At 33.4% G+C, this 72,089-nt stretch overlaps 3 protein-coding genes and 1 pseudogene across 5 annotated transcripts; 1 reads left to right on the top strand and 3 right to left on the bottom strand.

Annotated features, from left to right (window-relative positions):
* Window positions 1-7,881: 7,881 nt before the first annotated feature.
* On the bottom strand, window positions 7,882-13,004 carry LOC132048913 (sugar transporter ERD6-like 7). The gene is made up of 18 exons (XM_059439597.1): window positions 12,641-13,004; window positions 12,305-12,367; window positions 11,498-11,587; window positions 11,347-11,406; window positions 11,190-11,255; window positions 11,017-11,082; window positions 10,447-10,522; window positions 10,220-10,284; window positions 10,044-10,136; window positions 9,855-9,935; window positions 9,684-9,768; window positions 9,427-9,470; window positions 9,265-9,327; window positions 9,122-9,181; window positions 8,988-9,041; window positions 8,818-8,877; window positions 8,632-8,746; window positions 7,882-8,349 (listed from the first exon to the last, which is right to left on the bottom strand). The coding sequence occupies exons 1-18, from the start codon at window positions 12,812-12,814 to the stop codon at window positions 8,231-8,233; spliced, it is 1,434 nt and encodes a 477-aa protein (XP_059295580.1). The 5' UTR covers window positions 12,815-13,004; the 3' UTR covers window positions 7,882-8,230.
* Window positions 13,005-36,076: 23,072 nt separating this feature from the next.
* Window positions 36,077-40,006, bottom strand: LOC132048906 (probable LRR receptor-like serine/threonine-protein kinase RKF3; annotated as a pseudogene).
* A 168-nt stretch (window positions 40,007-40,174) lies between these two features.
* On the bottom strand, window positions 40,175-42,663 carry LOC132048901 (probable LRR receptor-like serine/threonine-protein kinase RKF3). The gene has a single exon (XM_059439585.1). The coding sequence runs from the start codon at window positions 42,324-42,326 to the stop codon at window positions 40,392-40,394; it is 1,935 nt and encodes a 644-aa protein (XP_059295568.1). The 5' UTR covers window positions 42,327-42,663; the 3' UTR covers window positions 40,175-40,391.
* A 23,528-nt stretch (window positions 42,664-66,191) lies between these two features.
* Window positions 66,192-70,482, top strand: LOC132048891 (receptor-like cytosolic serine/threonine-protein kinase RBK2). Of its 3 annotated transcripts, XM_059439575.1 has the most exons (9): window positions 66,192-66,417; window positions 67,129-67,518; window positions 68,124-68,375; window positions 68,458-68,612; window positions 68,732-68,811; window positions 68,896-69,031; window positions 69,324-69,473; window positions 69,657-69,733; window positions 69,804-70,482. In XM_059439575.1, the coding sequence occupies exons 2-9, from the start codon at window positions 67,146-67,148 to the stop codon at window positions 69,811-69,813; spliced, it is 1,233 nt and encodes a 410-aa protein (XP_059295558.1). In that variant the 5' UTR covers window positions 66,192-66,417; window positions 67,129-67,145; the 3' UTR covers window positions 69,814-70,482. The 3 variants fall into 3 exon arrangements, with proteins under 3 accessions (XP_059295558.1, XP_059295556.1, XP_059295564.1); XM_059439573.1 differs by having other exon boundaries at window positions 66,193-66,417; window positions 69,657-70,482; XM_059439581.1 differs by lacking the exons at window positions 66,192-66,417; window positions 67,129-67,518 and adding an exon at window positions 67,851-68,035 and having other exon boundaries at window positions 69,657-70,482.
* The last annotated feature ends 1,607 nt before the right edge of the window (window positions 70,483-72,089 follow it).

The following is a 72,089-nucleotide window of genomic DNA, read 5'->3' as shown; positions in this document are numbered from 1 at the left end:
AAGTTTTCTTTCTTTGTGTCGCGTAGTTGAAATGAATTGTGATGGCTGATTTCTTGGTCATTATTTGGTTCAACTTTGATGCCTACAAGTTGGTCACATGCTCCACTTATGGCATGATTCATTCCATTAACTTTACACTTTTAAATTTCCTAATTGTTTTTCACAACTTTCCAACTCACCTTTTCCTTTTTCTCCTTTCTTCTTTCTTTTCAATTGTTTACAAGACAATCTTATGTGTGTTGAATGATTCATGCACCACCCTTGTCTATTGTAATCATGCCAAGATGGATGAGCAATATTTAATGTGAAATGATCCCTCCACCATGTTTGGGTCTTCCTAAAATAATGTATACTTCTCATAAAGTAGTAGATGCTTAAATATTCAAATGCATGCTTCACATGGATGCCTATTTTCAGTCACTTGGCTGAATTCACACTCCTTTCTTTTTTCAATTTGGTTGTCCACAATATAATGTAAGTGTAGTGGATGAATCACATTTAAATGTATATTTGTATGTCTCCCTATAGTAGTCTTATTTAAGATGACTTTGAGTCATCTTTTGACACATGGCATGTTAACGTTCATATTGGCTCATTGTTGCCACTAATTTTAACTTAACACCACGATTAAGTAGTTCCTAATTTCCATTAATGCTTCTATACCAAACAAAATTTGTAGATAAATTGTGACTTCAAACGAAATCGGAAGTTAAAGTCTCTACTTTTGTATCTTGAGATAGTCTTAATACTCACTGTTCCGACTTGAATCATCCATATCTCCTTACCCCGATATCATTTTGACGAGCTGTTTGTTGCGTAAACTAGACTCGATGAACTTAATGTTAGGCTTTTTGAAACACCTTAAAACTCCTCACATACTAGGAGATATGCTCCTACAATATAGGCTAAAATCGGTCCGAGATTTTACCGAAATTGCTTCCGATTCATTTCGTTTAACTTCTAATCCTCTTCCAACCTCATGTAACCTCTTATACATACATATACACAGTCATTTACATCCATAACAATTCATATACATGTCTCGAAGGGTCCGTAGAATCACAATAACCATAAGTAGTAACTCACAAAGCTTCTTCCGACGAAACTCCAATCGAAAAAGTATATTCCTATCTTTCGTTCCATCTTCTATATCATTACTAATAATCTCAAATACTTTAAAAGGTCACTCACATTACCTCATATACATACTCATAACGCGATTTCAAATCCTTTAGGTTACTGTGTCACTCGAGATACTTAAGACAACCATATTTATAACATATTCTCTACTAACTCGATTAACTTTCCTGAACCTTCTTAACTCATTCTTTCTTGTTTTAATACAAGTAGTAAGGATTATTATGGAGTGTGACATTCTCCCTCCCAGAACATTGTCCTCGCATGTCAAATGAGGACTAAAACTCGTCAATTAAATAACCGAATCACCCGTTATCGCGTACTATAGACAGCAAGATTTGACCACGAAAAGGGTGTTTTAGGAATATTATGCCTAAAAGTGCTAAACGACCAAATGGGTCGTTACACCTTATTGTCCTATATGAAATAAAAATGATTTTTATAAGAAATTTTCTAAATTTGATTTAATTATCCAGAATTTTAACTCAACGTTTGTTTCGTACTTGCTCATTTGTCTTTTAATGCTATGTAAATACATCAACAAAAGCAGCGGTCCTTGTCTTAATGGCTCGGCTTTCTCCTGTTATTCTTTTGGTTACACACACTGACACACACAAAAGAACAAAGATTCATTCTAGTCATGCTTTTTTGGCAGTTCTACATATGACAATTTAATATGGTAATTTCCAATTCAAGTTACTTCAGCTGTTCAGCATCTGGCTTGGGATCTTTTTGCTTTTTTATGCATGGTAAAATAACAACAGATTGTTATTTCTTTATCTCAAGCTAGTTATAATTTTCCAAATAAATTAAACGTAGTATTTTCCTTTTTGTTCTTTTTATTTGTTCAAATTTTGTTCCTCTGATAAATTCATAAAATAAGTAGGAGTAGGAGTATGTCATGTTAGGAAGTCTGATATTGGAGTTAATTCCCTGAAAGGCCATCCATGTTTAGATAATTGCCTCACAATATCACTTTTGTTTCTTTTAGAACTAGAATATCATCAAACCATTTACTATTTTCCTCAAAAAATACTAACACCAGAAAACCTTCCTTCTATCCTAATTGGCATGTGATGTCATATTAAAATTCTATTTTTTAAATAAAAAAATTTATTAACTCATCAAACTCATTTGACCCACCCCAACCCACATCCCACAGCTTGATTACTCTCGCCAGCAGAAGCAAACCTTGAAATGTTGCTTACCATATTGGACATTATTATTTTTCTTAACCAGAGTAACAAAAATTAAAATTATTACTGTCACAGATTATTATCCAACTTTGTTTAACGTTCAATTTATATGAAGGAAAATTAATATCTTTGTCCGTGATAAGCATGGTGGAATATTAGAAAAAATTTGGTTTCCATATTCTGGGAATTGCTTAGGAATATATATATTGTCCCTACACTTCCCGGCCCGAAAGAATATATTATGCCTACACGAAAAGTGATGCTTTTAACTGTCAGAAACTTTAGTAAATTGACGAGGGAGAACAAGTTATATTTCTCGATTGGAATCAGTAACGAAAATTTGATTCGCATAGTATAAGTTAACTATTACAGCCTGCTGCCCATACTCTTCGATTTGTGCAGGTAGTATTTGAGGTTGAATAGCTTTTGCGTGTCTAATTAAGCCAAAAGTAATGGTTGTTTAGTTTTTTAATTGACATATAAATGCTTGCTATGTATATATTGCTTGGAAAACTTCATTCCGCGGGACATGGGTTGGGTTGAGTGAAATGAGTTTTATGAATTAACTAAATTTATAATTAAAAAATTAGAATATTTATGTGACATGACATGACAATTAGGAGAGAAGACGGGTTTTGCGGTGTTAGTATTTTTTGAGGAAAATAGGGATAGTTGGGAATATTTCTAAATCTGTAATAAACAAAAAAATAATATTGTGAGGCAATTGTCAAAACATGGGTGACCTTCATGGGATTAACTCCTAACTAGTTAACTTGACTGCGCTTCGCGTTGTAATAAAACATGTCATTAAAATTTAAAATAGCTAAATATCAAAATATTTTAAAATTAAAAAAGATCCTAAAACATGTCATTGAATTTTAAAATAGTAGATATCAAAATATTTTAAAATTAGAAGTCCAAAATATTAGTCTCGATCTTCAAATTCTAACGGAATAATATCGATGACACTATCTTATTTTCTCCTTTAATAAACATGTAAAGAAAGAAAAGAATCAAGAAATTTTGATCCCATATGCATAGGTGTATATATTTAAAGACATGGGTTTCTCACTTTGTGAATTTGATGTGTATGACTGTATATAAGTATAAAAGTTTTCCTTCATTATAGAATTAATTAATTTTTAGAGCTTTCATAATTTTTTTGTTAACTTAAAATCTAATGAAAAATTAAAAAATAAAGAATAATTAAATTGAAAATGCGAAAAAGTTGAATCCATCTGCTGGAAATCCACAATCAACTAGAATGTATATTTCTTCTGTAAGTTTTTCATTCTTTTTCCTTTTCCGGTTCATGCTTTTGTTTGTTTTTAATTCCCCTAACCGGTTTTTTTAAATTAAAAAAAAAGGTCTATTTTCCTTTCATTTCTTCTTGCTCCGTCTTATTGTCACCTTCCATACCTTGCACTCTAGAATAATTTAGTTTCCCCTCAATATAGTTAAAGTTATACTAAAATTGTGCAAATCCATAAAAGAAAAAGATATACTCATTTATTTTGAATGTTTCTCCAATAAGTTCAACGCGCACATTGAAAATTAAATAAAGGAAGAGAACCAATTAGAGTTTGGAGAAGTTTTAGGATCAATCTCGTTAACAAATATCTTTCTATCCACTTACCTGAATGAATTTTTACATTATAATCATTGAAAAGAAATACAAATAACATATCCAAGAAAAGAGACAATAATAAAATAAGAGTAAGAAAAAAATAGCTAGGGAAGTAACTAAATAAAAGGAGCAACACCAAAAGGACTACAAATGTATAATAAACAATGTAGTATAAATTTCTGTCTAACTTATATAAGCCATGATTAAAGAATTACATTAAAAAAATTATACTATTGATTATTATACACTCAATAAAATAAATTAAGGGAGAGAGATCTCGAGAGAGAATAAATGAAATGTACAATTAACACTTCAGTTGAATAATTGTAATACACTTACTTTTAACATTGAGCCTGCGTGTATAATTACTTTTAACATTGAGCCTGACAGATATAATTTTTGCACTAATTAATTTATCTTATGCTATTTTTTCAAAGTATAAAATTACTATTTTTTAGAACTTATTTTTTGGAGTTCATGTTATAATTATGAATATTATTATAATGTTGATGTAATATAAATAGAATTAGTAATGTGAAAGCTTGGTGATAGTTATGTTTGTCAATCATAGTTTTAAGATTTTGAAAACCATATCCTTTTAATAAATTGCTTTATATGAATGGTAATTCTACCAAAAAATTATTTTTCATTAAAAAGTTACTTCTTTTTTTATTTTCAGATAATTATTTCTAGAAAACAATAACCTACTAAACTAAGAATACGTCTCCTCTTTTCACTTATCTTTTAAAATAGGAGCCACACATTGTTTTAGAACAACTAATTTCAATTAAATTGGCACTAAATTTATTTAAGAAAGGACTGAAGAGAGAGAGTAGACTGATAAATAAAATTAAAAGTAGTAGTTCATACCTTGCTTCTTGTGGAGATAATCTTCTATTCCTATTTAGATGGAATCACAAAAGACCAAAAAATAAAATAAATATGAATAATATCTTCAAGGACCTCCCTCATGTCCAACAATTTAAAAATAATTAGCAAATTAACAAAAGATAAATAGTAAAATGACATATAGCTTTAGAGAGTGAAGAAATTTTTCAAACACAACAAACATTATATACCATAAATAGTGTAACACATTTTTTTTTTTTTTAAAGAGTTGAAAGTCAAATAGGATAACGCTGTGAATTAAGAGGATAGTTCGCACTTTTATTCTTGTTAGGATAGTAAAGATGTAAGAATGATGCTTATCAATCTGTCGGTTTCTGTTCCCGATGCCGTATCTATAAAAACAAACAAACAAACATATCTCATCAGTGACAAATCCCAAAAGTGAAAGAGGAATCAAATATAAGTAGAAAAGAAGAATACTAAACCTAAGATAAAACATGAACCAAACATGACAGAGAAATAAACAGGAAGGAAACATATGCTTGAAAGTAGAACCAATAAATCTGAAACCAAGAAATTGAAAACGGATGTACTTGGGCAATTGGGGGAAAGAAAAGGAAGAAATAACAATTTACATGTGCAGCAATGAAGAGGCCTAAACGCTACCATTAAGATGGGTAGTTAAGATGGCTTTAAAAGTGATATTTAAGTTAAAATGACCTTAAACATGACTTTTCAGTTTTTAATTTTTTGGGCTTTTTAAATAGCACATAGATTTTACAAAATAGGGAAAATGTCAAAAATTTGAGAAAAAAGATAAATACTAATGAAGGCTACAGAGAGGTGCCACATCACCTTGTCTACGCCTAGCTTTATATTATATATAGATATAGATTTGTTTCAACTGCCCATTATTTTCAACATATTAAAGAATTCCTTTGCCTCCATGGCTTTACGCTTCCTTTTTCTTTTGCATTACTGAGATAGCAATATAGTCATATATAGACTTTCTTCCTCTTTATTTATTCTAAGTATCATTGATTTATGTTTTGATTTTTAACCGTAGTCTGTCTTCTGCTTATGGATATAATTCTGCATCTTTTTAAATTTTCTCTGGTGTGCATTTATGATATCAGTTAATTATTTACTTTTTCTCTTCAATTTTTTTTTTAATTATTATTATTATTATTTATAATAGGAATGATAAGAGAGCAACTAACCAACAAAAAGAAAGCGTTTTATGTTTCGTGATTTTGCAGGAGAATGACAAGTTTGTAAAAGAGATTCAAGGAGAAAACTGATAATTTGACTGGAGAGAGGAAAGTAAGGTGGTAAAGCTTTTACTTTTTTTTTTATCTGAAATTTTGCTATAGAGAAAAGACATATTGAATTAAGAAAAAGCATAATTGACCGCTTCATTTGCCGAAAATACGATTTAAACCATAAATCCTCAATCACTCTTTGGTTTCTGTTCATTAATACTCCCTTCTTCCCAATTTATGTCACACCTTTCACGTTAATTTGATCAAACTTTGAAGCTAAATTGAATTACATCAACTTAACATTTTTAAATTAAAATTTACACATTAAAACACTATACGAAAAGTACTATAAGTTGCAACTTTTCTCATGTCAATGTGATGAAAATATATATTATAAAATATCGATCAAAATTTACATACTTTGAATCTTGAGAAACGAGAAGTCCCACATAAATTGAGAAGCAGGGAGTATGTTTTTTCTTATTTTCGATGTATTTTTTAATCTAATATTTGTTCGTTAATTCTGTGTTGGTGAAATTTTTTATAGATAATAAAAAAGAGAAATAATGATGGTTTATGTACGGAACAAGGCGATACTAAAAAAATGATGATGAAGTTGATTCACGGTATTATTCTGTCTCTTTTTAGTAACTCTTTTATGGTTTAAGGTCCATTTGAATCTTTTTGTTCATTGATCTTAAAATCTCATGAAACAATTGCTTTTTAAGACGTAATAAATAATCCGTCTTCTTTATCTTAAGCTTGATCTGAATCTCATTATTAAGTGATAATACAAGATTAAAATTTTGTATGTGTAGGATTGGGATAAAATTCATTTAACTTCTTCGTTATTTTATTATTTGCTAGACTTTTCTGTGTATAAAAATTGACAAGGTAAATTGACGATAGTTATTGTTGCCTCAGTCTCAAGTTGCATCCTCACAAAAATCAAATTTGCAAGGTATTGATTTTCACATTATTTAATTGATTTTAGTTTTTTTTTCTTGCATATTAGTCGTTGAAAAATAGATGAATAAGTTGTGATGATGCTTATCCGTGTAGTCTATTTAGTTCAATTAAAAAAAAAAAAAAATGCGCGATCATCTAATCATATAGCATATCTATTTTTTTTCTTTTGTAGTTTTGATGTTTTTCTTTTCATCTCTTGGTGGTACTTTTTGACTTGGTTTAAGACTACAAGGTGATCTTCAATTTGGTGCTAATGCGTTCAATAATGAAACTATTCCAAATTTGTTAATTCGATCCGTGATTCGAATCAATAAATTCAACTACACGTTTTTTTGCAGTATTATTTCTCTTACTTTTACATTTTCCTACAAATTTGTATTAATAATTCGTCGCATGTGGTACCTGATGTCTAAACTGATAATTGTTGCTGCGCATTTCATTTTAAGGCATGTAAGAACACTAAATAATACTCTATTGGCTTCTCCGACAATAAGTTTTATGTACTATTTACATTTTCTTTTATCTTAGAAAACACGCATGCCGTGTAGTTGAAATTATATTCCCAAAAATATATCAAGTAAAAATATTATATAACACATTAAAAAAATTGATGAATGAATAATACTTCTAAATCATTCATTAGAGGTACTTTATGAAATATTATCAACATTTTTTTTTACAAGAATTTGCTTTTTGTTATTTTTAATTCTTAATATTAGAAAAAAGAAAGTCGCAAAATTCAATGAGGTCATCTATGTCCGCGCAGATTTCCTAATTGCTAGATAAAATAAGGCATTAAGTTTGTGAAGAGTGAGCTGAATTTCTCAAAGATTGCCACTAATTAAGAATGAAGCAAGCAGAAAGCTAGGGTTCTGCATATAAATCAATGAGTACAGTTAAAAAATGTGATCCCACAACTTGGAAAGATATTCTTTTGCAGTTACAAAGAGGGAGGAAAAAAAAAAAAAAACTACTGGAACAACTCATGCTAATCATTTTTTTCGATTACAGTGTTCAATACCTTAAGTAAATGGCGAATGTGGTCCATGGTGTAATGAGCACTTGAATGTTTTAAATCTTTGGAAAATCACAGGATGAATATGAGAATGTAATTTCAACTGGTAGCACGCATCCTGTGATCATCTCTTTGGCTATTTGATAAATTTCAGATGAGCAAAGGTGCTTAGGTATTATGATGCATTGATATCAGCCTGGATTTGTTCCAAAGTTCTTCCTTTGGTTTCAGGTACTATCTTGATCACAAACAAAATGGAGAGTGCATTGACTGCAGCATAAAGCATGAAAGTACCTGCAAACAGTGAAACCAATATGAGTAGAAATATCTTGTATTTGATATAATCTTAAGTTATCTTGATATGCAGCAAAATGTTCATTCCCTTTCCCTCTTATTAGTCTCTCTTTTATTCTGCCAATTATTCTTTTACCATGAAGAGCCCTATCCTTCATTCGAGTATGCTTGCAAGTTGCAAGAATACCTTCCAATATAGGTTCAAGGTACTTCTATAAATTTTTGTTCCGCAATTCTCATTTTTGCATTACTTTAGAAATGATATCTGCCACAACAGCTTACCGAAAGAGTTCCAGGTTATTAGGAAGTTGAAAGTGTAGGAGCACGCCCATGCCCCGAACCAATTCACCAGTGTTGCAAGGCTACCAGCAGCCCCTTTAATATTTATAGGATATATCTGCATGAAAGGCAATTCTTAGCTCAAAATGTCTCAGAATGTTAATGGAGGTCAGTATGGATTTTACAAACCTCCGACATCACAACCCAGGGAACTGCTCCCATTCCGACTGAAAAGGACGAGATATAGACCTGCATTTGAGAATCATTATTATATAAACTGGATGGAAAACCTCCACGTTTAAGTGGGGATCGGAGTTAGCTATAATGCAGAGGACAATCAGAAAGGATAGTGATGGTACCAGTAAGCCTGTTACAACAAGTATTGGTGCTGCCTTTGTTGCAAGTTCATGTCCCTGGTCCAATAATAATATTTTTTGTCAAATGTTCAAGAGATACGCTAAGAATTTTAAGCAATTTTGGTTTTAATGTTGACCTTCAGATAGTATGAGATTGCTGTTAGTATACAGCCTATGACAAGTCCTGTTCCAGAAACCTGCAAAGATATCGCTATCATTATATTTGGTGAATGCAACATATAACATCCTCAAGAAAATGGCTTTCTTTTTCGAGATATACCAATAAAAGAGGTTTTCTTCCAGCTCTGTCAATTAAGGCAGCACCCAAAGCGGTGATGGGAACCTGATTAAGGAAATAAGTAAGGAACTATTCATTATAACACCAAACCTTAGGAGGGGTTATATTTAACATCCATAGAACTGAGAGAGTAAGAGTTGAAACCTGTATAATTGCATAGATTATAGTTCCGATGTCCGAAGGGAACCCTGGAAAAGAAATACAGTTAAAGAACAAATAACTTTATGGTTTAAATTCTTGAGCTGAAGGGAAATGAAATGAAATCTTATATTTTACAGGCCTTCAAACCTAAATGGGGAATATCTTTCCTCATCTACTTATCACATTAGGTGATTATACAACGTTGAACGCTGTACATTTCTTGTCGTGTAAAATGATATTTGACAATGAGGCATTGCTACCTGAGGACTCAAATATGCTACCGGTGTAGAAACAGATTCCATTGATTCCACCGAACTGTTGAAACACCATAAGTCCAACTCCCACCTGGTCATAGATTTATCACAAATATATAAACTTACAGTTTCAGCTACCAAAATGTCGAAAAACTATGTATGGAAAAGGAATTTTACTATGAGTGAGCTCGAGTATCTTCTTTGAAACAAATCAAACAAGTTGACTTTGGGAAGCTTTTCAAGGGTTTCAATATAATCCTGCCAGGCAGATCAAATACGTAATATTAGGAGAGTGTTTTAAGGAAGTCTTGCATTACCTCCAAAGAATGAAAGAAACTGAAATTTGAGTTTTCCATAATAGTAAACCTGGATTTCAGCTGCCTCCTCAGATATGTCAGCATCTTTGCCTCGAAGTCTGCGGAGTGCAAGTTCAAACTCCTTTTGATGTCCTATTTTTGCCTATAGATATGGTGGAAATGTTATGTCATTTTCTTGATTTTATTAATAGGATGAACTCTTAACCATTTGATTTTGTAACTCACCAACCACCGAGGAGACTCTGGAATGATAAAGAGACCGAAAAGGAGAATAGCACATGGAATTAATCCTGGAAAAATAAAAACAAACTCTTATCAATTGAATACATTGTTCATAGTGGTTATTTCTCTGTTTTGCCCTTTCTTTTCTTTTCTTTTTAGCTTGTCTTTTCCCTTGCAGTTGCAAATAGCTATTCTTAGAGCTCACAATACAACTTGATGCTAAAACAAACCTGTTAATGCCAAAGTCCTCCAGGTCAGCATGGTTCCTATAATGAAGGCCACTGAGGCTCCACAACATATCATCAGCTGGACGTTCAACATAACAAACAGTCAGGGGATGATAATCAAGAGCCAACAAATACAATATCTACTCCATACCCAATAAAAGTATAGTATGTTTCTTCCTATTTAGCTTTTGTTTATTTTAGTGAAGACTGATAACCACATTATTTTCAAGTTCTCAGCTAAGGAAATGGAGATATAGACTACTTGATAAATGAGAGAAAAAGTTAGAGTTATAGTCCTAGTAATACTATATTAAAATAGTGTCTCCTACCATTCAATTACCTAGATTTAATTTAGTATAGCTTTTGCATGTAACTAATTTCTAATATTATTTGAGTTACGACAAAGGATGTGAAATATTAGTTTGTCTTACACTATCTTTTCTTTTTAATGTATCAAAAGATCCTAATTTAATATGATCAAATCATATTAATTTAGTTGGTAATCACATAATCAAACTTCAACTGTAAATACCGGTAGTATATGGAGCACAAATAGCAAGTGTAGTTCTTTACCTGGTTTATGGTTGTCAAAGCTCCTCGTAGATCTCTAGGTGCAATTTCAGCTATAAATACAGGCACCTGATTTGTTGTTGTCAACGGAAATGTTGGAATCAAGAAGTTTGAAAGCATACTATAGTTGGATATTATGATAAAACTACAAAATCTCTAGGAAACATAGTATGTACCACATAAGAAAAAACTCCCATTCCATATCCTGTTGCCAATCTTCCAATGTCCAGAGAAAGAGCTCCCTGGAAGAGGTAAAAATAATTATCAGTTTGTAAGACCTACGAAAGCAATTCCTTTGTCATGATGAATAGAAGAAGGGAAGTTGTAATAAACCTGAGCAAAGTATATGGCTAACCATCCAGCAACACAAAAAGCACTTGACATTTTCATCGCCTGTTTGTGTGTTACATACATAATTATCAGGCTGTATAAAGAAGATATGTGAATGTAGATACTGGTGCACTTAGAATCTATTCCAGCTTACCCCTTTACGGCCAATATAATCAGCAATTGGGCCGCTTGTAATTGCTCCAATCATCGCACCAAATGTCAATATTGAACCAAAGAGCGAGAACTGTATAGGAAAAATATTAGGCACATCCGAGGTAATGTCTACAAAAAATACAGGTTAAGAATATCAAAAATTGCTAAGACTAGTATTCCATTAAGGACGGGAGTATTCTAATCAATGTAGATTCTTGACATCATGTTAGTATTCTTTCCAAAAAAAATGATGTTAGTATTCTTTCCACTAGTACAACCACCCTTTCCAGAAAATTAACCAACTCCATGCAAACACTTCATCCTAAAACTAGTTCATTTATCGTTTGATCTGCAGAAGGACTTCAGGCTGATTCCTGGTGGATTCCACATTTCTTGATTAGATTAAAACGCTCACCTAACCAAGTGAATAGTGAAGGATTTAACTTATATACAGTGACAGTGTCAGAATTTTTACCCCATATGAGTAGCTTTCGTATACAGCATGTTACTGCCTTATTTTCCTGGTTACTAATCTCACTTATTATTGATTGTTACATGTAGTTATCTTCAAGTAACCTGATAGTATAGAACTTCTTTTACACTGCCAGCATATAGAAGTTATACTCGTAAGTGAAAGCGTATTGCAGAATTGTAGGAATGTAATTATCTGTATAGAAATTTATAAGCCAGCCAAAGTAGCTATCCACGAGCGTTCTTTCCTTGAATTTGGATAGTATTTACTGTATCATGTAGCAATAGGTTTACTCCTTAAGAAAAAGTATATATGTACATCTTTTCTCTAACTAACCTCTGCTATAGATAAATTAAGATCCTCCCTGATGGCGGATTGTGTTGGTGATGAATAGCCAACCTGAAAAGTTGAAAAAAAAATCACATATAAGAAGGGAAAAAAGAAGAAGAAGAATTAGAGTTATCTACACTGACAGTACAATGATTTTTACACCATCAATGCAGTCTAAGATATTATAATTAGTGGCCATTTTTCTCAGTTACGAATTAATGTTTATCCTAAAAATTTACATGTAATTATAGGTAATCTGATTATGCAAAATACTTACATTGTCAAGTGCACAGAACTTAAACTAAGAAAACAAGAACGGAGTAGTGAGAAAGGTAAACTTACACAAGATCCAAATGCAAAGGAACCACAGACAGCAACAAATGTGCTGAGGTAAACCATGCACCTGTTTTGTTTCTTCTCATAGCATCCATTTTCAGCCTTCTCTTCAGTTACTCTTTTATTTGTTTGGATGATAAGAGGAGTTCTGTTCTCACTTTGCTCTATATCTTCCTTCATATTTGTGATTTTTTTGGGGTGTTTGGTTAGACTAGACAAGTAAGAAGATATTTAGAGGTAAGCAAGAAAAGAAGGGAGTTTATGGATGAGCGCCATATGCGTATTTTATATGCTATGGAATTTTTACAAATGGTTCCTTTCTAGTATTTAATAATTTTCTAAGTGTAATTAGATCTACATCCCAAATATTTTGGCAATAGTGACTTGGCAGAGCTAGAACAGACGTGTGAAACTGATTAAAGGTATAACAAAAGTAATTACTTACTAGTGCTTACCTTAAGGAGCTAATTTCTATCCACTCCTTACTAATTTATGTGACACCGTCTGACTTGACACAAAATTTTAGAAAAAATAAATTTATGGTCTAAAACAAACCTTAAGAATTTGTATGCGACTATAAATCATTTCATCAAAGGTAAAAAAGGAATTTTAAAGTTAAGGATGATATTCTTTTTGAGACAAACTAAAAAGAACGCATACATGTGCCACATAAGTTGAAGCAGAGAGAGTAATTTAAATAGTAGCGGATTCAAATGCGGATTTGCGTGTTAGGCAGAATCCCGAGTCTTGAGATCGAATTTTATATGTGTAAATAACAAGTATGACTTGAATTAAATATACATTTGTAAATTCACTCTTTAATTCAGACCTCATGATGTCTAAATTTTAGATTCAAATTTATCAATAAAAAGAAACTTTTTTCTATGTATTTGGTCCATAGTTGGCTCTTCTCTGGCATTGACCAATTAATTTCTAGAGCAGACATACCGTTTAATCCCCTTCCTTACGTTTTTTTTTTTTTTCCCCTTCTTTTAACCTCTTCTGATTTGGGTCGTTTAAGATCCATTAAAAATCAATGTGTCGTCAAATCTGATGTCTACTGGTCCTTATATTCCATGTCCTATACATATAAATTTGTCCTAGAGTTTAATATTATTCCCTTATAACCAATGTACTATTTCTTTGTTCGTACAGCTCATTTGTGTTTTCATCATTTAAAATGTTGCGTTAAATATGTTAACAAAAACGGTGGTCCTTATCCTAAGCTGCTAGGCTTTCTTTAATTTTTTTTTAATGTATATACACAGACACACTTAGATAGGCAGAGAAAAGGACAAAGATTACCCAATTATTATGTTTTTTCGGTAATTCTGCATATGACAATTTAAGCATCTTATTGTCAAAGTAGTTCCAATCCAGAAAGGTCATATATTGGTTGGCTTGATCCAATCTATATTTGGCGTTTTAAGCCATGATCTGTGTTAAAAATGCTGAAGTTTATGATTATAGAAAGGCAACTTGCACCATGATATTGACAGAGATCAAGATCATTTTTTATTAGCCAACTACGTCCTTTCCTTTTGGAAATTTTGTTTGATTAGGACAGTAAGGTTTCCGATGCATGATAGAGAAAAGAGATTAAAATGTGGCAGCCATTTGACAATATTTCAATAATACAGTATGACTTTTCATGTGTCATGTTGACGAATCGCAAAAATATATTTGCTTTTTTAAAACAAAAAATGTCATAGAACTAAAATAACATTTATGATGATCACTTGGAATTTGAATTGCATGAAATGATATCCTATAAATATCTTGAATTTTTTCAAATGTTTATGTCAATATTGCCTTATTTTCATTGAGTTTCTATGAAAAATGTCATAGTATATATTATATAAATTGGGATGGGAGGAAATAAGTTATAAGTATTGGAATGACCTGAAACCACATAGAGCATGGATATTGAGGGTTCATGTTGTAGTACCAATTAATTTGGAATTGAGGTGTACTAGTTATTACTACTATTATTAAAAGGATTATTTTATAGAAATCTCTTGTTATTAAAAGCTTATAAGCACGAGCAACTATAAAGGTTGGCTGCCAAAATACAGCTTATAAAACACCAATTAGATGAACATATGATCAGTGTCAGATCCGATCGGTCTTCTTATAATAACAAGAAGGCATGTCGTTTTTTATCACATGGGATTGAACTTTGAACCCCATTTGCCTTTGTTAATTCTCCATTCAAGATTTACATAATGTGCTAAAACTAACGTCAATATTCTGATGCATCCCACGTCTGGATGTCAAAGAAATGGTAACGAAATGGATCTTGAGCCTAACTCAACTTCAAAAGTTAACTCATGAGGGGAGGATTGTCCAAGTCTATGTATATATTTATATATAAAAAAAAAAAAATAGATCTTGGGCCTAATTCAACCCCAAAAGCTAGCTAATGAGGGCAGAAATACCCAAGTTCATAACCCATATAAGGAGACCACCCATCCCTTTTTCATCCAATGTGAGACTCTTCAACAAAAATCAATAACATAATGCAGCTTTTTCAATCTGAATGGGCGGATCTAAAGTGCCGTCTATTGGTTCACATGAACCAATAGCCCAGATTATGTATATGTATTAACTTAAGCTCGTTGTAGGAACTCATAAACTTTAAATCCCAAATTCCCCTTCACTATTTTCGTTTTTCACCTTAAATATGAACTTCATATGTATTACCATGAGTTAGAAGCTTATATGACCACTCAACTTTGGGTAATTGACCACCATAGTCACTCAACTTTGTTTTGTCTTCCAAAAGTCACTCAACTTTGGGTTAGTGGCAATTCTCCAGTAGCCATTTTGCTCAAAAAATTCTCAACTTGTAACACACTAGTATATGTATCCGCGCTTCGCGTGGTCAAGAACAAAAGTTGCGTATTAAAGTCATAAATTTTTAAAACTCAATCTTTACCAATCAAATATCATTTTAGAATTCTATGATTTTTTCATGATTCTTTAATTGCCCATACATAATTTTTTTTTGATAGAAATTACATGTTAAATTTGAAAACACATTTAAATTAGTATAGATGCCCGGATAAGGAAAAAAGGAAACAAAAAAAATTATGAAAAAAAGAGAAAAACTGGCGCTTTCTCCATTTCAATTTCTTTAACTCGGTACGAAGTCTAAGAAAAAATGAAGCCTTTTAAAACTTGTGATCTAAATATGCTTATATATTATATATGTGACTATAAGACTTTTAAAATTTGTGGTCTTAAAACTATAATATTTGTGTGATCATAAAAGTTTTCTCATTAAGAATAGAACGAATTAAAAGGAAAATAGTGCTGAATAAATTGAAACAAAGAGAATAAATAATATCCAGTTCCTAATTCTGGCGGTCCCTGCTTTTTCTTCTTCCTCTAATGCCTTTTTCTAGTGTTATGAATTGAGACACTTGTGCTTTGATAAGGTTAACATTATTTTCATTTTTTTCAAATAAAACTTACAAAAAAAAGTAATACAAAATAAAAGGAAAGGAAAAAAAAAATAGACAGAGAAAATAAATGGAAATAAGAGAGCATGCGACGAAATTGTCTTACAAACTCTCTGGTAATTGATTGTTGAGAAGCTATGTGTATTTGCTTATGAGAACAGGGAACGCAGAAATGTTTGAAACTCATATATATAAGAGAGAACCCATAGGTTTTGTCGTCCTCACAGTTGAGAATTTTGATACTTTGATCAATCAAGCTGCTACACGTGGGCCTCTACCGTTAGCTCCAACTGCCTTTTTCCTTGTCTATTTCATTTTTCACACTCTCTTTTTCTTTAGGGGAAAGGACAATGTGTGTCCACTCAGCCAAACTAATTCCACATTTAACCACTGTTTGGGCTTAATTCCACTAGGTGTCCGTTCGGCCCAAAATAATGCCAAAAAATGGTGGTCGGCTCAACAATAATGCCAAGGTAACCGCCCAACACGTGCGCTTAAAAAAAAAAAAAAGAAGACTTTTGTGGCGACTAAGTCGCCACTAAAGGGCTGCTAGCATATATACATATGTTGGAATTATATATACACTTTATATACAAGAATTATACATTTTATATACATATGCTGGAATTAATCAAACATTTATTATACATAAATTATACGTTAATTATACCTTTATTATACGCATATTATGCAATAATGATATATATATATATATATATTTTTTACATATACAATAGTGATACATATTATATATCACAATGATACGGTTTCTACAATACATTTTTTATACGTATGATACACTTTTTATACAAAACTGATACAGTTTATATACACATGTTGGAATTATATATACACTTTCTATACAAGAATGATACAGTTTATATACGTATGATACATTTTATATACATATACAACAGGGGTACATATTATATACACATATGATACAGTTTCTATACATATGATATATTTTATATACATATACAGCAGGGACACATATTATATACACATATGATACAGTTTCTATACATCAAAGCTTTTCGACCCCGCAATGGCGTCTTCATATGGATCCTCTACCATTTTCGTAACCCGCAACTCACAAATAAAATTGGAGAGAAGGTGGAAGAGGAAAGAGGAGGAGAAGATGGAGAAGAAGGTGAAAAGAGAAGAAGAAAAATGGAGAAGGCAGAAAAAGAAGGGAAAGTGGAATTAATTTAGTGGTTATAATTTGAGTTTAAGAGAATTGTGGCCATCGGGTGGGATAATTTTTGGCCGAGCGGCCATTTATGTCCTTTTCCCTTCATATATTGACACTGTGGTAATCTTTTCGTGTCCTCATTCCCTTCTGTTTACTTATATTCCATGGTATTTTTAGTTTTTATACTTAATTTAAAATAAATATGTTATTTATATAATCAAGAAGATATTAATATTTTTGTCTAAAAAATTATTTTTATTTAGATAAGTGAAATTTTAATATAACCAAGAAATCATATTAAATTTGCACTATTTAATTAAGGATAATGCAGTGAAAACACTTCTTACATATTTAAGGTTAGTAATATTTTAAGGGGCATGTCCGAACTAAAAACACATTTTGATATGTACTTAGGATGGAGTATTAGATTACCCTTTGCATTATTTGTCATTATACATGGTAAAATTTTAGCAACTTTGGAGCCACATTTTCGTTTCCACCTAAAGCTTTTATTAGATCTTACTAATTACTCTTCCTTCATACCCCTTCCGTCCACTTTTACTTGTCACATTGCGCTTCTCGAGAGTCAAACTGAATAAACTTTGACCAATATTTTAAGATTTTTTTCATCATATTAATATGAGAAGAATTGCAACTTATATTATTGTATAGTTTCCGAACGTCTATAAATACTGAATTAATCTTATTTAATTTAGCTCCAAAAATTAGTCAAATTGACTCTCGAGAAGCGAAACTTGACAAGTAAATATGAACGGAGGGAGTATCAATTTATGTGACATTTTTTTCGAGAGTCAATTTGATTAAACTTTGAAGTTAAATTAAATTAGAGAAACTTAAATATTTTAAATTAAAATATAAATATTTAAAAATTATACAAAAGGTACTATAAATTACAATTTTATTTTTAAACATAAACCATATATGAGGAACTAAATAGTTCTTGAGGTTTATTTAATAAATTTAGTTATATTCCTTTTTTTCGTCTAAAACTAAAATCATTCAAGTCACGCATTCATACGTGGGAAAGCAAAGCCTAAACCGGCACATTTAACTAACATAAATTCTTACAGCATAGAATATCATGAGCGAAATTAATTCCTAATATTATATTTAAGAAATCTATCCAGATCTATAAAATAAAGAAGTTACAAATTCATTAAAAAAAACCAATATTTTTATTTTAAGTTTTTTCGGCGAGTTGTAATTATTTAAATCATCTTACTTTGCGTAATGCCGAGTCGCTTATTTTCCTTTGGTATTTAATAATTCTCTTGTCAACCGTCCTTCCTATAAATAATTTAATGTTTAAAAATCATCGAATTAGGTGAATAAACTTTAATAATTATGGAGACTTATTAACAATGCATTTTAAGATGCCTCTGGATTATATTAATTATGTGATAAGAAATTATGAAGCAAATAATATTTCTTTAATTAAAATAATATTGCTTTTATATCTCGAGTTTAAGTCCGGGCCTCATATAACTAGTATGTAAATAACACAAATACATCAGATGAGTACGTTTCAAGCAATCACAAGTAGACTAATATAATCTCTTAAGATGATTTGTTTCAAATTATATCGTTCCAATTATTTAATTAAATTATTGTTCCAATTATTTAATTAAATTGTTGAAGTATATGAATAATTAAATTTTTCCATAACATCAGAATTGTTTAGTTATTTTCAAATATTTGTATCTAAACGGCACGATCCATAACACAAAAAGAGAAAGTATCAAATACAATAACACAAAAACTTACAAAACCTATGCAAACTCAATTGTAATATATGGTGACAAAATAGTTTCCATTGCAGCGTTTAGGAGCAAAGATAGTTGATCATCATTCGGCAACATCAAACGTACATCAAAACCATTTCTTTGAATGAGACAATAGCAATCCAACCATTTCTTGCACCTAAAAAATCAGAAAATTATCAACCAAATGGAGTAAATTAAATTTTAAAAAATCTAAACTTATTAAGAAAGTAGCAAAAAATAAAGGCATTGCATTAGCTTAGAAGTAGAAGCATGTGCTGAATGATAGGCATATCTATATAATACCATATGGTAGCCTTCAAGCTTAATGATAAAAACTCCTTCATAACCTACAAATACGTGATGGACTCCTTTAATTTTCAAGGAAAAAATATAAGAGAAGATTGTATGCTAAAATTTTCTGTGTATATTCCTCTGTATACAGTGCTATACAGTCTTGTATAAATACTAAAAGAAAAGAATCTAATACTAACTAACTTGTACACTTGTAAAACTTATATTGGTTCCCTATGTAACAAACTATCCTATAAAGAAAAAGAAAATACAGAAATGTATATACAAGGAAACTTCTAGAGTATGTACAGGTGTATATTGTGACAACTATACATGTATATGATTTCTCATGGGCTTCAGCTGAAACTTGTATGTATATGGGCTTGGCACTGTATCTCTTGTGTCAACCCAAATAACCTTTTCTGAATGTTGTCCCAATAAACCAATAAACCCATTTCCTCTAAATATCTCCTTCACCGACAACATAACATAGTTGTCATGGAACTTGTCCTTTGTCTGAGAAAGTTTCTAACTTCTCCATTGTTGTTTCATTCTTTTCATCAAAGTTCACCGGAGAAGAGTCTTTTATTACAATACCCCCCCCCCCCCAAGTTGGGAGGGAAGGATCGAACCCTCAACTTGCTCAATAAAAAATGATGAGAAGGTCCGGCACGAGGTTTGGTAAACAGATTTGCCACCTGAGAAGATAAAGGAATAAAGGATAATGAAATTAAACCATCCAAATATTGTTGACGGACAAAGTGACAGTCCAAATCGACGTGCTTTGTCTGTTCGTGAAAAACAAGGTTTTTTAGCGATGTGAATCGCTGCTTGGCTGTCTGAATGGAGTGAAATAGGAAGGGAAGGTGGAAGAGATAGATCGAAAAGTAGTCGAACAAGCCAGGTTAGTTCAAAGAACAACACGCCTCATCGAACGGTATTCTGCTTTAGCAGAAGAAAGGGATAATGAAGGTTGTTTCTTGGATTTCCAAGGAATTGGGCTTCCTCCCATGCTAATAAAGAAACCATTCACAGATCGTCTCGAATCCGTACATGTGGCCCAATCAGAGTCACAAAAGGCAAGTAATTGGAAAGACGAAGAAATATTGAGAAAGATGCCTAAACCAGGGTCAGTGAGCAAATAACGGAGGACGTGTTTGGCAGCTATAAAATGGTCATAGTGAGGAGTCTACATATATTGGCTGAGGTAATGCATAGAGAAACAAAAATCTGGACGAGTATGAGTCAAAAAATTGAGTTGACCAACCAATCGACGATAAATAGATGGATCAGGAAGTGGGTTATCCATGTTAGCACACAATTTTGAGTCTGATCCAAAGGAGAAGAGGCTAGTTTCAACTCAAGGCAATTGTACTCAGAAGAAGCTCCAAAATGAACTTACGCTGACTGAGAATCAAACCTTGTGGTTCACGAATGATCTCAATCCCAAGAAAATAATGTAAGTCTCCAAGATCTTTAATCTTAAGCTCAATATCGAGAAAAACCTTTAAAGCATCCAATTCTTCTTTGTTGTTACCTGTAAGTAAAATGTCATCGACATATACTACGATAATAGAAATAGAAGAACCACTGCACTTGTAAAATAAAGAATAATCATTGAGGGAATGATGGAATCCTTTGTAATTGAGAGCTGATGTTAATCGAGAGTACCACTGTCGAGATGCGTGTTTAAGCCCGTATAGTGATTTCTTTAATCGACAAACTAGTAAAGGATCAGAGACTTATAAACCTGCTGGGAATTTCATATATACTTCTTCATCTAATTCTCCATGAATAAATGCATTATTAACATCCAATTGGTAAAGCCCCCATCCCTTTTTCACAAAGAATTGCAAGAACACATTGAATGGTTGTAATTTTGACCACTGGACTGAATGTCTCAGTGAAGTCAATCCCCTCTGTTTGTACATCACCCCTAACAACCAATCGTGCCTTTAGTCTTTCAACAAATCCATCAGAATTGAGTTTAACCTTATACACCCATTTTGAAGGCAATGCCTTCTTTCCGGTAGGTAATGGAATGACCTCCCAAGTATCATTAGAGATCAATGCCTCCAATTCTTTTGTCATAGCATCTTGCCAACCAGGGGATAATATAGCTTGATAAAAACTGTTAGGCTCTTTGATGTGGGAAAGAGAATTTATATAATGTTGATTAGTAGAAGATAAAGAATTAAAAGAAAATAGAGTAGCCATTCTGTTACGCCCTATTTTGAATGGGTCTAAGATAGTTTGCAACTTCACGATTCTTCTAACTGACTTTAAAACGATTAGAGTCACCACCTTATTTTTTAGGAAAATCAAGAAACCTATATGTATTTGTGTGTCTACTCCATTTTAGTCCACGAAACATATGAGATTCTAGATAAGGGTTTTATTTACCCCAAGGAGAAGGTATTAAGCATCCCTCAGAGCCCGTCCGAAGACAATCCTTAAACTTAGTTTAACTGAACACTAGAGGGGGATTATTTATCTGTTTATCATTATTATTACTTGTTTTCAAAATGTTGTGATTTCATGAAAAGCTACACTAGGTGATAATATGCTAAGTGTATACAAAGGTATAAAAAATGTATGTATATCAAGTATCAAGAATTTATGAAGAATGTATATCGATATGAATGTACAATGGAGTGTAAAGAAAACATACCTTGTTCGTATGGTAGTGTATTTGTTAGTAAAAACAAGTGTATATCTATTGGTACAAAGGTATATCAGTTGGTGTAAAGAATATATACAACAATATAGAAGATGTATAAAAAATATATATAAAGAATGTGTGTCTATGTGTAATGTATGTATATTAAACATATAAAGAACATATTTTAAGTATAAAAGAGTGTATATCAAATATAAAATGTCTAAAGAATTGTATAACTAGGTATATTAGTGCATAAAGAATGTAAAAATAATCTACGAATATTCATTGGTGTAAAGAGTTTATATAACAAAATTATTAGAAAAAGTGAAGTTGATCTGACTTGTTTCTACCATTTAGTTAAAAAGAGTATTCATTTAATGAATATCCTATCAAAAGAATAAGGAACAAAAGGATAGTAAAAAAAAATTTGGTAAAAAATAAGTATAAGGAATAATGTATAAAAAAATGAGTGAAAAAGATATAATGCCTTAAAAAAATGAAAGATTTGTAAATGGACATCCTAGAATTTACCTAGCGTCAAAAATGTGGATTTATTAACTAAAATATATATTTGTGTATACGAAACAATACAAAATGTGTGTTGTATTAAAAGTGTATAAAGAATATAAAATAAAAGATAGACTAGTATTTTTTCCTAAACGCCAAAAGTGTGAATTTAATTAACAAAGTATTTATATCGAGTCAATCTAATCAATTTATGAAAGTGTAGACGGCCTAAGTCTTGCCTAAAGCGAATAACGAACTTTAAATTAAACATATAAGCGACAAGTAGTTAAATATCCCCGCCCAACATTAAAGTGAAGTTTTCACTACTCCAAGTTTATGTTTTGTACAATTTTAAATAACTCACGAAAGTAAATACAAACAAGGATTCGATGAAGTCTTCGGGTTCCTTCCGAGTGTCGTCTTCGGGATGTGTCTCCGGACACCTGTATAAATACTTAGTAAAAGTGTTAGTAAGAGAATAAATAACTATCGAATGAATCAAAGAAATAATGAATAAACTTAAAATAAAAACCCGTCTTTTGTACATGGGAGGCCTTACAAATCGACGAAAATTTCTTCATCGGCCATAAATATAGTATTTGTAATAAATTGCAAGATGAAAGAAAAATGTGTTAGTTAAAATAATTTAAAAAAGTCAAAAAGTAAGTGACATGACATATAGTCTTTAAAAGAGTGATTTGACAAAAAAGAGGATGAAACTTGATTTGACCCTAGGATTAGTGTAGTGTATGTAATGTAAAAGTGTATATGGAAATGATGTATATAAAACAAATAGTATATGAATATAAAAATAAAAATATATGTAAATGTAAATATGATGTAGAGAAAATGTAAAGAGCAAAATGTGTAGAGAAAAAATAAAATAGGCATGTAGTGTGATGCTACAAAAAATGTAAAAGAAAATGCTTGAAAATGTATACATGTAATTGTAGAGACAATATAACAAAAATATAAAGATAATGTAAAAAAAAATATACAGATAATGTAGAGACAATAAAGTGTATTCTCTTTAATGAAAAGTTTCTCCCTTTACTTTTTGGTCAATAAAGTGCACCCTCTTTTTATGAAAATTTTATCCTTCTTCACTTAGTGGTTAAGTAAAATAAGTATGTACATGTATATGTATATAATGTATGGTATAAAAATATATAAAAGAGTATAGAGATGTAAAATGATGTAAAGGAAAAAGTGAGGGTTGAAGTGGAAAAAAGATGTATGAAAAATGTAGAGAAATATATGAAGAAAATGTAGAGACAATGTATGAATAAATATAAACAAAATGCATGAATAAATGTAAAGACAATACATGAATAAGTGTAGAGACAAATGCATGACTAAATATAAAGACCAATGCATGAGTAAATGTAAAGACAATGCAAGAATAGATGTAAAAATAAATGTATGAATAAATGTATAGACAAATGCATGAACAAATATAAACACAAATGCATGAATAGATATAAAGTCAATGTATGTTATGTATATAAAAAATTATAAAGACAATGCATATAATAAATTTGAAGACAATGTATAAAATATAAAGACAATGTATGAAAAAAGAAGAGAGAAAAAAATATAAAGAGAGGAGGAAGATGCTAGCCTTGCTAGTCTTCCTACGAAGAAAATATGAAGAGTGTAGAGAGAGAAAAAAATATATGTGAGGTAGCGTGACGTGGTCTTTGTGAGAGGGAAGAGAGAGATGTTGAGCTTGTTAGAGAAAACTAAACCTAAACAAAAATTTGAAAATATGTACCTAAAAAATAGAAATGCCCCCTCCCTTTTACTTATAGTATAAAATGACCCCATTTATTATCCAAAAAATAAAAGAATGCCACCCCTTGTCCCCTTTACCCATTTTAACTCATGTGTAAAAATGTATTAACCAATGAATCAAGAACCCAACTCATCACCTCAAATGTCAACTTTTTAAAAGGTGACGAGACCTTGACTTGATCGAATTTTTTCTCTGCGTAAAAAAGTTAATTGCTCCAGTTTTCTCTGCACTGACGGACTGTACTAAAATATAGTTAACTAGTACATGTATAAATAATAATATATGTATAAAATATAAATATTAATTTATAAGATACAGGCTATAAAATTAAGAAACGATTATGATCTGCACAAAAAATGGTAGTATTACGCTGTACATGTGCAAAAATAATGTTTCTCAAAAATGACAATAAATTGATAAAATTCCTAAAATAAGGATAATTATCGAAAAATTGTCGAAAAATGCAAAAATGTTGTTCCGTCCTCTTTAACGAATTAAGGCCTCCCAAAACTTAAATTTTAAGCACGGCGAGCCAAAATTAGGTGTCAACAGCAGACACTAAAGAAGTAAAACAAGAAGTAGTAACATCAGAGAGATGGATAGAATTATAGACGTAGTCTTGTAAGTAGGATGGAGTATGAACAACTCTGGTGGATCTTCTTAGAGAAATAGTAGTATTTGGAGATGAATCAGGTGAGTTTGAAGAAACAGCAGTATCAGAAGGTGAGTTAATTGAATTGGAATGTGTAGGTGAGTTTTGTGAAGAATGGTTAGGAGATTTATGTGAATCAGGAGGTGAAACTGGTGGAGTATGAGGAATTTGATTATTAGAAGGAATGGTAGTAGGGGGATCAAAAGAAGAATCCGGTAAACTAGTGTCAACAATATCATGTAATGGAAAAATAGAAACAATAGTTTTAAGAGAACTAAAAGGAAAAATATCTTCATGGAATATCACATCCCTAGAAACAAAAAACTTTTGAGTTTTTAAATTGAAAAGCTTGTATCCTTTCTTCCCAAAAGGATAACCAAGAAAAACACAAGGCTGAGCTCTAGGTTCTAACTTAGCTCTACCATGGGAAAGAGTAGAATCAAAACAAAGACAACCAAAGCATTTAAGATTAGAATAAGTTGGTGGATGACCAAACAATTTATCATAAGGTGTTTTAAAAGATAGAATTCTGGTAGGGCATCTATTAATTAAATAAGTGGCTGTCATAAGACAGTCTCCCTAGAATTTTGAAGGTAAATGAGATTGAAATAATAAAGCCCAACAAACTTCTAAAAGATGTCTATGTTTTCTTTCAACTACACCATTTTGTTGTGGTGTAGTAACACAAGAAGTTTGGTGAATTATTCTTGTAAGGATAGAAAAGAAGAAGTGGTTAAACTAGAACCCAATTCCCAAGCATTATCAGACCTATTATTTTCACCTTTTTAGAAAATTGTCTTTCAACCATTGCAAGAAAAGATTTTAGGATAGGAAAGGCATTGGATTTAGTAGAAAGTAGAAAAGTCCAAGTGCATCTACTAAAATCATCCACTATAGTTAAAAAAAAAAAATTGTATCCATCATAGGTAGGTGTTTTATATAGTCCCCAAGTATTAATGTGTATGAGATCAAAACAGTGTTGAGAAGAAATAGAACTATTAGGAAAGGGTAACTTGCTCTATTTTGCTAATGGACAAATAGTACAAGGAAGAAGGAATTTAGAACAAACATTGAAAGAGATTTCATTAATATTCTTCATATTTGACAAAGGCATGTGACCCAATCAATGATCCCACAATTTACTCTTAGAATCAGCCAAGGAAATACAATTAAAATTGGATGATACATCCTTCTGGGAACTTAAAACAGAACTAGAAGACTTAAAACTAGGCTTGGATGATACATCTTTCTGGGAACTTAAAACAAAACTATAAGACTTAAAACTAGGCTTGGAAGGGAATGAAACTGCTTGATTCCTATTGTTCAGCACATAGAGTCCATTTTTAGCTTCACCAAGTAGCATTGGGCTCTTCATTGAAGGGCCCTACATGAAACAATGAAAAAGAGAAAAAATGATGAAGTTAGCAAGCTGTTGACAGATTTTATGGACATATAAAAGATTGAAGTGAAAACTGGGAATAAACATAACATTATGAATGGTGAGGTTAGTAAACAAATTGACTGAACCAAAATGGGAAACTGAAACTATTTGAGAATTTGGTAGTTTAACAGACACAGTATGAGGAAGAGGCCTAAGATTTATAAAAAAAATCTTTGATATAACTCATGTGCTCTGTTGCACCTGAGTCAATAATCCAAGTTTTGTTAGTGATTTTGGAAATATCAACTTTAGAGTTTAAAGGGAAGGGACTTAAGCTTATACCAGCATAGTTTGCATTAGCTATGACTTCAGAATTGTTGCTTTGATCATTTCCTTTGACTTGTTGGAGCATCTGCATGATCTGGATTAGTTGTACTCAATAACTTACCCTACTCATCAAATTGAGCATCAGAGAGAAACAGATTTGTAGTAACATTATTGTTAGTCACTACATTACTTTGAACAGAATTTTGAAAGTTTCTCTGTTTAGTAAACTTAAAGTTAGGAGGAAACCTATGTAATTTATAGCACTTCTCAATGGTATGACCAGGTTTCTTACAATACTTGCAAACCATACTAGCTTTCTTGTTGTTATAGTACCCCTTTGGTGACTTGAAATCAGTTGTAAAAGACCTCTGTCCTGCATTACTCTGTTGTGCAGCAATGAATGAGGAACTTTCACCAGGGAACTTAGGTGTATTGTGCATTTCTCTCTGTTTTTCCTCTTGCACCAAAAGAGCATAAGCATTAGCAACAGTGAGAAGGGGTGAAATCATAAGTATATTACCCCTAGCACCACAAAAAGAGTCATTGAGTCCCATTAAAAACTTGACCAGCCTTTCATCTTGTTTGAACTTAACATTTTTCTCCTTTGCTCCACAGGAACAAGCACAAGAGCATGGAATAAAAGAATCCAAAGTGTCCAACTCATCCCAGAGTTTCTTTATTTTGGTAAAGTAAGCAGCAACATCAGATGCACCTTGAACAAGGTCACTGGGTTCTTTTTAAAGCTGATATAATCTAGCCCCTGAGCTTTGTCCAAACCTGGCCTCTAACTCAGACTAAATATCTTTAGCAGTAGCATAGTATAAGACACTTTCAGAAATATCCCTAGAAAGAGAATTTAGTAACCAAGAAATTACCATATTGTTGGACCTAGACCAAGCAGCATGAAGTCAAGGCTATCCACATGGCCCTTTTCCAACCACCAAAACTTTTCCCATCAAACACTGAGTTAACTAGAAGTGCACTTGGAGAATCAGATGGTGCAATGAACAAAGGATGAGCTGAGTTAATGACATCAGTAGAAGAAGTATTCCCAGAGGTATTCCCAACGGCTGGAGTTTGAATTTCCCCCATTTTTGTAGAAAAACGGACTGAAGAAGAAGATGATTAAATTAGAAAAGCAAAGAAAAAGTTCACTACTCTGATACCATCAAGGAAAAAATATAAGAGAAGATTGTATGTTGAAATTTTATGTGTATATTCCTCTGTATACAGTGTTGTATAAATACTAAAAGAAAAGAATCTAATACTAACTAACTTGTACACTTGTCTAAATTATATTGGTTCCCTATGTAACAAACTATCCTATAAAGAAAAAGATACAGAAATGTATATACAAGGAAACTTCTAGAGTATGTACAAGTGTATATTGACAACTATATACATATATGATTTCCCGTAGGCCAGGTGAAACTTGTATGTATATGGGCTTGGCACTGTATCTCTTGTGTCAACCCAAATAACCTTTTCTGAATGTTGGCCCAATAAACCAACAAACCCATTTCTTCTAAATATCTCCTTCACCGACAACATAACATAGTTGTCATGGAACTTGTCCTTTGTCTGAGAAAGTTTCTAATTTCTCCATTGTTGTTTCATTCTTTTCATCAAAGTTCGCCGGAGAAGAGTCTTTTATTCCAATAAATTTCTTATTAATTGAAACAAATATGTTTCAACTTCTACATTAAATTCCAACAATGAATAACCAACGGTTGTAGAGGGGAATGTAACATATCATGGGTGAATGATTTGTAGAGTAGAGAAAGAGGTAAACGGTTGGGAATTCATTGATTCAACACAATTAAGAGAATTAATTTGTGACTTTTGAGTTTCTTTTTAATATTAATATAACATATAAATGGTTAAAAAAATAGAAAAAAAAGTCGAAAAAAGATAAATGTGAATGGTGACCTTAGAGAGGTGCCACATCACCTTGTCTATACCTAGCTTTATATTATAGATAGATAGATTAGCCTTGTTACTTTCAAAGAAACGGAAGACCCAAATTAAGATCCTAAAATCTTAATTTGATAGAATTTTATATTTTTATAATAATGTTTATTATTATTTATCCCTTGCAATATTACTTGAGATATATTGTCTAAGTTCATAATTCTATGTATTAATGATGAGTAATATCCTAAATTTTAGTATTATGTGCACTAATTATGATGAATTGAATCCTAAATAAATAAATTTAATTATTGATTTTATTTTTTTTAGATATTTTTTTAAAAATAAATTATAACTGCCACGTCATTAAATATGTACCGAAAATTATATTTTCGGCTAAAATGACTATGGATGCCAATTACCCAAAGTTGAGTGACTATAGAGGCTACTTACCCAAAGTTGAGTGACTATAGAGGCCACTTACCCAAAGTTGAGTGACTTTTGGAAGACAAAATAAAGTTGAGTGACTATAGAGGTCACTCATCCAAAGTTGAGTGACTTTTAGAAGACAAAATAAAATTAAGTGACTATGGTGGCCAATTGAGTGATCAACTCGTATTACCATTAAGCACATCGAAATAGTTCTCCTAACTCAATACAGTTGCATTCTGCGTGCTATTCTGACCTCTTCTCTTGGAACCTTAACAGTTAAAAATATTCCTCTTTCTAAGGTTTTCCTCGAAAATATCTTCATAGTATTAGACAATATATCGATAAATTGAGGATATGTGTACATACGTTTAGTCCAAAAGACTTGCACAGCTAGCGGAATCACTGAACATTTCTACTTTCCTATTTCCTCGTTTGTCATTTTTACTGCATGCAACAGCATGTCAAGTATTCTGCTTATCGAGCATCCAGTGCTTAGATATATTTTGTTTGTCCCGCAACTTGTCTTCCTTTTAAGGTTTAAACCAAAAGAACTTAGCAGCACCCACTATAAATTAGTATTCGTAGTGGGAACTATAATTCTCACTAAGGGGATTCAAAATTGTATAAAGAAATAACCACACCAATAAGCAAAGGGGATTCATATATATATATATATATATATATATATAAAAGCAGGCCAAAGGCCCGCTTACGTGGCATCACAGAATCACAGGGTTTCTATTTATCTATTTTTACAGAATTTAGAGGAGAAAAAACTATTTTGAATGATTAAAAGTGTTCCAATAAAACAGATATTCTAACCGTCACATCTTCTCCTAAACACGGTAACTCTTACTACACCGATTAAAAGAGAAGCGGTTACAAACCCTGCCACTTATTACCATAAACTAAAAACAACGTTCCCCCACTCCTTTCTTGCACACCGATTCTTCAATTGTCTCAACTTTCTTTCATTCCCCTCCTTTTATTCTTCCTTTTCCAACCTTTTTCGATCTGTTGTTCCCTTTCTTCAATTTTGCTCAAATTATATGGTAAATGGCCCTTACAATTTGTGACTTGTCAGAATCAGAATGTGGAATAAATGAATTTGGTTTCTGGATTTAATGGGAGTTTAAAGTCAAATTTCAAATTGACCATTGTTATATTTATAACTTCTGACAAATTCAACCAATTTTAGAAGGTACACGAAGATTTGCTTATAGTACATATTTTCGACGTGTGTGACGCGGTATTGTTGACATCTTTTTCAATTATATATTATACGCACCTATTTTAAGAAAAGCCTTCAACTCATCTACTAATGTCTATATCTTTAATCGTTGTCTTTTTCCTGTTTTGGGTTTCCGTTACGTTCGTTTTGATGTTTTTATTCTAACATGTCTTTGAATTACTCCTTCACTGTTGTTGTACTACCAACTTAATTATTCTGAATTTAAAGTTGTTGTACTAATTATTAGCCAAGAGATGAAAGCAAAAAGAAATCGTGGAGCTTGTTATCCGTCCATCAATATATTTTCAAAACTTGCCGAGGTATAAAAGAACAAGTTGTCTGATCGCTTTCATGTTGCGTGTTTCTATTATTCCCGTTCTGATGTTTTTATTTTAGTTTAGCCAGGAGATGAAAGAAAGAAAAAAAACGAGGAGCTTGCTATCCGTCCATGAATATATTTTCACAACTTTAACGAGGTATAAAAGAACAAGTTGTCTAGTGACTTAATGTCAATTGCAGTTTTATTTGCTCCATTATGATGTGTTTCTGCCTTCTTTGAGTGTTTGACGTTTACATAAAGCATAAACGCAACCTATACGATGATCAGTTCTTATAGAGTTCAACTTAGATTTAAACTGCTCAATATAGTTCTCCGTATATATGTTAAGATCTTCATAATACAGCTTATCTTCCATATGCAATAGAAAAAAAAAGATCATGCACATCAAATACCTTCTTGATTATTAAAAAATTATTTATTTTGGACTAAATATAAAAGCTAAAAATGCCCATATAATATGGTTCGGAGGAAGTATGTACTAATTTAAATTTCTATTCTAAATACTTTAGGGAAGTGGTCGCCTATTTTAAGAGATTGTCTTAACCTCTAGCTTATTGCACGTTTTGGTTATTTAATTTTGTGACACGGCTATGCTATTCCTCCATCACAATCCCATAATGAACTGACTGTGTGCTTGTCATATTTTAAATGTTTGTTAGCTTGAGAATATTCCATGGGAAGTGACTGATGAAGAGGCTAGAAGACAATAATAAGTGCTGATGGAACTTCAAATGCTCACAGGTTTGGTCTTTCCGGTCTTATTACATGTTAGCTTATTCATGCTCAAAATCCTTCAGTACTGTCATTCTTTCATGCCCTTCAATGTAATGCTTGTACTCCTTCCATGTTGAAAAATCATTTATTTTGGATTAAAGGTAAAAGCTAAAAATACAATATAACATGGATCGGAGGTAGTATATACTAAATCACCACTAATGTTGCACCGGTTGAAATTCTGCCAAAAAAAAAAACTTCTTCAAATTAGGTGTTGAGCCTTTAACGTGACCATATTAGAAATCTGTTGGACGGAATGTTGGGTGCAGTGAGACAGTTGCCTTGGTATCGGTTCCATCTTGAAGGACTTGGAGCCTGGTGCTTGACAGAAACATGATTTATGTTAAGAGAGAGATTAATTTTAATAGCCACTGGGGATTAAGGCTGGCATAGGCAAATGAAGCCTTTGTTTTAGTCCTCGAAAAAAAGATTATAATTACTAGAGAAATAGACTTTCAATGAAAATTTATTAACTAAGTCTAGGCCTCATTAGAAGAACATTCTTGGAGTAACAGTAAAGTTGTCTTCGTATGACCTATAGGCCACGAGTTCGAGTCGTGGAAGTAGACACTAATGCTTGCATTAGGGTTGCCTATCTACACCACACCCCTATAGGTGCGACTCTTCCCCGCTAACGCAGAATGTTTTGTGCACCAAGCTGCCCTTTTCCCCCTTTAGTTTAGGCCTTATTATGAGGCTTGGCTTTAGGTCATTAATACTATTGAGCCACCCTGGACAATCGGTCGTCGATCCATTGTAATAGGTCATGGTAGAAAAATAAAGAAATATTTAATTAGTACCTAATATTCATTTATAAAAATTATAAATTATAACCACGCGAAGCGCAGGTATATTTACTAGTATTATATAAACTTAACCGTAGTCATTATAAAACATAAGGGGGCAGTGGCCGCTAGTCATTAACATAGTACTACCTCCATCCCAAAAAGATTGTCTTCCTTTCCTTTTTAGTCTCTCCTAAAAAGATTGACACCTTTCTATATTTAGAAACAATTTAACTTTATGAGATGATTTGTAGCCACAATAATATCTAAGGCTTGTTTTGGACCACATTTCAAAAAAATTCTTTTGTTTCTTAAACTTTGTGTCAAGTCAAACTAAGACAATCCTTTTGGGACGGAGAGAATAGTTGTTACATTGATCATGATAGGATGTACCATGATATTTCTGACAAAAGTAGTTCCTAACATGCCTGACCAGAAAGCTTTGACAGTAAACACAGGAGGAACGTTAACCGCCAGTTGGTGCATATTATCAAAAAGTTACTTCATTATCTCTTACAATTTGAACCTGAACCATGATTAAATTGTATGAAACTTAAAGACCGATTACTGGTTAGTTCTTATTACGCTGGATGATAGGAAAGCTTAAGACGAATACTTATAGAAGAGCTCAGATAAAATGAATAGTCTGAAATAGTTACAACGACTAAATTGAAAACATACTCTTTGTTTTTTTAACTTTTGTTGTTTGTACTTGTCGATGATTTGTTCATGAACATTAGTCAATTTTATTTTATTTTTTTTAGAATCCTTTTAATCATAGATACCTAGAGGAAGAAGTGGATTTCAAAAATTGAAACGGATAATAGTGGCTTTTGAAACGAACTGTTGCACCTCTCACGTAACTCATGTTTAGAGACATAGTTACGGCATACCAGCCAGATAGTCAAACAGTCTGATAGATTGATTAGAGATCTAGAGCATGTTTGGATTGGCTTATTTGGTGCTTTTAAGTCAAAAGGGGGAAAAACATAACTATACAATAAGAGAAAAATATTTACAAAACCTTAACAGAATTATTTAATCAACATTGAATGGCAGTGAGGAGTTACATATTGTAATGATTCCTCTATTAAAGGAATGTAGTTGGGTGAGATTATGGCCACTCATTAACAACCTTGATTCTCTTCCTACATTTTTGGTAAAAAAGTTATCTTCACACCAACAATTGTGTTCCTACTTTCTTTTCATATAAGTAATTTGATTTTGCCATATATTATATTTATTAAATTATACTGTGTACAAAATACATCAGTATACATCTTAAAATGAATTATACCATGTATATTATATTTATATAAGATATATTTAATAGTATACCTTAATATCATAGTATATGTTAAATTATACTATATATAAAATACATCAGTATACTTCTAAAGATGAATTATACCATGTATATTATATTATACCTCAATAAAATTATCTTATAAATGAATCATACCATGTATATAAATACATTAGTATGCATAGAATATATATAAGAGAATTAGGGAGTGTATAAGTTAAATAGAGAGAGAGAGAGAAAAGATGACAAACATGAAGAAAATATAACTGGATCCTGGAATACAATTTTTACATGTTCCAATTATCCGTAAGTTTTTTTTCTAATATTTTTAAAAAGGTAATAAAAACTGCTATTTTTGAGGAACTTTAAAAGTTGTGCTAATTATGTTCAAACTCTTAGAAGGGTGACAAGTCACGTAATTTTCCCTTGTTTTGAAGCCAAAACATGAGTTAACTAACATGAGCTTTTGGCAAAATTAAAGCGTGTTTCATCCAAAGCAGCTCCTACTAGTGAGCCCAACTCCACCTCTTTTTCTTTGTTAAGAGTGATGTCATATTTCTTTTTATGTTATTTATTTCAAAGTATCACGTATCTTAACTTTGAAAAGTCTTTGAACCAAATTTGTTTTGTTCCTATCTCAACGAAAAATTTATGATTTGAGGTTGAAAAGGTCTTGAAAGGAAAATAAAAGACAAGAAGAATGTCCGCTTTAGCAGATATTTATGAGTGTGCCAAGTTACGCAATAAGGCTAAAGTTGTAGCTGCTGAACCCATTTTCTCAAATGGCTCAAATCAAGAACTATTTGGATAACAATTGTACATGATTTTGAAAGAAGTTGGAAATATCTGTCCAACTATTGTTGAATGAACTGTTTCAAAAATAGAAAGGTATGTGACATTAATTCAATCGTTAGCGGATGACAAATTATAGATGCAATAGGAGTATTAACTTGAGCATAAGGAATATAATAAATTTTCGTTTGCTGGAGCTACAGTGCTAGGGCAATAATAGATAAAACTTAGGGTGTGGGGGTTGGCGGGGTGGTGAGTGAAGAGATAAATATATATAATGGAACTTGATGTATAACAAATATTAATGATGCATAAATTATCATTCAAGCATAGAATTTTAAAAAATATCAAACAATTTTTTGCGGAAAATTTTACAACACCATGCTATTCGTCATCGAGGAAAACGAATTTTTTTGGACATCAAACACTACATTGAAGGCTACTTGAACATACCATGTATATATGATGTGAATTTTACTATTTACTCAGTGTATACACATGATAAATTAAAGATACACAAAGTAGAAACTGAGTTTACGCTACTTATATACATTATACATTTAGCCTATAGTGTATAATCTATATCTACATATCTGTTTTCCCTCAAAAGAGAGCAACAATTAAATTTGTACGCGGTTTAAAAGATATGTGACCGAGCTTGTTAACAAGATAAAACGAATAATCGAAAAGTAACGAATAACACAAAATTAAGAGAGGATAGCCTGTGTAACGAGTGCAAATGATGGGTCCGAATGGGAGAAGGATTTATCTCCTTGTTTGGACTAAAAATAAAATAAGAGTGACAAAGCTTTTCTAATATTGGGCCTTTACTGTGAAGGAATCTTTTATATGGTAATTGCTAACTCAGAGATGGAGATGGGATGAGGATACCCTCTAATGGGGTTGTTACACATGCGTTTATAGTGCTAGTGTCCTATTCTAACTAAATGACACGAGCTCCAAAGTGGGTAAATGGTTCAGAAAATATCGGACACGTCTGTTGTGGGCGTGGCTTTCGGAGATAAATCTGTGAAGGATAACCTTCCTCAGATTTGGACTTATCTTCTCGGACTCCCTTTGAGCAGGCTTGGTTTGTTCCCTTCGTCTTCTCGAACTGAATTTCGCTAGTATACAAATAATTTTGACCTTATATATACAATGTAATTTTCCAGCAAAGGGATTAAGATGAACCTCTTGAGCCCCCTAGCTCTGCCCCTGACTATCTGTGCTCTCGAGTTCTCTGTTTTACATTTTGTAGTCCAAAAATAAGCACATAGTGTCTTTTTCTTTTGCAAAATCTTACTGCCCATCAATAACCCCGATAAATAGGCAATTTCTGGATAAATGAAAATATTAGTAAAAGAATTTCTCAGCTTGACAAGAAGAGCGATCGTCATAAAGTAGTGTTTAACAATCAGATATCGAGTTATGTAAAAGAAGGTAAAGCTCCTAATATCCTGTCTTATATTGCAGAACCATGATAAACTTTACAGGTTTTCTTGTTTTTCTTTCATAAATAAGTAATCCTGGAGTGACATGGTGAAAAAACATGTCCGCGAACGCCATACAAACACACACAGAACACTAAGAATATTAAGACCGACTGAGACAAATAGTAAAACTGGAGTTTTGGTTAAATAAGTGGCCTAGATAGAAGGTAAGTATAGTTCTGTTGAAGAATATTCCATATCTATAATATAGGAGTCACCACATTACAAATTTACAACCACCAGAATCACGGTTTATCACTACATGTTTTAACTTTACGCACTAAGATTGTAAAAGTTAGTAACTAGTTACAATCAGTTAAACTGTACACATAATGTAAGAAATATATCCACTATCAATGTATGTAAGTTAAATCCTACCACTAAATATCTTCGCGCCCAAGCACCTTCAATACTGCTAGCTATAGACAAGAAGATTAAAAAAATAACAATACATGCTCATGCCTAATTTGATTGAAATAAGGAACAAAAGAGCGTAACTGCAGAGAGGCAAAACACAAATCCTTACCAAAAGATAACATAACCTGTTCACAAGAAATTGAAACGAATCATGCAATTTAGCATTGGAGTTATGCAATATGCTAGAAACAGGGATGATGCAGTTCTTGCTATGAACTGAGCTCCACCTATCATGATGAAAGGGGTTCAATTGAATCACTTCACCGAAAAATAACACTGTGCAAAAAGGGTAAAATTAAGTCTCTTGTATATCTATAAACTGTAGAACCTCCTTGACAGAGGTTCATATCTTAGGTGTAATATTTTTATACAATTTTTTTCAATCCCCTCACTCAAGCTCTTGGCTCGGCCACTGATTTATGAGGCAGAATCGATCCAAGTCAAACGTTTCTCCTCTTTGATGCCCTTACATGCTCTGCTTCAATATATGGAGATCGCCTCTTTGAAGTTTCACATGTTATACCTAACACGATCTTTCACACTTATTGTCATTCTATTCTTGAGGAACAACAAATGGGACCTATGTAATTACAGGTCAGTTAGATTAAGGTAATTCAAATGCCTTGCAAAATAGGATTTATTAGTATCCTTAGTCTTGGTAAAGCAGCAGACATTAGGAGAGCAGTTGCCTATGAAACATAATGCTTAATTCCTCCTACTTATTACAGAAGAATCAAAGTTGAATATACATATTCCATCCTGCTCTTTAGGTAGTACCTCCTGTTGAAGAATGTTCCATATCCATAATGTAGGAGCCACCACAGTGCAACCACCAGAATAATGGTTTTTTTTAATACAGGTAAGTGTAAAAGTTAGTAACATGTTATACTCAGTTAAAATACACTTACAGTGTTAAAATTCCAAACACAGACGATGTAAGTAAGTAAAACCTTACCACTAAATAACAAACTAGATCGGCCGCCAAGCACTGTCTATACCGCTATAGACAAGCAGATCGAGAACAGAACAGTACCTGGTCATGCAAATTTTGATCCAAATAAGGAACAAGTGAACATTTCTACAGCGAGGCAAACAAAAACGCTTAGCTAAAGATCACTTGTCTACAAGAGTTTGGAATGGATAATGCAATTTACCATTTGATGTATGCTAGCCAACTTAGCTTCACTCATCATGATTGCTGTTGTAGAAGAAACTGAGTCGCAACCTTTCCCGAGCACTTCAATCTAATATGGAGCAGAGTTGATTCTGATCAAACTTCTCCTCTTTGATGGCCTTACAACCTTCAATATCATGGAGATTGCCTCTTTGATATTTCACATGTTATTCCTAAAATGGCCTTTCCCACCTGTCGTCACTCTACTGCAGGAAGCAATAAATGAGAAATACGTAACTGCTGGATCAGTTAGTTGAAGGTAATCAAATGCATTACATGATGGGATTTAGCAGTATCTTTGGTCTTGGGAAAGCAAGGGACGCCCCAAGAGCAAGTTGCATACTAAACATCATGCTGTATTCATCCTAACTGTAGGACATAAGAATCAATAGTTGAGTACACAAGCATAGTCACTGTACATTTTGTGTTAGTGTTCTGGTTCCTATATAAAAAAAATCGAGGCAATTAAACCAATTAATGAGCGATTAATCACAACTCATAGAATGTCTATCATGATCTGTGATCCAAAGTTCTAGCCTTGACAGAATCACTATCTACTAGGGGTGCCTCGCGCTCAAATATGTATGGCTGATAGCCTGTGGCAGTGGACAGATTACCTGAACCACCAGGACTACTGCTAACAGACCTTTCAATGTCATCAAGATCAGCAGTGAGAGAAATTGGTCTCTCCGGTATGGTTGGAACAGGAATTTCAGCATCCAACATGTTCACAACCTGGTCCATTGTTGGCCTCGCATACAATTGCGGATGCAAGCAAAGAACAGCGACCAATCCATGCTTCTCCATAACTTCTGGAGGGCCTAAATGCGGAATATTGTCTTCAAGAACATCCAACACTCTGCCTTCCCTGACCAATGACCAGGCCCTATCAGTCACAAGCATCGGCTGCCCATCATTAAACTCTATTATTCTATCTTTCCACTCAAAAGCTCGAGAAGCACAACTCCAAAGCTATAAATGTCGCTCCTTTCTGTCAATTGACCATACAAAGCATATTCGGGTGCTACATATCCCATCGTCCCTGCTACACGAGTGCTCAAATGTGTCATCCCTTCAGGAGTGTCATCCCTTTAGGAGTGAACTTTGCCAATCCAAAATCCGCTACCTTAGGCTCAAAATCGTATAAAAGTATATTACTAGCCTTAATATCCCTGTGAATAATACCTGGTTGTGCTCCATTATGCAGGTAAGCCAAACCTCTAGCGCCTAGCAGTGCCAATTGCAACTTTCTGCCTAATACCCCAACTCAATTTTTCACGCCCTGAACCAAATAAATGATCATAAAGACTCCCATTCTTCATCACATCACAAACAATGATCCCCTGGTGACCCTCAAAACGATTCTTTGCAGTGCAGTACCCTGTCAAAGCTACCAAATTTACATGCCTAACACTAGCAATAACCTCCACCTCATGTGTGAAATTTGAAACCCCAGAAAACGAAGAATTGTTGAACTTCTTCAACGCTACTTCAACCCCACCAGGCAAAACACCCTTATACACATTCCCATACCCTCCTGTCCCAACTATATTCGCCCTAGCGAAATTCTTCGTGGCAACCTTAATTTCATCAACAGTAAACCTAACCAAAGTAGTACTTCCACTAATTGAATCCAAGCGAGAACTCAAATTACTCTCTAGTCTCCTAGTATTCCACTTGTGAGCCAATCTAATTTTCCTCCTCCTCCACAAAAACCAATAACCACACACAAGTAGTGCAAAAACCAACACACAAACTACCACCATCACATTGATAATAATCACATTCTTCTTACCTTTTCCTGAACTAACAGCAGTAATATCAAGAAGAAAAAACATTTTGCAGTACCATTATCAGTTTGGAGAAATCACTTAGTGTTTTTTCTCTGCTGGGATTTGAACCTGAGGCCTCATGGTGCTCAACTCACTTTATTGACCACTAGGCCACACCCTTGGATGCTCTTTCACACTTATTGTCACTCTATTCTTAAGAAACAACAAATGAGACCTATGTAATTGCAGGTCAGTTAGATCAAGGTAATCATATGTATTAAAAAATAGGATCTATTAGTATCTTTAGTCTTGGTAAGGCAACAGCCATTTGGAGAGCAGTTGCTTATTAAACATAATGCCTAATTCCTCCTACCTACTACAGAAGAATCCAAAGTTGAGTATACATATTCCTCCTGCTCTTTAGATAGTACCTCCTGTTGAAGAATATTCTATATCCATAATGTAGGAGTCACCACAGTACAACCACCAGAATAATGGATTTTTTAATACGGGTAAGTGTAAAAGTTAGTAACATGTATACTCAGTTAAACTAATAGTGTAAAATATGTAAAAACTGTGGTTCCCTTGTTGTCAAAGGAAGGAAAAAAAAAAAAAAAAGAAGACGTAAAAACTGACAATGTAAATAAGTAAAACCTTACCTCTAAATAACAAACTAGATCTGCTGTCAACCACTGTCTATACTGCTATAGACAAGAAGGTAGAAAGCAGAACAATACCTGGTCATGCAAATTTTGATCCAAATAAGGAACAAATGAACATTTCTATAGCGAGGCAAACAAAAACGCTTAGCTAAAGATCATTAGTCCTCAAGTGTGTGGAATGGATAATCCAATTTACATTTGACTTATGCTAGCTCTAGAGGTGATGTAGTTATTCCTAACATGGCCTTTCCCACCTAACGTCACTCTATTGTAGGAAGCAATAAATGAAACATATGTAATTGCAGGATCAGTTAGTTGAAGGTAATCAAATGCATTACATAATAGGATAAACAGTATCTTTAGTCTTGGTAAAGCAAGGGACATTGGGAGAGCAAGTTGCATACAAAATATCAAGCTTTATTCAGCCTAACTGTAGTACATAAGAATCAAAACTGAGTATACATACATAGCCACTATACAATTTGTGTTAGTGTTCTGGTTCCTAAATCAGAAACAAATTCGAGGCAAATAAACCAATGAATGAGCAATTCATCAAAACTCATAGAATGTCTATCGAAGCAGGCAGTAAAAATGATACTGTGCAGCTCTATCACTATCTGTGATCCAATGTTCTGGCTTTGATGGAATCACTATCTGCTAAGGGTGCCTCACGCTCAAATATGTATGGCTGATAGCCTGTAGCAGTGGACAGATTACCTGAACCACCAGTACTACTGCTAACAGACTTTTCAATGTCATCAAGATCAGCAATGAGAGAAATTGGTCTCTCCGGTATGGTTGGAACAGGTATCTCGGCGTCCAACATGTTCACAACTTGGTCCATTGTTGGCCTCGCGTACAATTGTGGATGGGAACAAAGAACAGCTACCAATACGTACTTCTCCACAACTTCTGGAGGGCCTAAATGCGGAATGTTGTCTTCAAGAACATCTAACGGTCTGCCTTCCCTGACCAATGACCAGGCCCAATCAGTCACAAGCGTCGGCTGCCCATCATTAAACTCTATTATTGCTTTCTTTCCACTCAAAAGCTCCAGAAGCACAACTCCAAAGCTATAAACGTCGCTTCTTTCTGTCAACTGGCCATATAAAGCATACTCGGGGGCTACATATCCGATCGTCCCTGCCACACGAGTGCTCAAATGTGACATCCCTTCAGGATTGAACTTTGCCAATCCAAAATCCGCCACCTTAGGCTCAAAACTCTCATCTAGAAGTATATTACTAGCCTTAATATCCCTGTGAATGATACCAGGTTGTGCTCCGTAATGCAGGTAAGCCAAACCCCTAGCAGTGCCAATCGCAACCTTTTGCCTAATACCCCAACTCAATTTTTCATGCCCCGTCCCAAATAAATGATCATAAAGACTCCCATTCTTCATTAAATCACAAACAATGATCCTCTGGTGACCCTCGAAACGCGTCGTAGCAGTGCAGTATCCTCTCAAAGCTACCAAATTTACATGCCTAACACTGGCAATAACCTCCACTTCATGGGTGAAATTTGCATCACCAGAAACCGAACAATTCTTGAACCTCTTCAAAGCTACTTCAACCCCACCAGGCAAAACACCCTTATACACATTCCCATACCCTCCTGTCCCAATTATATTCGTCCTTGTGAAATTCTTAGTGGCCAACTTAATTTCATCAATAGTAAACCTAACCAAAGTAGTACTTCCACTAATCGAATCCATACGAGAACTCAAATTACTCTCCAATCTCCTAGTAGTATTCCACTGGTTAGCCAATCTAATTTTCCTTTTCCTCCACAAAAACCAATAACCAAACAGAGCAAGTCCAATAACCAACACACAAACTACCACAACAACAACAATAACTACATTCTTTTTACCTTTCCCTGAACTAACACCAGTAATATCAAAAAAAAACAAGCATTTTGCAGTACCCCTATCAGTAGGTCCAAAGTGGTTAGCAAAAGCTGCTGCATATATCGAAGGATAAGAAGCACAATCAAAAACATTCCCAACAGAAGGACCAGGTAGAAATGAACCAAGACTAGATAAACTAGTAGTACACGTGGCACAAGGAGAATTATTCTCCAAAGACTGATTACAAGCAGAAACAATATTTGAAAGTGCAGCAGGTGAGACTTTAGATTCAAATTCAAAACGAGTTGTAATATTCATACAACCTTGAGATATCCAAAAAGTTTGAAAACCACAAGTGTTAAGGATATTGAAGTTAGGGACATAGTTGTCGACTAAAGATTCGTAAGACTTCCAACAAGAATTAGCAGAAATGAGAGGTGGAAAGAAAGAGTTTGTACGTTTAAGATATTCAGATTGGACTAAACGTAAGCCTTGACGAATGTATTGACACTGTGTTGTTGAGTTTATAGTTGGTCTTTTTGGTATTTGATCTATCAATCCACGAAGTGAGTTGAAGTCAAGAGGACATGATGAAGAGTTTGTACTAGGTTGTTGGAGCAGAGTACGATGATGGGGTGTTCCATGGCAAGTTAAGGATAATTGGAGAAAGATGAAGAGATGAAGAAAAGGAAACATGGTTGAGAGTTGAAGAAACAAGATTAGTAATGGAGTTTGTTTTTTATGGTCGCTTTGTTCAGTTGTCGATAATCAATACACATGCTCATACATCCGTCTATCCACTTGACAAACAGAATAGAGGGCAACTCGAGGGGAACACTCGATCTAATGAACCGGTTGCTCAATAGTGGTGTTGGTTATGGAGGAGAAAGAATTGTTGAGTTGGAGTTGATTATAGAATCAATAATCATCCACTATTTGCTAGTTATTGTTTAGTGGTATTATTTTAATGCAATGAATCTATATTTATATCTGGCAGGCAGCCTTGGAATTTGGAGTTTTTAAGTTCTTGAAATTGTGTAGGTTCTGGGAAATGTCGGTTGAGATTTGAGATATATTCTGCCACGCGGAAGAATTAGTCATAGGTGACTTTTTAGTTGTGAAATTAGTATAGGTGGCTCATCGGTGACTTGAAAGTAAAATTCAATTAAATTTGGGATTAAAAAAATTAGGATCTAAAATATTTTTTTAAACTTCTTAATCTTTTTACAAAATATAAAAAAACCCAATTTAATCCAAAAAACTCACCAACCAACTTCTCCTCCTCCCACCCCTCCCCGCCCCCACCCCCGCCCACTATTTTTTTAAAAAAAAAGTTTTGAATTTTTTTTTGCTTTTTTCAACAACCTTCCCCTCCTCCTCCCACCTCCCATCCCCCACCCCCTCACCCCCACCAAAAAAAAAATTTGAATTTTTTTAACTTATTTTATTTTCTTTTTCACCAAATTATTCTCCTCCACCCACCCCTCCCCCCACCACCTAACCCCAATTTTTTAAAAAAAAAAATTGAATTTTTTATTTGCTTTTTCACTAGACACCCCCTTCCCCCCCTCCAAATTTTTTTTTGAATTTTTTTAACTTATTTTATTTTCTTTTTCACCACCCGCCCCATTCTCCTCCTCCCACCCTCCTCCCAATTTTTTTTTAAAAAAAAGTTTTGATTTTTCTCTTTTTGTTTTTTCATCCCCCCTCCTCCTCCTCCCAACCCTCTCCCCACGCCCAAAAAAAAAATTAATTTTTTTTTTTTTACCGACTCCACTCCTCCTCCTCCTCCCACCCCTTCCCCCTTAATTTTTTTTTTTAAATTTGATTTTCTTTATTTGTTTTGTCACTCCCCCTCCTCCTCCTCCCAACCCTCCTCCCCTCCCCCCCACCCCAATTTTTTTTAAGGTTTGATTTTTTTATCGCCCCACTCCTCCTCCCCCCCCCCCCCCCCCACAAATTTTTTTAAATAAATTTTTTATTTCTTTTTTTTTTTAAATTTTGTTTTTTTCCAACCCCCACTCATCTTTCTCGCCCCCAATTTTTTTTTTTTTAAATTTTGAAAAGTTTTTCTTTTTGTTTTTTAGCACCACCCACCCTTCCGGAAAAAAAAATTGTTTTGAAAAAAAAGTTTTGAAAAATTTTATTTTATTGCACCACCCCCCCCCCCCACCACCACAAAATGATTTTTCTTGAAAAGAAGTTTTGATTTTTTTTTTTTTTTGGGGTTTCTTACTTCCCCCGCCCCGCCCCAAAAAAAAAATTTTTTGCCCCCCCAGCCGACTCCACAAAAAAAATCTTGAACGGAAGTTTTGAATTTTTTTTTTTTTTTTTTGGTTTAGGAAAAGTTTGGATAAAATTCATGTTCTTGTTGTTATGTGTTTGTAGTGAAATAGATGGTTTTTCTGTTGTTATCCTAGTATGGTTCAGGGTTTAGAAAAATATATCCAACAGATAGTTTTTTTGTTCTTGTCCTGATATATCTTGTTCTATTTGTAGAAGATAACTAATGATTTGTAGTTGTTGCAACAAATTCTACACTTTTTTGCAACAAGGAGACAATCTGTTCTGCAACGACTCCTAATACATTGGACATAGCTTGATTGTTTAGCCTTTGTAAAAGATATCCAGCCATTTTTAGTTGTTGAACAAGTTCTACACTTGTTGTAACAAATAGACAATATGTTGCAACAACTACAAATATGTTGGGTATAGCTTCAGTTATTTGCTTCTGTTTGTAGAAGATATCCAATAGATTTTTAGTTATTGCAACAAGTTCTACACTTGTTGTAACAAGTAGACAATCTGTTGCAACAACTACAAATCTGTTGGACATAACTTCAGTTATTTCGTTTTGTTTGTAGAAGATATCTAACAGATTTTTAGTTGTTGCAACAAGTTCTACACTTGTTGTAACAAGTAGAAAATCTGTTTACAAATCTGTTGGACATAGCTTCAGTTATTTGGTTCTGTTTGTAGAGGATATCCTACAAATTTGTAATTGTTGCAATAAGTTCTACACTTGTTGCAACAAATAGACAATTTATTTATGAATCAGCAAATGTTGAGGAAAGATATAGTCAAATTGGCGACGGCGACAATCAATCCTCGAAAAGAGATGAAGAACGAGCCAAGAAGCGGTATATACAAATGAAGAAAGTGAAGAAGAACTAGAAGATGAAGAAAGCAAGATGGAAATGAAGGAGATGAAATCAAGGAAATCCTACACCACGAGAAGGTAGTTCTTTGAACAAATTATTACTTAAGTTGTGGTATTTGGAGGTACGTTGAACAATTTCTGTTATTTTTTTGTCTTTTATGTTATTTGTGAATGATGTTTATGAACTTATTTATTTTGATTAGTTGTGGTATTTGGAGCCAAGGTGGCTATTAAACAATTTCTATTTATGAACTTATTTATTTTGCTTACTAATTGTTGCAATAGATGCATACAGTAGAATTGCTTAGTTGCTTAGTTGTTACAACAAATTACTAACCTTGTTGGAAAAAATCAAACAATTGCTTAAATTATTGTAAAAACTAAAAATGTCGTAATGAATGAGTTAATTGTTGCAACAGATCATACACTTGTTGAAGAAGTTGCAACAAGTTACTAATCTGCTTCAACAAATGGACCAGTTTAAACAAGTCACTAATCTATTTAGACAAGTTGCCTAAATGATTGCAATAGATCATACAGTTGTTGAAGTTGCAATAAGTTACTAACCCATTCCAACAGGTAACTAATTTGTTTAAACAAGTTACTAATCTGTTTAGACAAGTTCCCTAAATGATTGCAACAAATCATACAGTTGTTGAAGAAGTTGCAACAAGTAACTAATCCTTTTGAACAAGTAACTAATGCAAATCATACGATTTTAAAGAACAAGTTGCCTAAATGATTGCAACAGATCATCTGATTACTTGAAGAAGTTGCAACATATTACTAACTGCTTATTACTGAACAAATTACTAATCGTTTCAATAAGTAACTAATCTTTTAAACAAGTTACTAATCTGTTGCAACGAGATAGTACGATTTGTGGAAGAAGTTGCAAAAAATTACTAATTTATTTCAACAAGTTACTAATGCTATTTCCAAACAAGTTACTAATCTGTTCCAAACAAGTTACTAATCTGTTTAAACAAGTTACTAATCTGTTGCAATAGATCATACAGTTGTGGAAGAAGTTGTAACAAATTACTAATGATTTTAGTGTGTGTGTGTATATATATATATATATATATATATATTATATATATATATATATATATATATATTGCTAAATATCATTTCTAAATATGGGTGAATCAAGTAGTTCACTCCAATGATCACTCCATTTAGTGCGTATTGGACTTAGTTGATCATCTATCCTGACCCGAAACACCATCAAATTGCTTAAGTACATATATTGATCACTAAATTTGGTCGATCTCCATTGTTTATCACTAAATATGGGTGAATCAAGTAGTTCACATCAATTCACTCCAATGATCACTCCGTTTAGTGCGTATTGGACTTAGTTGATCATCTATCCTGACCCAAAACACCATCAAATTACTTAAGTATATATATTGATCACTAAATATGGTTGATTTCCATTGTTTATCACTAAAGATGGGTGAAACAAGTAGTTCACATCAATTCACTCCAATGATTACTCCGTTTAGTGCGTATTGGACTTAGTTGATCATCTATCTTGACCCAAAACACCATCAAATTGCTTAAGTATATATATTGATCAATAAATATGGTTGATTTTCATTGTTTATCACTAAATATGGTTTATTTTCATTATTTATCACTAAATATGGTTGATTCCCTTTATTGATCACTAAATATAGGTGAACCAAGTAGTATCTGTTGTGGCAACTGTAGTATCTGTTGGAACAACTGTAGTATCCTTTGTAACAACTGTAGTATCTGTTGTAGCAAGTGTAGTATCTGTTGCAACAACTGTAGTATCTGTTGCAGCAACTGTGGTATCTGTTGCAGCAACTGTAGTATCTGTTCTAAGAATACACTTAGAATTGCCCATCTAATCCATGAAATTACTATCTAATCCATTAAGGATGTTAGTATATATATATTCATCACTAAATATCGTTGATTTCATTTGTTTAACACTAAATATGGGTGAATCAAGTAGTTCATATCAATTCACTCTAATAATCACTCGATTTAGTGCATAATGACTTAGTAGATCATCTCTCCTGACTCAAAATACTATCAAATTGATTAAGTATTATATATTGATCACTAAATATCGTTGATTTCATTTTTTTATCACTAAATATGGGTGAATCAAGTAGTTCACATCAATTCACTCTAATGATCACTCGATTTAGTGCATATTGACTTAGTAGATCATCTTTCCTGACTCAAAATACATCAAATTGATTAAGTATTATACATTGATCACTAAATGTAGTTGATTTCCTTGTTTATCACTAAATATGAGTGCATCATGTCTTTGTAAAGTTCAAGGAAAAAGTCAATTCAGTTACTATAACGGCCAAGGGCCGGCCAAAACCAGCCCCTCGAGCTTGGTCTTGGAAAAATATTTTCTCCTTCTTGTTTCTCTACTAATTGATCCTTATCTTGTAGAGTAGTTGTTGGAAGAAGAAACCACTTGTTTTGTACAACCTTAGTAGATCATCTTTCTTGAGCATCAAAATATTTGTTAAAGTGTAGCTATCCGTGTGTGTGTGGGTGTTGTAAATTGATTAATGTACTATATATTGATCACTAAATATCGTTGATTTCATTTGCTTATCACTAAATATGGGTGAATCAAGTTGTTCACATCAATTCACTCTAATGGTCATTGGATTTAGTGCGTATTCATAGGGGAAGTCTAGTTACCGTCAAATTGATTAAGTATTATATATTGATCGAAAAGGTATGTAAGGCTTTCTTATTATTGATTTCCTTTGTTTATCACTAAATATTATTGATTCTCTTTGTTGATCACTAAATATGGGTGAATCAAGTAGCATCCATTGCAACATTTTCCTTCTTAGGAGTGTAATATACCAAGTTTGATGATTTTGAAAGCCTTTATGACAAAACGACGAACATGTTGTTATGATACAAGGATGATGCAGGATGATTGTTACGACAATATGTTCTTACCATGGTAGTATGGAATGTTAATTGCGGTTCCAAATGACATAGTTGTTGAACAAGTCTGGCTTATAGTCTTTATTGTTGGATAAAACACCGCTAACAAGTTACCTACTTTAGGTCTGATTGAAATCACTCGGGGGAGGAGGGGATTGTTGGAAAAACTGACGAATTATGTAACTTTTCGGCGCTATGTGGGCGAGCCGACTTATTCGGCGCTATGACAATAGTTAAGGCATGCATTATCCGCCTTGTTGCAGACGGCCCTCGTTTATATTTTTACATTTGTTCCAAAATCTTTTAGCCAAATTGGATAAAACACAAGTTACTAGTTGTTGCAACACAGTCTTGTTACTTGTTGGATAAAACCCAACAAAGAAGATTATAGAAGATGACCCGATGTTGTTGCTTCTTGGATAGTCGGCATTCCTATTACTTGTTGAAAAGCTTTTGACCGACCTTACGTCACTCCGATATGTTTTGTATACATTATGTTAATTTATTAACAAATTTTGAGAATACGGGGAAGATTTTGACTATGTATTTTACTTTCGTTTGACATTTGTGATTTGAAAGCGATCAACATATCATATAAATCAAGTTCACTCGAAGCACGTAGATCATCTTATCCGCCTCGAAATTACCATTCTAAATTGAACTAAATATCGAATAACATTAAAAACATATCATAAAGTTCCAACAAATAACTATTATTATATGATCAACATCACTAAATTAATTCAACTATGGAGCATTTCGGCTTGGACAACAACTGACAAATCATTTGGATATTTTTCTTAAACGAAGTTGGCAAACCAAATAACGTGCTATGGTATCCTCGATCGTAAGGCGAGAAAGACGAGAGTGCTTATGTCAATATAACGTTGTTGGAACAGTCTTGTCTATTTGTTGCCAAAGTGTAGAACTTGTTGCAACAACTATAATCCGTTGGATATCATCTATAAACAGAACAGGATAAATACCAGGACAAGAAAAAAAAATCATCTATTGGATATCTTTTCCTAAACCCTGAACCATACCAGGACAACAACAGAAAAACTATCTATTTCACTATAAACACATTACAACAACAACTTGAATTTTATCCAAACTTTTCCTAAACCCAAAAAAAAATCAAAACTTCTTTTCAATATTCTTTTTGAGTGGGGGAGGGGGGGTAGTGCAAACAAAAAAAAAAAACAAAAAAAACTTTTCAAAACTTTTTTTTTTTTAAACAAACATTTTTTTTGGAAGGGTGGGGGGTGGTGGGTGAAAAAAAACAAAAAGAAAAACTTTTCAAAACTTTGTTTAAAAAGCATTTTTTTTTGGTGTGGGGGGGGGGGGGGGGGGGGGTGGGCGGGAGTGAGGGGTGGGAGGAGGAGGGAGAATTTGGTAAAAAAAAAAAAAATAATCTAAATTTTTAATTTTTTTTTTGGGTGGGGGGGGGGGGGGGGGGGTTTGTGAGAAGGAGGAGGACGAGGGGTGTGAAAAAATAAATTAAAAAAAATTTGATTTTTTTTTAAAATTTTTTTTGGGGGGGGGTGGGGGTAGTGAGGGGTGGGAGGAGGAGGGGGTGGTGAAAAAACAAAACAAAATCAAAACTTTTTAATTTTTTTTTTTGGGGGGGGGGGGGGGGGGGGGGGGGGAGAAGGAGTGGAGGGCTAAAAAGAAAAAATCAAAATTTTTTTTTTTTTGGGGGTGGAGGGAGGGTTGCGAGGAGGAGGAGGAAGGGGGGGGGGTGAAAAAATAAATAAAGAAAATCAAAAAATTTTAAATTTTTTTTTTTGGATGGTGGGGGTGGGGGTGAGGGTGGGAGGAGGGTTGCGAGGAGGAGGAGGAGGAGGAGGGGGGGGGGGGGGGGGTGAAAAAACAAATAAAGAAAATAAAAAAAATTAATTATTTTGGAGGGGGGGGGTGGGGGGTTAGGGGTTAAGAGGAGGAGGGGGGTGAAAAAAAAAAAAAAATAAAAATTGGCGGGGTGGGGTGGGGGGGGGAGGGCGTGGGGGCATGGGGTCGGGGGGGGCAGGCGGGGGTGGGTCAAAGTGTTAAAAATAAAACTTGAGTGCAAAGTGTTAAAAATAAAATTGGGGGTCAAAGTGTCAAAATAAAAACTTTTGGGCAACTTCAAAACCCCTTAATCACTAATAGAAAATTATCACCTCCACCTAATAATTAAAACTTGAGTCACATCTCCTAAAATAAAAAACTAAAGAGTCACTAATAATTAAATGCCCCCTGTCACATAGGGACGTGGGTCCCACTTTAAGTAACTGTTTAGTCAAATGTCAAAAGAGTTAAAAGTCAAGAACACCAAGTACTCCTTCCGTTCACTTTTACTTGTCATTTTACCATATCAAGAGAAAGACAACTTTTTTTTTCTTGTTTTACCCTTGACATTAATTACTCATTTGCAAATCATCTTCAAGTCTATTGAGACTATACACTAATTAATATAGGTATTATGGCAAAATCTATACTTAATATATTACTCCCTCTGTCCCATATTACTTATCTGCTTTTCTTTTTACACGCCCTTTAAGAACTCATAAATAAATTTGTATTTTTATTACAATACATTTATCTCTTTCCAATTAATTATACTCTAATCAATATTGGTTACTTTAAAAAAATAATTAATGTTAAAGGCAAAGTAGGAAAAATTTAATTAATTCTATCTTGATTTTGTAAATGGACAAGTATTTTGGGATAGATATTTATAGTAATGTGGACAACTAATATGGAACAGATGGAGTAATTCTTAAGGAGAATGCAAAATTAAAAAAATGGACAAGTAAAAGTGAATGCCCTCCATCCCAATTTATGAGACATTGTTTGACGTGACACAAAGTTTAAGAAAGAAAGAAAGGCTTTTGAAATTTGTAATTTAAAACAAATCTTAGATATTTGTATGTCTATAATCATTTTATTAAAGGTAAAAGAAAAATTTTCAAGTTAAGTAAAGGGTTAAAAATACCCCTCTACTTTGGAAAAAGGGCTAAAAATATCCTCTGAACTTATTTTGGGTCAAAAATACCCCTCCCGTCCTTAAAGTTTTCAAATATACCCCTGCCTTGACGGAATTATTCTCCAAAATAACTTCCGAAATCATTTTTTAAACCCGCTCCATCATTTAAACCCGTAATTTAACCCATAAAACATTCCCCAATACATAGGTATGAAGCTTAGAGAGAATAATAAAGGGATCATTTGGTTGGCTATAAATGATTTTTAAATAATAATTTGGGTTATTTTGGCTGGAAAGAAAAATATTTGAAAACTTTCAGAGTTTTTGAAAATAAAATTGGATGTATTTTTATTTTTAATTATTTTTCCTATTTTTAATTATGAAAATATCATTTTTTTGGGGCCATACTAAAAAGTAAAAGGTAACATAAATTGAGACAAACTACCGACGGATTAGACACGCAGTGAACGTACTTGATAAAAAAGTATTGGTAAGCTGTTTTATTGCTAAAATGATTAAGATATTTTTAAATTTCTTAGAAAAACTTTTAAATATAAGAGCAATAAGAAAGAAAAGCAGGAATGACGGGTATGAAATGGGGAGGAGAGTTAGGGGTTTTGATTTGGAGAGCTAGTTAGAAGAAAAAAATCAAGGATAAAATTATAAAATTTTGATCAAATTAAAAATACTTATATGAGCTGAAAAATTATAAGTTGAGGGTGGCCAACTTATGACTTTCAGATCATTTTATAAGCACTTTTGAAATTTACCAAATTCTTGGATAAGTTAAAAGGTATTTATGGGCAATTTGACCGGCTTATAAGATTCCCCAGATGCGCTCAAATCATTTTATATATGTGTTGATGAAAGGTAGCACGTTCCCAATAAATTAATCTAGAAGTGAAAAAATAAAAGCAAATTAACTAACTAAAATACAATAATTTTGTTATACTAGTATATTATAAATTGAAGTAATCATCCAAGTATCTTGTATAATTTCCAAACAACACCAGTAGGGCTGGTTTGGTATGAGGATAAGGATAAATAATTTCGAGATTATATTTGAGATGAATTTATTTCACGTTTGGTTGGAATAAAATAACAGTATAATTAATCTCGGGATTAATTATCCCGAAATTATAATGTTATTTTATTTCGGTAAAAGAATGAAATAACTAATCCCAAAATAAATTAACATAGGATAACCTGTTTCCAACCAAACGACACCAGGTATTCATGAAACAAATTAGGTATGCACAGCCAAAAAAAAAAAGTCAAAAACATCAACTTATGCTACTACTAGTAGTACAAAAGCTGATTCAAGTCTTGCTAGGATTGGCCCAGCTATACGTAACACCAACTCCCACTCTGGAATTTAATGGCTGTGGCTGGATTCTATAGTAGGACCTTGCTAATGGTAGGAAAAGTCAATTTGATATTGTAGTCATTTCTCATTTGGATGCTATAGTCTGCATATCTGTTTACTATAAAATGATTTATCAACGAAAAGTCTGAACCCAGTAGGTGGATTTGAATTTGCAGTAGGTTTAACTGTTGCCAAATTCACCTTTCTTGGAACATGTAGGACTTTTTTTTTTAAACGTTTAATTTCATGTATTAACAGTATAAAAAATGTACACAATCAAATCACTTATAACGATAATTATATTTAAATATATAGATGGTCGAATCAGTGCGCACCATTATTTTTAAGTAAAGAAATGTTAAAGGACGAATTCATTATTTTTCAATGTTGGAAGTTGGAAATAATATATTTCTCAGTTATATATAAAAAAATAAAAAAATAGAAAGGAAAGAGAGTCCTCCATATCAGAAGAACCCCCAAGTGCTTAAGGTAATTGCACGGTTTTCCCTTCAAATGGACTGGTCTTTAATTTTTGCCTTTTAAAATCAAACTTATATTTATAGGGACATAAGCTCTTTAAGGATACGAGCATAAATTGTGAAAATTATAATGTGTAACTTATGTCCTTATAAGCATAAGTTCGATTTTGAAGGACAGAAACTACATACCTGCACAAAACAGGACAAAAGTGCAAATGACCAACCAGGCTTCATGGTGATCCATCCATTCCTGTATTTGCAAGACTTTTTCGAGCCCAAATCACTCTGCTCCAAAGTACAATGGCCCAAAGTTTACCACCTTTTCTTTCTTTTTACTTGGGTATTTTTACACTATACAGCAGCTAAATAATATCCAAATTAAAACTAACTTTAATCTTTATCTTTCAAAAATCTTAGTTAGTACAATCACTACATAATAATGAGTGTATGCACTTAGTATAATTTTGTTATATATTGAATATATACTGACGATAATTATAAACAGTTACAGTTAAGGGGTAAAAAGTTTTTAGCCGCATCGCTAAAGATGCTCAGAACCCTTTTTACTTACTCTGTAGAATTTAGATTAATCTTGAATACGGACTACATAAAGTAGTTAAGTCAACTATCCACCAAATGAAGCGTAAACACTAATCACTATGTGTTGATGAATCTAAACGTGAAATTTGTATACTTCCTTACGCAGAACCCCATAACTAAGAAGCTGATGGCCAAGAGTTTGATGACAATCCAAGTGATATACTTTTCAAAGCTAGTTACATATTCTGACTATTTATAAGTTATAACCAAATAAAGAATTTGTTTACTTTAATACAAGTTGTATTGTATTTCTTGAAATTTTAGGCGACTATATATAGTGTGTAAAACGTGAGAAAATAAGGTAATTATCTACGTAGTTTATTTCTTTAATTAGCTTCTAGTTTCTCGCTGGCTGTGGTCAATTAGTTATATCATACTAGCAACTTGTAATTTATTCATTTAGTATATTAGGATAGCTATAAATGGACAAAGTGGTGGTCAAGATCAAGGTTCTTCGTAATTGAGGCTAGCTAGCCACAATTGGTAAAATTTAAGCATGACTTAAAAACCTAATTAGGTGGATTATAATGACACCGTATGCATTGTTTTACTATCAATCACGTGAGAGACTAACAAGAAAATCATATAATCAACCAGTGAGTTTAAAATTTGTGTAAACATGCCAACCATCTTCCCAATCTTGGATTGCCAACCATCTGCCCAATCTTGGATAATTGTGCTTGCTCCCCGATGACTAATTACTAAGTAATAATCTTCTCGTACACATTAATTTCTTAATTAATTGTCTTGGAGTTATACACATGTGCTAGTTTGTAGTTACATGCTTCACATGTGTACCTCATATAGTCATATCAAGAATTATTTTGTTTATACAGTAAAGTAAAATGCTTATATTATCAGTGCATTCTACCCAAATTACCTGGCCTGTTTTTAACCTGGCCGTCTCATTTTACTTATTTTTCCGCCTTTCTTTTGTTATGATATACAATTCAAAGTAATGTAGCCCTACCATATATAAGTCAACAAAAACACAGGTACTTCGATCTTAAACTATTAGTGGTATAAAGAGAAATCTTAGTAAATGTTTTTAGTCTATATATTTCAAATTAAAAAATTACTTAATTTAATTAATCTGAAAGTCCTAAATATAAATTAATGTTGAGTAGAACAAGGACTAAATTCATTCCATGCATGTGGCGTGGTCAGGGGCGATTTTAGGCACTATTTTTGGAGCACGTAAACACATAATCTCGCCATAAAACTAGGTATTTTATGTATATATTTTCTAAAATTAGTATAATACTACCCACTAGAACACATACTTCAAAAGACTAAATTGTGCACTTGGTTGAAAGTTGAGTTTTTACCTAAGGGACTAGGGATCAATTCCCATTTTTCTTTTTTTTTTTTTTAATACATTTTTTTTTTTTTTGTGAATGGTTTGGCGCATGGTTCTAGATGCTTTCAAAAATCACAGATTCACTTATGCTATCTTATAAGCTAAAAATAAGTTGTGGTCATTATACTATGTGGAGCCAGCTAAATGAGTTTGGTGCATGGTTCTAGATCTCATTGGCAGTAAGATGAGTCCTCTTAATTAAAGGCTGCTAGCTGATCAAAGGGAAAGGAAAGGGAACATACATATGTATATTAATAAAAGGAAATGACTACTTAAGTACACACGAGAAAACTTAGTTAACGTTGCAATACCTTATATATCCCAGACAAATTGTTGTGAGTTGAAAAATAAACGCCAACCAAAAAGTGTCTCCTAACACTGACATAACTTATACCAGAAGTCTATAATCTCCACAGAAATCAACTGAAAGCAACGACGTCCGCATATCCACTAAAGATCCATAATACTGTATTGATTTAGTAGGAGTAGTAAATTATTTATTAGTCGTATTTGCAAGGTTTACATTCCACGTTTACTCCTCTTTTTACCTATATCTGCTCATAATTTGATAAATGGTGGTGGAATACACATAATAATTCACAAATCTTCCATCATGCATGGAAGGGACTGGTCCTGCTTTTTTAATTTTAATTTTAAATTTATTTTTTTGGACTGGTGCAGCTTATAATGTTGCATGGAAGGTTTTTCTTTTCTTTTCTTTAATTTTGTATAGAATTCAAAAGAAAGTAACCATGGAACAAACAGTTTATCATTGCGATAAATCATAGTACTCACTCTGTTCCGTTCTATATATGTAGCAATATTTTCTTATTAGACAATCTAAGAAAAAAAAAAAAAGCAATACCTTTTTATATTTGAAAGTAAAATAACTTAAGTGTTTTTTTTTTATTCTACCTGAATGATACACTTTTATAAGGATACAAATATTGTGATACGTTCTATTCTGCCACGTAAATTGAAAAAGAGTTGGAGTAAATTATACTAGCAGAAACACGTAGTGGACATGATGATGATGATTGATGAGAACTCAGAAGCAATCACAAAATTGTAAAATGTATACTATATAGTTGCGTACGTGTGAAGAGGGATCGAGTGAAGCATTCTTGCTTTCTTAATGTGTTAAGTGTAGGAATAATGATGGAAGTCATTTAGATTGCATTTATTATGACAGGATGCTTCCCTCACAACCCAATTATTTTTTCCCATTTTTTATCGAGTCAATTGCAATCCTTTTTTTTTTTTCAAGTTAATTAATTTTCCTCCTTTCTTTATTATTACTGTCTAGTGTCTAGATCTCTGTTAATTATATTATTTAACCTTCAACAAATTACAAGTGCCTTTTAAAGGTGGCAATTCAATGTTCACATTTGTTGAGACTTGCGGCGTACACGGCAATGGCCATTTTGTTTTTTGTCTGTTATTAGTATATAAAACTGATAACAAATTTGATTTAGTGGGTAATACTATTATAGAGTACTATTGCACCTATATATCTCTTTTTGTTATAAATACGCCGTATTATGGATGTCTATTCAAATACACAGTCATCTAGATAAGCTTACAATCAAGCAGACAGCTTGCAAGCAGCTCAAGCAAGTAGCTCAAGCAGACAGCTTACTAGCAGCTTCCTGAAAAGCCTTGCAGCAACTTCCTCAGGCTTGCAATTAAGCAGATAGCTTGCAAGTAGCTCAAGTAGGCAGCTTGCCAGCAGCTTCTGAAAAGCCTCGCTGCTGCTTCCTGAAAAGCCTCACAACTACCTCTTTTCCTCTATAAATAGAAAGTCAGTTCAGTTCAAAGTTGAATAATATATCAGTCTCTCTCTATATATTTGTCTCTGGTCTATTTACTTTATAGTCTTTAGTTTCTAACACGTTATCAGCACGAGACTCTGCCATCTAGGGCAAATACTTTAAAAGCTTCGAAGGTATAGCCTTTCTCTTTCTTAATTAATGGCAAATCTTTCTAAACGTGAATTTGTTGCCCTGGATATATCGGGCAAAAGCTACCTGTCTTGGGTACTTGATGCTGAAATTCATCTTGATGCGATGGGTCTGGAAGACACCATCTAAAATAAAAATCAGGCATCAAATCAAGACCGTGCCAAGGCAATGATATTCTTCCGCCATCACCTTGATGAGGGCTTGAAATTGGAATATCTCACTATTAAAGATCCTCTTATGCTATGAAATAATTTAAAAGATAGATATGACCACCTGAAAATGGTCATTCTTCCACAAGCACGTTTTGATTGGATCCATTTGACGCCACAAGATTTTAAATCTATCTGTGAGTATAATTCCTTAAGGTTTAGAATTACATCTCAGCTGAAATTATGTGGTGAAAATATCACGATAATGATATCTTTGGAGAAAACTTTCACCACTTTCCATGCCTCGAATGTGCTCTGCAGCCAGTAATATCGAGAGATGGGGTTCAAAAGTATTTTGAACTAATTTCACATCTTCTTGTAGCCGAACAAAATAATGGGTTATTAATGAAAAATCATGAAAGCCGACCTACTGGTTCTAGTCCATTCCCTGAAGTGAATGAGGCTAATTTTCACCAAGCTAAGCATGGAAAAGGTCGTGGCCCCAATCCTCGTGGCCCTAGCAAAGGGTCATGACCGTGGTCGAGGGAAAAGCTATAATCATGATGATCGCCTCGCACCAAATAAATCCCTTCAAAAGAAGGATGAAACACATGAAGCGGTGTAAAGGAGAAACCCAGAAGATAAATGCCACAGATGTGGTGGTAAAGGGCATTGGGCACGTGCTTGTTGTACGCCAAGGCACTTGTTTGAGCTTTATCAAGCCTCCCTAAAAAGGGCAGAAAAGAATGTTGAAGCAAATTTTATTTATGAAGATAATGATGACTTCATGCATTTGGATGTAGCTGATTACTTTGCACTCCCAGAAATAGATCTTGTAATCAGAGATGAATCTGTAGAAACTTAAATGTTTTAATTCATGTTGTTTGTATTATCTAGTATAATCATGTTAATACTTAATGATAAGTCATGTTTTGTTTTAGTAATCTGGTTTATACGGTTATGAGATAAGTCATGTTTTGTTTTAGTAATCTGGTTTGTACGGTTATGAGTCTTGTAAATAAAGTGTAAATCATGTTTTGGTAATAATATTCACTACAATGTTCACTTTTTGTATATTTTTTTTCATTTTGAAGAAAATATGGACGTTCCTCAAATATTTTTAGATCAATGATCGAAGATATTTGTGTGATTGATAGTGGAACAACGCATGCCATATTCAAAGACGAGAAATATTTTGCTTACTTGCTTAGAAAAAAGGCAAATGTTACTACAATTTCCTGTAATTCAAAATTGATTGAAGGCTCTGGAAGAGCTACTATATTTCTACCTAAGGGGACGAAACTTCTTATATAAGATGCATTGTTCTCTTCTAAATCCCCAAGAAACTTGTTGAGTTTCAAAGACATCTACCGGAATGGGTATCACGTTGAGACATTAAATGAAATGAATGTTGAATATCTTGGTATTACCAAGAATGTCTCTAGCCAGAAATATGTTTTAGAGAAATTACCAACTTTGTCTTCTGGCCTGTATTATGTAGAAATTAGTACAATTGAAGCACACTCTATCGTAAACCAGAAATTTACAGATTCGAGTACTTTTGTGCTTTGGCATAACCGAATGGGTCATCCTGGATCAACAATGATAAGGTGAATCATTGAAAATTCAAATGGGCACCCACTTAAGAACCTGAAGATTCTTGAAAGTGGTGAATTCATGTGCCGCTTGTTGTCAGGCAAATTGATAACAAGACCATCGCCAATGAAAGTTAGTATTGAATCTCCTACCTTTTAAGAACGTATACATGGTGGTATATGTGGACCAATTCACCCACCTTGTAGGTCATTCAGATATTTTATGGTCCTCATAGATGCATCTTCAAGATGATCTCATGTGTGCCTCTTATCATCTCGCAACCTAGCGTTTGCGAAATTATTGGCACAAATAATATGCTTAAGGGCACAGTTCCCAGATTATCCCATTAAGGCTATACGCCTCGATAATGCTGGAGAATTTACATCCCAAGCTTTTGATGATTATTGTTTATTAATTGGGATAAAAGTTGAACATCATGTGGCTCATGTTCATACTCAAAATGGCCTTCCTGAGTCATTTATTAAGCACCTACAATTAATAGCAAGACCACTACTTATGAAAACACAGTTGTCCACTACTGTCTGGGGTCATGCTATCTTACATGCAACATCACTTATTCGTCTCACACCGACTCATTATAATAAATACTCTCCGTCACAAATAGTATTTGGCCATGAATTAAATATTGCTCATCTCCGAATCTTAGATTCTGCTGTATATGTGTCGGTTACACCACCACAATGCACTAAGATGGGTCCCCAAAGAAGTTTAGAAATATATTTTGGGTTTGAATTGCCCTCTATTATTCGCTACCTTGAACCTTTGACGGGAGATTTATTCACGGCTCGATTTGTAGATTGTCGGTTTGATGAAACAAATTTCCTACAATTAGGGGGAGAGAAAAGGGAAATCAAAAGAGAAATTGCGTGAAAAGTTTCATTGCTCTCTCATTTTGATCCACATTCCCCTGTTTATGAAATGGAGGTCCATGAGATTATCCATTTACAGAAAATAGCAAATTAGATGCCGGATACATTTACTGATTTGAAAAGGATAGCTAAGTCGCATATTCCTGAAGAGAATGCACCTATCCAAATTGATGTCCCAAAAGGACAGTCTTCTAGTGCCATAGCTTCTGAATCCCATACACGTCTGAAGCGTGGAAGGGCATTAGGTTCCAAGGATAAAAATCCTAGAAAAAGAAGCATGAAAAATGATCAAAATGACACTAGAAAAGGATCTCACGGAGAGATTCAAGATCTGATTATTCCGGATATTCCTGAAGATATCAGTGAACCCGAGACTCAAGTGAATAAAGAACTATCATTAAGTTCTACTAGTGATGAGATAGATTTGAATCGATCAAAAATTATGGTGGATAATGTTTTTGCATATAATGTTGCATTGAACATTATGAAAGAAAATGAGGATCAGGAACCTCAATCTATCGAAGAATGTCGACAAAGATGTGACTGGCCAAAATGGCAAGAGGCAGTTCAATCAGAATTGAACTCACTTGCTAAACGTAAGGTTTTTGGACCGCTAGTCCAAATGCCTGGTGGTGTAAAACCAGTTGGCCACAAATGGGTCTTTGTGCGAAAAAGAAATGAAATTGTGAGATACAAGGCACATCTTGTTGCACAAGGATTCTCTCAAAGACCCGATGTCGATTATGAAGAAACATATTCACCCGTTATGGATGGCATAACATTTCGATATCTCATTAGTTTAGCTGTATATGAAAATCTTGAAATACATCTAATTGATGTGGTTACAACTTATCTTTATGGCTTATTTGATAATGAAATTTATATGAAAATTCTAGAAGGATTTAAAATATGGTTTAAAACAATCAGGGCGCATGTGGCACAATCGCCTTAGTGAGTACTTGATAAATGAAGGTTATATAAATGATGCCATTTGTCCATGTGTTTTTATTTAAGTAAACAAAAATAGAGTTTATTATACATGTTGTTTATGTTGATGGCATAAATCTCATTGGAACTCCAGAAGAGCTCCAAAAGACAATTGAATATTTAAAGAAAGAATTTGAGATGAAAGATCTTGGAAAGACAAAACTTTGTCTTAGTCTGCAAATTGAACATTTAGAAGAAAGAGTCTTCATCCATCAATCTTCCTATACTGAGAAAGTTTTAAAGCGATTTTACATGGACAATGCACATCCATTAAGTATTCCTATGGTTGTTCGCTCACTTGAAGTGAGTAAAGATCCATTCCGACCTCAAGAAGAGAATGAAGAGCTACAGAATGAAGAGCTACTGTTAGGACCCGACTAGTGGGCCATGACGGGTATCCGGGGCTGGCTACCGAGCACCACTCACAATGCTATCTACCATACTCAACCTGGACAACTATCTCTTTGCAACATATGACTCGTCATAATCCAATTCCCGAATTTCCCAAAAACATGTATATATATATATATATATACATACATATAAGCCCACAAGGCTACAAAATAATATACAAAATACACTGAAGTGACCATGAGACATCTATTACCCCACATCTATATCTACGAGCCTCTAATTGGGGTGCTAGAATCATAAGGACGGGACAGGACCCCGCGATGTCCAAATATGTATACAAAAGAATATACCAATAAATGGCAACTCCGGAGAAGTGGAGTGCTCCGATGCATCCGCTGATAATGCTCCTAGGGATCTGGACTGTCTCTCTGTCTACCTGCGAGTATGAACGCAGCGTCCACAAAAGCAAGGACGTCAGTACGAATAATGTACTGAGTATGTAAGGCGTGAATAATAACATAATAAAGGGATAAGGGACATGAGATAAATAAATAAACTGCACATACGATTGCCTCTTAAGGCGGATACCATGCATGCTAACTTTTACTTTTAAAACCACATCATAACATATGTATATGTATATATATATATATAAGTAAGCTGTCTGAGTCATATATCATTACTAGCCCGCGTCCGGGTATCTAACGCGTCCGGGATAGTCATCTTACGCTGCCCACTAGTGGTGACTGCCCGACCAATTAGGCCCGGTGCAACTATCATTATCCGTAAGCCGCCCACTTACGCCCAGCGTAGTGGTGTTTGCCCGCCCAAATAGGCTCGGTATAACCATATATACAATTAAGCATGCAGGTAAGCCCAATTAAAGCTACAATCATACCGGAGTGACGTAAGGTCGGTGACCTCCGGTTACATTATGGAATCATCATCGTCGCTATGTCCCACCTTGAAGGAACTAATATTAAGAGGTGAGGCAACAACATGAAATAACATCATATCTTTAACTTCATAAGAAAATCATATCATGGGCTTTGGAATCTTTAGACTTAGACTCATCATCATCATTATCATGCTCGTAACGTATCTCTTATATTATCTCATATGAAGTTCTTTATCAATAATGACTCATAGTTTTCGGGATGTGAGAAAGTCATGAAGAAATAGGGAGAATCATGTCATAAGAATTATGCCTTAGAAAGAAGGGACTAGCCTCACATACCTTTTCGCCTTTCTAACTTGCCGACTATACGCTTCCTTCCAAGTTCGTAATTCTACCTTCAAGGAAATTCGTACTAATATTAGATAATCAATAACATAAGAATGCTTGAGCTAAAGCTAGAGAAACTTTCTCCATATCATATATCAACTCCCAAATGTCAATAAAAATATTCATAATATCATATCCAACAATCTTCATCAACCATACATTATTCGATTCTCCTACTTCCATTTCAAGGGCATCCATAACCGTGGTCATAATACAACATTTCATTCATCCCTGTATAATGTTTCTCCCATGTTCTTAATATCATTTATAACATAATTATAATCACAACATATCAAGAATCATGATTCATATTAATCTACTACTCACAAATGCCACTAATCTCATATTTGTAATCCATTTTCTAGTTCCTTCCATAATTCAAGTCTTTCAATCCCTCAATAGTCTAAATAGCATGGAAGAATCATAAAACTTACCTTTGATTGTGTAGAAGCAAGTTTTGGATGATAATCTTTCACTTGAAGAAAAATCCTAGCTTCAATCCAAAGAGTTTTCTTGTCTTGTATGAATCCTAGTGAGTCTCTTGCACTTGATTTTCTTGGTTTGATGAAGTTGATCTTTAATTTCTCTTGGATCCTTGTAGATGAAGTGTGGAGAGAGTTCTAGAGACTTCTTGAGGTGTGGAGAGTGTTAGGGAGAAGACGGAAAATGAATTAAATGAGCTTGGGTCCCTTATTTAAACTTAAAAATCTGTCCCGACTCGAACCTACGGCCTATTATACGGACCGTATTATTTATACGGTCCGTATAAAGGACCGTACATTCCTTCCAGAACCTCGTCCTTCTCTGGTAGAATTCCACGGCCAGACATACGGGCCGTATATTTTATACGGTCCGTATATAGGATCGTACAATTCCCGGTTTCCCGAAACTTGCCCTCGTCGACTCGTTTAATCTCCAATCCTTATGGAACCTTCTTAACACTTGTTTAACACTTCATTAACAATATAAGGGGCGTTATAACTTTTCTTTAGAACATCATTAAGCCAACATTAGCTCGGGACTCTGCAAACCCTTTTTCAAAATGCGGCTTATACTTTACATTCTTCAACTAACTTTCTTCTCTTATCTCGAATGTCTTTGAAATCTCATTTAGATTCATTAAGTGGCCTTTCTTACTGGTAGGAACATCGTATACTTCTCACCCCGCATTAGTCTAGCTATCATACGATGACATGAAAGTTTCTGAGGTGTAACAGCTACTTGGTCCAGAAGTACCATATCTTAGTACCATTGGTGCACTCATGTATCTTGCTAACTCTACAAGCTCTGATATAGCATTTTCTGTTAATTTGCTAGCAAGATCTAGCTCTTCTCCTACACCGAGACATTGGAACGGAATTAAGCATATACTGCGATATCTAAAAGGTACTATTGATATAGGTCCGTTTTTATGCTAACAAAGGTAATACGTATCTTGTTGGTTATGCGGATGCGGGTTATTTATCCGATCCACAAAAACTCGATCTCAAATGTTATTTATTTACATGCGGAGGTACCTGGCATATAATGACGATCTACACAGTCCATTGTTGCTACTTCTTCAAATCATGCTGAGATAATAGCTATTCATGAAGCAAGCTAGTAGAAAATGTGTGTGGTTGAGATCAGTGATACATTTCATCAGAGAAAGATGTGGCCTGAAGTGTGATACCAAAATACCCACAGTCTTATATGAAGACAATGTTGCATGCATAGCCCAATTAAAGGGAGGATTCACAAAAGGAGACAGAACGAAACACATTTCACCAAAGTTATTTTTCACACACGATCTCCAAAAGAATGGTGATATTGATGTACAACAAATTTATTCAAGTGATAATCCAGCATATTTGTTCACTAAATCTTTGCCAAACTCAACTTTTGAGAAGATGGTAAACAAGATTGGAATGCGAAGACTTAGACATCTGAATTGTGCTCTTCATCAGAGGGAGTAAACTATGCGTTGTACTCTTTTCCCCTTAACCAAGGTTTTGTCCCATTGGGTTTTCCTGGTAAGGTTTTTAATGAGGCAGCTTGTAATGTGCATTACTAGATTTGTACTCTTTTTCCTTCACTTGGATTTTTCCCCAGGGTTTTTCTAACGAGGTTTTAACGATTAAATCTATTAATGAACATCCAAGGGGAGTGCTATAAATACCCGTGTTGTGGATGTCCATTCAAATACACGATCGTACGGATAAGCTTACAATCAAGCGGGCGGCTTGCAGCGGCTCAAGCGGATAGCTCTTTTTGCAAGTAGCTCAACGAACGGCTTCCTTTTGCGAACTCAAGAAAAGCTTGCGACGGCCGACAACTGCTTGCAATCAGTTATGCGAATTTTCAAGTAGCTCAAGCAGATTCGCTTGCAGTAGTTCAAGTAGGCGAAATTTGTGACTTACGAAAAGCCTCCATACCGCTTCTTTTCCTCTATAAATAGGAAGTCAGTTCAGTTCATTTATATATCAGTTCAAAGTTGAAAAATATATTAGTCTCTGGTCTATTTACTTTATAGTCTTTATTTTATAACACCTTTTTCAACTCTCAATCTTTGTTCAACTATTAATATTTGAAATATTGAAAACGAAAAAGGACTTATTTGAAAAGAACAGATTTAAATCCTATGGTAACTATTTTGCGGATCCATTTTCAGGGATGAAGGAAATAAATCAATTAACAATGGTTTCTCCCAAGATTCGTTTTATTTATTCACTAGTACAATGAAATTGTGCAATTACATGTCATAACAACGCAAAACTTACATCGTAAAAATTTATAGATAGTACTTATACACATTTCAAAATTTCGATGAATATCACTTTTGTTATTCTTGCGATTCATTCACATAAAATTTATGAAAAAGAAAAACGAAAGTTGTATATGATGTTTGGTGAAGAAAAAGCCACGTTAAAAAGAGAAAAAAGAATCCTAAACTAAACAAGAGTTAGTTCAAATTAATGACTACACATTTACTGGGCAATGCATATGTCTTTTTCTTCTTTTTATTTGTTTTATTATTTTAATTTCAGAGTTGATTCATATAGGCCACCCATATTATTCTCTTTAAAGAAATATATAATCTATTAAACTTTTAGTAACTTAACGAGCTCTCAAGGATCAACTCATAATTTATACAAAATATGAGGAATCATATATAGAATTTGAATTTAAGTAATATACAGATGGTATAATTCTTTTACGTTATTGGTTCAATTTAACTGTATAAAGTATGTTGTTATTACATTTCTCAGTACCGTATAATATTACATATTAACTTAATTTGATATACTAACAATAACTATGCTCAATCCGAATTCATTTGAGACCTCAATATCATAATTATTCTGTTTAAGTCCAAATTATTCGATATTTCGTACTTAATAATTACCTAACACTAAAATTCTTCTAATCTAGGCATAATTTAAATTTGACATACTTCTTTTTTAAAGCAAATTTGAAATATATTTATAAAAAATAGTTCAGCTTAAGTGGGTCAACTACCTTGAAATGAAGAGCAGCAAGTGTTTAAGAACCAAATATTAAATCAAATCCAAATGGATTGGAACTCAAATTTTGAAGTTCTTATCTTATCCCATTACAGAAACTTCCAATAAAGCATGATAATCACGACTCACACATGACAAGTGACAACACAAGTGGCTTAATTAAAGCAACCACATTAGCTTCAATAATATTTCGTCATTGTTCCTATAGTTCTTTTAGCAGCTTCTATATACTTTATTTCATTTTTCTCTAGCTAATTTTCTATTTTATTTATCTATTTTCTTCTTTGTTCTTAATAGTTCTTTTAAGAGACCAGAAGGCTGGTATAAGGAACGTAAAATAATGATTACTATTGAACCTTACGCTTCTAAATATAAAGCAACAATTCTAAGGGGTAATTTCTTGGTGGATCTCATTCAATTTTGTTCTATCGTACTAGAAATATTAAATTATTTTTTATAACAAATATCATTTTAGTTTTACTTAAATATTATAAAATAATCATTTATTTCCTCCTAGCTAGTCAATATTTGGTATTTAGACAAAATTAAATTACAAATGTAGTTATAAAAAATAATTTAGTTATTTTCATGTCATGCGTTAATAAAATTGAGTGGCCTTTTTGTTATAAAAATTAATTTGATAACTTCGTTATAATAAAGTAAAACCTGAACTATAATTATTCAAAATTGTACAATCGAGCTACTGTTTAGCTCTTGAAAATAATTGTTTTTTCTTTTTCCTCTCCTTTACATTGAAGCTTCTCATTTTCGTATTTTTCCTTTTTATGTGTTATCTTGGTTGGTGAGGAGTGGGGTAAGTTAGGCAGCTTGTTTGTGAAGAAAATAGAACAATAACATCTGCCTATTGCGTGTTTCATAAGAGTAATAATATAAAGTACTCCTTTAGGAATAACAACAAAAAAGACATAAGGAACCTTAAAATTGAAATTAGGAGCCAAACTTGAATTCTCCTTTATTTCAAAAATACACTGCCAATAAAAAACAGGACAAAGAATTCTTTATTTATTTCCTACATGTGTATATGATCCTAAAACCCATAAATATATTTTTGCTCCAATATCCATATTTACAGTACTATTTATTATCTCTTCCACCGTTCAGTTCTGTTTCTTGAACTTTGTGCTTCCTTCTTGTTCTGGAAAAGGTCTGTCAACTTCTTCTTCTTTCTGGTATGTCATCATATTATGCATGTCTTATGAAACTTATCAATGAACAAAAATTCTTGGAACACGTACTTTTTTAGCCTGTTTCAATATTCTGTAAGCTTAGCTTCGTCCCAGTCTCATATATAATGAAATAAAAGAAATACTAATAGTTTCTGGGAAATGCTCTGTTTTACTTGTTGATTTCCTCGTTGTTCAGGCCAGTTTCAGCATGTTTTTATCATAATATTTTGCTTTTTGTGCTGTACTAAAGTTCCAAACTTTTTAATTTGTACTGTCATCTATCTTAGTTTCTTTGTTAGGGATTAGTCAGTTTAGTAGGTATATGGACATGAATGGGTGATATTTTTAAAAGTAGTATTAATAAAGGTATTTGGAAGTCGAAGTTGTGTTTAGACATAGTTTCAATCTAAAAAATGTTAAAGATTTGTGAGGGAATTTTATTTTAATTTGAAAATGGGAGTGAAAATTGGCACAATGTATAACCAGACAGATTTTTAGGGAAAAGAAACTTGAAAAAGCAAAAAAAGTATGTCCAAACGGACCCTTAAAAGCTGTTATTGTTCTTCATTTGGTTTTGTGTTTCTACTTGAATAACGTTGGCAATTGGCAACTATGCATGGTTGGAAAAAACCATTATATTGTAGGTTTTTAGTCCATTAATCTTACAAGTGTTTTCTACTTTATTGTAGACGTGTGAGCTTTAGACATGGAGAAAGGAAAAGTGAATTCATATTCTCCAGATACAGTTCTTGAGGACTTTTTGAGAACTGCAGAATCTGAATCAGACTCTTCAAAAGCAAGCACATCAGAATTAGATGGCTCGAAAAATCAAAGATCTGGTTCGCGATGGGCTGGTTTTCTCGAGCTATTTAGAAGTAAATCGAAAGGACATATGACGAAAGATTCTCTAATTACTAGTTCTCTGAAACTGTCCAAAAGATTCAGCAGAAGCATGAGAGAGACAAGTAGCAGTGTCATGCCCAATCCAATTCTGGATAATGGTTTGCACTATTTCAAACCTCAGTGGAAACTTTTCACCCTCTCCGAGCTCCAAACTGCAACCAACAATTTTCACCAAGGTTAGTAATCTGCGCGAAATTTCAATTAACCTCAAATTGTTGTACTCCTTTTGTTACATTTTGCAGTGACACAACTATTGTTAAGTTTTAGTCATGTTTATACCGTTACTTTAGGTGCAGTGTTAGCTAGAAGTCTTTCAGGCTTGTTAAAGATTTATATGCTAAGTAGAAAATGTACAGAACTTTTAGTGGGTCGGGTCAGAGATGGATCGGTTTTAGGGTGGGTTGGGTCTTAAATAAATCCAACTATTTATTTTTAAATATTTTTTTCTAAAAACTTGATTCCATGTCACTAAATAGGCACTAAAGGTTATAGTTCCAGTTAAAATGATCAGGGAAGCTAACTAGGTAAAGTTAAAAGATCTTTGGCTATTATTATAAGTTGAGTGACTATTCAGGCAACCCACTCAGTGCTAAAGAAACTAACTTTTATAATATTGGACTGATGCGAGCTTAAAATGGAGCGACATGTCTAGTGCGGATTCATATAGCCGACTCCAACTCGCTTGTGATGGAGGTATAAGTAGTTGTATAGATATTGTTAAGTGAAAATCTTATATTTTGAAGTTTCTGATTGTTAAATCTTTGGCGTGGCTTTGTTGTAGAAAATTTGATAGGAAAGGGGGGTTATGCTGAAGTTCATAAAGGATGCTTGCGAAATGGCCAATTCATCGCAGTTAAGCGGCTGATGAGGGGACCCCAAGATGAGAGAATAGGGGATTTCTTATCTGAGCTAGGGATAATGGCACATATCAACCATCCAAACACTGCTAAATTGATTGGTTATGCTGTTGATGGAGGACTCTTTCTTGTTCTTGAGCTATCTCCTTATGGAAGCTTGACCAATATGTTGCACGGTTAGTGCTTCAATAGATCTGTGTATTGTGTCTTTTTTTTCTCGTTCTGTATTTTTTAACTCTACATTACAATATGTCACAGCATCGAAGCAGAAACTAGAATGGAAAATCAGGTATAAAATAGCCATAGGGATAGCTGAAGGGATACTATATCTTCATGAGGGTGGTCAAAGAAGGATTATCCACAGAGATATTAAGGCAGCAAATATATTGCTCACAAAGGACCTTGAACCTCAGGTATTCTAATTGTTAAGTGCTTTAATGAAAGTATACACAATGGAGACAGAATCCCATTTTGTTACTTCCGACTTTCTTGGTATCAATAAAACCTGAAATTCTTTCTGCTTTAAATTCAGATATGTGATTTTGGGCTTGCAAAATGGCTACCAGAGCGATGGACTCACCTCACTGTAGGGAAATTTGAAGGAACATTCGGGTGTGTACATGTTTGGAGTATAAGGCTTCTGATTCTTGTGACTTTGTCTTACTAAAATGTTCTCATATAACCTTGTGACTGCAGCTATCTTGCTCCCGAGTTCTTGATGCATGGCATAGTGGATGAAAAAACTGATGTTTTTGCTTTTGGAGTGCTACTTTTGGAACTTATCACTGGACGCCGAGCCCTTGATTACTCACAACAAAGCCTCGTCATTTGGGTATGCCTTATTTCTCCACCATCATTATACAAGTTTAATAGAAAATTTACACTATCCAGATCCCCTAATAGATAACTACAAAAACCATCCATAATAAGTGGATTTAGGTACATGAAAATAAGGCAGGTAACCTGCTGCTACTACAGGTTAAGATACATTGATGATGTATAATTCTCTTTTGCATGGTCAGTGCATATAAATCAAGTCCTTACAATATTTCCCTCTACATATCTTATCCAAAATTTATATGGCGGGCAAACATGACGAATGCTTTTTTTTTTGCTTATTCTAGGCTAAACCCCTGCTGAAGAAGAACAGGATTAGAGAACTTGTTGATCCTTCACTTGGCGATGACTACAACTTACTACAGATCAACCTCATGGTCTTAGCTGCTTCTTTGTGTGTGCAACAGTCTTCAATTAAACGACCCCGAATAAATCAGGCAAGTACTAAAAGTTGTTTGATCAATTTTAATTTTCAAGTAGACATTAAGGAATATTAAATTGAATCTAGGCTTTTGACGTTCTCCTGCATTTTATCCTCCATCGGCCATTTCAATTTTGTCACTAGCATTGATCTTAAGTAGTCCGTCATGAACTAAGATCATAACTTTGCATTGATACAGATTCTGCAGCTTCTAAGAGGCAACAGCGAAAGCCTAGATTTAATCAGGAGAATTAGAAAACCTTCGCAGTGGAAGAGGTATTATGAAGAACTTTTTAATGCGGAAGAAAGTAAAATGAATAGAGGCTTAAGTGTTTTAAGTCTGCAGGAACAAATAGCATTGGAAGTCTCTAAGATAGTTTGATGAATCTGGCTCAAGGCTCAAATGCTTGTTCGGTTTGTTGAAACTGACATCATCTTTTGGAAGAGGGAAGGAATTATGGTATAACAAGGCTTATGTTGGTACTCAGAGGCGAATTTAGGACTGGTTCCGTGAGTTCAACTGAACCCAAGTTGAACCTGTTACTTATGGATCGAATTTGTATATAGATGAAAAGGCATTTAAAATATATCGATATGTTCATTCTGCACTTACTGGCTCTAAATCTTTGTTTCGCCTCTCTTGGTACCTACCTCAAGAAAAGAAGCTTATAGCAAGAAAAACACGATGATAGATGGGAGGAGAACTTGTGTCATGTGTATGACTGTACAAGATCTTCAATCCCCAAGTCCTAAGCTGTCAAAATCTATGTTCAGTGTATCAATGTGGGGTGATCAAGCAACGAAATTGATGAGATGCAGAAATTTTTTGGCAAGGTAATCAGCAGCTGTACAATAGATATGCCTGTACATTTCTACGTGTAAATACTTTAGTATAATCAGAGTATGTATTGAAACTATTTGCCATATTTTGGTTGTTCTTTACTTCTTTCTACTCTATTTGTTTCCTTTAAGGGGAGCTTCAAAATTTTTCTTAATAGATGAAAACCAACTTTATCCTTGAGCAATTCACCTTATTCAAAATTCTATTTATAGATTGTGGAGGTTCCAACAGTCACAAATAACCCAAGCAGAAGAGTTAAGCCTATTTGAATTTTTAGCTCTTCATTTTGGATTTTAGGCCCTAAGAAGATTGTATGTACAAACAATTTAGGCCTGTATTTTCAGTTTTTCTGGAGTTGGTAAGGTAAAATGCGACCACCTTAGCCCATTAAATATGTTCACTTGAATTTTCCGCGGCGAAACAAGCCTACAAGCCAGTGCAGTAAGGCTATAGGTTTGAATTTTTTTTTTTTTTGTACTCCCACATATTGTTTCCCTTACTTTCTAGTTTATATCTTGTCTAAACTTGGTAGATTTTTCACATCCGCTGAATTGAATGAAATCCTCAATAGGGCTATATTGAAGATGAACCTGTAGCAATTTAAGGGGTTTAGGTGATATTTACTCTAGACTGTAGATAATATGTGAAGTTAGGAGTGGGGTAGGTATGTCCTAATCACAATCTTTGAGGGTGATTCTCCATTCCCCTCAAATCTCCGAACATGTAAATCCAACAATGTTAGGGTGATACTGTCCCAATAAAAGTAGATAGAAAGGTGGATTTGTCCAACTGTCAATAAAATCTTGTGTCTTAAATTAAACTTCACTTAATTAAAATTGTAAAGTGGCATTAACATGGACCACACATTCCACCGATTTGGACGGTGGCCCTACCACGACCTCACACCGCAGTTGTAAGTGTTTTTGCGTAACGCATATACTTATTTTTTTTCTTTTTCTTGTTTTATAATTAGATAAGAGACTCTTTAATTTTATTTTTTTGGAAAAGTTTATCATATTGAAGTGAAGAATATTTCAAGATACAAGTTGGCAGTAAGATTTAGCCAAATAATATAAGGCTTCTTTTGTTTTTTCTTTTTCTTGTTTTATAATTAGATAAGAGACTCTTTAAATTTTTTTTTGGATGTATATTCAGATACAAGTTGGCAAAACGCCAAACAATTAATCTTTTAATAAAATAAACAAAACGTAAGTGTAATTAGAAACTGTAGCTTCATGTGGTGTATAAACTACCACATTTCAAACTTATTTTTTCGAACATTACTAACTTGAGCTCAAAATCTAATTTCTTGGTGTTAATTCTTGCACCAATTCACCCCATTTTTTAAAATTATTTGACGAGGTATAAAGGACGAGTTAATTCAATGCACAACTGTTAGGACGTTGTAAGCGAAACAAAACCGGACTTTCTTTGGGTGCACCCACTTAATTTCATTAAATTGGGATTCATCCTCATAGTCAGCACTATTGATCTTATTTAACATTTTTAATAACAATAACGATAACTACTGCTACGAAGTAAAAGGAACAATTGATGTAAACAAATCAACTTGGAGTTTTTAGTTACGTAACTAGCCAAACTTCTTTGAATTCTCATCAATATCAATCGGATAACACAGAGTTATCTTTCTTAGTATTTTTCAAAAGTATTAAAAGATCGATATGATGTGAGCAGCACAAAGTTGTTGTAGCTTTCTTTTCACTAAGCAAGCGAATTATCTGAATTACTAAAATATTTCCCTTCTTCACTTTCAAATCCAAAACTAAATCA

Source organism: Lycium ferocissimum, chromosome 1, assembly GCF_029784015.1.
Source record: "Lycium ferocissimum isolate CSIRO_LF1 chromosome 1, AGI_CSIRO_Lferr_CH_V1, whole genome shotgun sequence".
Classification (NCBI taxonomy): Eukaryota; Viridiplantae; Streptophyta; class Magnoliopsida; order Solanales; family Solanaceae; genus Lycium; species Lycium ferocissimum.
Note: the sequence above shows the minus strand (reverse complement) of the source record. Positions and strands in the feature narration are given on the sequence as shown.

Coding starts and splice junctions, on each gene's coding strand:
- LOC132048913 (XM_059439597.1), bottom strand. CDS start 12,814: ATGAAGGAAGATATAGAGCAAAGTGAGAACAGAACTCCTCTTATCATC. Junction 12,368..12,640: donor CCTTTGCATTTGGATCTTGT/GTAAGTTTACCT, acceptor TCAACTTTTCAG/GTTGGCTATTCATCACCAAC. Junction 8,747..8,817: donor CCTGGGTTGTGATGTCGGAG/GTTTGTAAAATC, acceptor CCTTTCATGCAG/ATATATCCTATAAATATTAA.
- LOC132048901 (XM_059439585.1), bottom strand. CDS start 42,326: ATGTTTCCTTTTCTTCATCTCTTCATCTTTCTCCAATTATCCTTAACT.
- LOC132048891 (XM_059439573.1), top strand. CDS start 67,146: ATGGAGAAAGGAAAAGTGAATTCATATTCTCCAGATACAGTTCTTGAG. Junction 67,519..68,123: donor AACCAACAATTTTCACCAAG/GTTAGTAATCTG, acceptor GCTTTGTTGTAG/AAAATTTGATAGGAAAGGGG. Junction 69,032..69,323: donor AACAAAGCCTCGTCATTTGG/GTATGCCTTATT, acceptor TGCTTATTCTAG/GCTAAACCCCTGCTGAAGAA.